The 52772-nt window shown below is 36.7% G+C and overlaps 3 protein-coding genes and 1 pseudogene across 6 annotated transcripts; all 4 read left to right on the forward strand.

Annotated features, from left to right (window-relative positions):
- Positions 1–9449: 9449 nt before the first annotated feature.
- LOC116259524 (uncharacterized) lies at positions 9450–10447 on the forward strand. Its single transcript, XM_031637386.1, has 2 exons — positions 9450–9776; positions 9860–10447. The coding sequence occupies exons 1-2, from the start codon at positions 9450–9452 to the stop codon at positions 10445–10447; spliced, it is 915 nt and encodes a 304-aa protein (XP_031493246.1).
- Positions 10448–11296: 849 nt separating this feature from the next.
- LOC126409198 (protein ALP1-like) lies at positions 11297–12239 on the forward strand. The gene is made up of 2 exons (XM_050079289.1): positions 11297–11513; positions 11591–12239. The coding sequence occupies exons 1-2, from the start codon at positions 11387–11389 to the stop codon at positions 12064–12066; spliced, it is 603 nt and encodes a 200-aa protein (XP_049935246.1). The 5' UTR covers positions 11297–11386; the 3' UTR covers positions 12067–12239.
- A 200-nt stretch (positions 12240–12439) lies between these two features.
- On the forward strand, positions 12440–13796 carry LOC116259525 (cationic amino acid transporter 2, vacuolar-like; annotated as a pseudogene).
- A 739-nt stretch (positions 13797–14535) lies between these two features.
- Positions 14536–43664, forward strand: LOC116258662 (L10-interacting MYB domain-containing protein-like). 4 transcript variants are annotated; one of them, XM_031635947.2, is made up of 6 exons: positions 14536–15291; positions 19354–20465; positions 28534–28883; positions 28963–29188; positions 42503–42846; positions 42931–43664. In XM_031635947.2, the coding sequence occupies exons 3-6, from the start codon at positions 28551–28553 to the stop codon at positions 43510–43512; spliced, it is 1485 nt and encodes a 494-aa protein (XP_031491807.1). In that variant the 5' UTR covers positions 14536–15291; positions 19354–20465; positions 28534–28550; the 3' UTR covers positions 43513–43664. The 4 variants fall into 4 exon arrangements, with proteins under 4 accessions (XP_031491807.1, XP_049935032.1, XP_031491808.1 ...); XM_050079075.1 differs by having other exon boundaries at positions 14536–14706; XM_050079074.1 differs by lacking the exon at positions 19354–20465 and having other exon boundaries at positions 14539–14706; positions 15111–15291.
- Positions 43665–52772: the final 9108 nt, after the last annotated feature.

A 52772-nucleotide genomic window follows, 5' to 3' on the forward strand; every position in this document is an offset into this window, starting at 1 on the left:
TTTATCATTACTATCTCTAACTGCATTAAAGTCCCCAAGCACAACAATAGGGAGGACCAAGTTTCTGAAAGAGTTGCTAAGGGTATGAAGAGCAGCTTGACGGGTGAGCTGGTTAGGGTGAAGGTAGATCCCGAAGCTAACAAAAGTTGGGGACCCATTACACTCATTAGCAATAAGACCGATCCAATCCCTGCAAAGAATAATGTCTACAACTTGGATGGTTGTGGTCTATCCCGCAATTACATGAGCCTGACCATCCACTTGGTCGTGGTTCGATACAAAATTATATTTGTCATGTCTATTAAAGAAAGTAGCAATGTGATTACCAGAAAGCATAGAATCTAGTAAAAACACTACGTCAGGATTTTTCTCATGTAAGGAATTATAAACCGCACATTGGGCTTTCTTCTAGACCAACCCTCTGATATTCCAATTCAAGATCTTCATAAGAGGAGGGGGCGAAAGGGTAGTACCTTCAATCAGCTAGGCAAATGAGAATCAGCCAGGAGGGATTCTGTTTCCTCCTTCAGATGGAAGGCCCGACTTGCTATCAACACTCAAATCCCCAAGATCGACTTCCATAGTGAGGTCCTGGTTGGAGGGAGTAGACAGAATGTTGCTTTGCACCTGCTTGCCTTTCACTGGAAGCGAGGAGGGGAAACCAGAATTATCTATGAGCAGGGTCAGGTTGTCGCCTGGGTCGATTGGCCATGGGGGGGTGCCTGAAAGGCGAGGGCCATCTGGGACTGGAGATCCTTCTCCTAGGAGGGGGACTTTTTCATATGCTTCTTGAGAGAGGGAGAAGATAGAGCATTCCCTGAGCCACCACCCTTTGGTCTCCCTACAATTTTTCCTGAGAGTCCAGAGCAAGGTTGGTGAGCAGTAATCTTAGGAATGTGTAGTACATTAGAAGGGCCAGAGCAGTTTGTAGTATCCAAGGCTAGCGAGGGAAGGTCAAGAGTGTGTCGTCTCTTATTGGAGCTAGCTCCTCTACTCTGTTCCTCTCCAGCAATCCAAGCTGCCACAAGGTTGGGTTTCTCTAGATTTGTAGTTGCTTGTTCTTGCGGATAAGCTTGAGAAGAGAGGTGGCTTCCCCCTTCCTCCATGTTTCATTGGAGCGCAATGAACCTATTAGTTTCCAGAGCTTGCTTGGAGACCTCCTGCACAGTGCCAGGGCACTTCGGTTTTGTAGATTTCCTTGCCATTCTCACTTTAGTCCAGTCACTTTGGTCACAATTGTCAGATTTTTTTCTCAACATCCTGCACCAAGCTCTCCCTAGACTAAGCACAGTTAGAATCCAAGTGTGAAAGTGATCCACACTTGCGACAGAACCTGATCATATTTTCATAAACAATCTCAACCTGGATGAAATCCCCATTAGTTCAACGCAAGAAAATTTTTGGTTATGGGGAGAAGCAGAGAGAGACCTCAATGCACATCCGAGCATAGCCCATGCGAACCAGTGAATGAGTGAATGGGTCAATGCTGACAACTTCACCTCCCAAGGTCCTAGCAATTCCCTCAAACACCGATTGCTTCCATAGTTCTGACGCCAGATTAGGAATTTGAATCCAGATAGGAATACGCGCAGTATGGTCAACTTTCATCTCCATGCCAGAACGCCAACGACTGGCAACAAAAGTTTTAGTGCCAATGCGCCAACAGTTCCTCTACATAGTTTGTAGTTCAACTTCAGAGTCCACCCTAATGAGGTATAGTCCTTTGCCCAAAATAGAGAACTGTGAGTTGCGAACTTCCCTCCACTGGTGTCTCAAGCTCTTGAAGATGAAACTATACTCCATATTCGCTTTGGAACCTCCCCCTTAAAAGGGGCCAATGGCAGCGAACCTAAACGGCTTGGTCATCTCCTCATACATTTCATCTGGGATGAAGAGAAATTTGCGTTCATTCTCCTCCCGTATCTCTAGGTCCCCCAAATTGGGGAGTTCCTGTTGAACGCTGTTACCAACCATGGCAGCCCAACTCTTAAGAGGAGATTGAAAAGGTGTCATTGGGCGTTCTGCTTTACTTGAGCCCTCAAGAGGATGAAGGCACTACTTTCTATCATCAGCACAAACAAAGGCCAGAGTTAATCTCAGACTGCAAGGGCAAAGGATCATCCATCTCACGGTCTTCCATGGTCACCTCTCTTAACGGGGCAGGGCTCTCCTTACCTGTCCAAGGATGTCGAGAATAGAGATGTCAACGGATCGGATTCGGATCAGATACATCTTTAATCATATCCGCTTTTTCCTACATTCATATATTCAGATTCGGATTCAGATTCGAATAAATCAAAGTCATATCCGAATCTGAATCCGAAATCCGATTTTACAATCTGAATCCGATCCGAATTCGATTTTTATATTTATATCTGAATCTGAACCCAAATTTTGAACCGAATTTTGCCATTTTCTAAGTATTAGATAGAGGATATTTGCCTAAAAATGAATCCGATCTGAATCTGTATCCGAATCTGATCCAATATTCATGTATATCCGAATCCGAATATGATCGGATGTCATTTATTAAATCCGAATCCGATCCGATTTCTTAATCGGATATTAAATTTTTATCCATATCCGATTTTTTCGGATTGGATCGGATCGGTTGGATATCCGATTCAAATCGGATATATTGACATCCCTAGTCGAGAAGGCGCTGGAGGCCCAAGTTCCTTCTCCACTGGTAGCAGGGGGGTTGAAGCTTGTCCCCCATCATCTCAGGCACCCGGAGGAGGAGGGATGGCTGCCGGACCACCGGTGACCATAAGGTGAAACAATGGAAAATGCAACACCCTAGTGTTTCCCCAATCCTGTCTCTCCCTCTTTCGATGCCCCTGTTGGTTGCCTCTAGGCAGTTTCACACCACTCCTCATATTAGATTTAATATGTTGATTTGCATGGATCAATGATGATCTAGACATGGGCATTCGATTTTTCCCTCTTCATAAGACCCTCTTTAAGATCCTATAGATTTTAAATCATGCATGCTTTCAAAATTAGAGCATGTCTGCTTTCTTAGATTATGTATGACATTTAGACTTGGGAAATAAAGCATTTAGCCTAATCTATAGTTTGATTACCCCTAGTAAAGACTTGGTGCCGACAAGTTGGGTCCGTCTCTTAAAATCCTCATATTGGAAATAGAGGCAAGAACAGATAATTTATACCCATTTATACAGATGCAAATTTTGCATATAAACATTATGAAAACTGGTTTATGATTTTCTTTTATTTTCAATGTCAATTTCTCTATCTTCTCTCGATCATTTGAAAGAACCACTGATTCTGCCGTGAGATTAGTCTGCTTGAGTGACCGGCATCAGAGCGAGGATGTGGTGACTACCGAATGGAACATAGTAAGATCTCTCTCTCTCTCTTCTGAAGGAATTCAATCAAGCTACCTACGTCTTGGTGCCTAAGTGCCCTAACCCTACGGACGTCACCCACTTTCGCCCGATCTCCATCCTAGGCACACCCTACAAGATTATTGCTAAGTTGCTCTCTTTGCGGCTTGCGCTTGTCATGCCTTCTATCAATAACCCCTTCCAGGTTGCTTTTGTTAAGGGTCGGCGTCTGCAGGACACGGTTGTCCTAGCCAATAAGGTTGTTCACTCTCTTTACTGTCTACGGCTTCATTCATTCATCCTTAAGTTGGACATCTCTAAGGCCTTTGACTCGGTTAGTTGGGAGTTCCTTTCTGACCTCCTCACCCGTCTTGCTTTTGGTCCATCGTTTAGACAGTGGATCATGTCGCTTGTCACTGGGGCCCAGCTTGCGGTCTCGTTCAATGGGAAGTGTGGCGATTTTTTCTGTCTTGAGCGTGGCCTCCGTCAAGGTTGCCCATTATCGCCCTTGGTTTTCAACTTGGTTGCTGAGAGTTTTTCTGCGCTTTTCCGTCACGCAATGGTCGTTGGCTTCCTCACACCTCATTCGCTCCCTCACTTACAGACTTTCTCCACCCTTCAGTATGCTGACGATTTCCTCCTGTTCGGTAGTGCTTCCCGCCAGCATATTGTGAGAACGTGGCTCATACTTCGGGTTTTTGAGTTCATCTCGGGTCTTTCTATCAATTCTGCCAAATGTCACCTTTTCCTCATTCACGCGGATCCGGCCACGATACTTCTCTCGGAAGCTTGCTTTGGGTGTAAGGCTGCTAGCCTGCCCATGGACTAATTGGGGCTTCAGATTATGTTGTCGCCTCCTGCACCCTCCTTTTGGAATTGAGTGGAGCAGAAGCTTACTGATCGCCTTCAGTGTTGGCAGAGAAAACTGCTTTCTCTCCCAGGTCGTATTACTCTGGCTAAGTACTGCCTCGCGTCGGTCCCTCTTCATGCTTTGGTTGTCTTTTGGCCTCCTGTGGCTGTTTTGCGTAGGTTTGATAAGCTTATTCGTAAGTTTATTTGGAATGGTGATCGACCTTCTGATCGCCTCACGGATTGGGATGTGATTGCCTTTTTGCGTCTTCTTGGTGGTGCTGGGGTTACCAACCTTAGTCGGGCTAGCAAGACTTCTCTATGTTCTTGGTGGTGGCGGTTAGCAATTGAACATTTTCCTATAACCCAATTCATTAGTTCCAAATTCGACATGTCTTCCCCTAGCGTTTGGAATGCTTCTATCTCTCACACCTCCCCCTCTCACTTTTGGTGCGACATGCTTTCTGTCCTTACTCTTTTCCTCCGCCTTGCTGACCTCTCATCGTCCACGTCCCCATCCTGGCCTCTTTCACCTACCCGTGAGTTCACATTTTCTTCTTGCTAACTGGCCTCCTTTGGTCCTTTTGTCGCGTCGTTCCCACCCCGGTCCCTTTGGTCTCCTGGCCCGTCTCCCCGTGCCATTGCTTTTGTCTGGCTTCTTCTTACTGGTCATATCAACACTTTTGACCACCTGCAACGCCTTGGCATCAGTTTGGCTAACTAGTGTCTCCTTTGTCTTGTCGCGACTGAGTCTCGGGTTCACCTTTTAACTTCTTGCCATTTTTTTTCTAGTGTCCCTGCTTATGTCTGGCATTCCCTTGTTTGTAGTCTTCCAAATTCGCCTTCCATTCGTCTTCTTTTTCTCTTTTGTCTTTCCCCCCACCTGACTGCTTCCTGGGTTCATGTCTGGAGGCCGTGGCTCATTTCAGCTTGGTGGCGCATTTGGGAGGAGCGCAACAACAGAGTCATCAGGGACACCTTCTCTTCGCCAGATTCTGTGGCTTGTCTTGTGCAAGGGGATGTCCAGTTTGCCATTCGATTGAAGCGCCGCTGTCCGTTTGCGACTGGGTGACTGTGCCGCGCCGCCTTTCCTCTCTCTCTTATTTTTCTATGCATTGTATTGTATATATCCTCTTCCTGATTCTGTTTTTGCGGTTTGTTTTTTTGTGGATGTACCTAGGGGATCTCTTGTCCCCAAATTTTGTTATATATTCCCATTTTATCGTGTCTCTCTCTCTCTCTCTCTCTCTCTCTCTCTCTCTCTCTCCCCAATTCCAGACTCTCTGCACGGAGGGCTTATGAGAGCTCCCCAAAACTATCCGCGTAGAGGGTCTCTCTCTCTCTCTCCCCAATTCCAGACTCTCTGCACGGAGGGCTTATGAGAGCTCCCCAAAACTATCCGCGTAGAGGGTTGAAACAGTCTACGGTGCAGTGGTTGGGGGAGAATGTCACTATGGGAGAGTGTGCATCCTTCCAATCTCCTAATGGTCATTTTTTAGAATTCCAGAGTGAAAATGTTTGGAACCAAGTGCAATGGTTAGATTTTTCATTGCCAATTTGATAAAATTGGAGTTTGACGAAACTGGTATGAATTTCAAATATTTGAATTTTATTCCTGCTCTACAGAAAATTTTGGACAAGCAAACATACCCAAAGAGTTCTGACCACAGATAAAACTCCGACCTCGTCTCGTCGTTTTCTTCCGCTATATTTTATTTCTTTTTTGTTCATTCCCTTCTTTATATTTTCTTCATTTTTTCGTTGAGCAGATGGAACTAAAATGTAGCTAGATGGGCTTGTGTCAGGTGAAAAAGCAGAGATGGAGAGCAAGAAAACATAGAAAATTACATAAGAACAAAAGAGGAAATATTTGATTCTCTCTTTTTGTCTTATTATTTTTTTATAGAGAAATGTTTTGGTGGGGAACGGGGAAAACCCGATCAGACTTTGGGATTTGTACTCTCAAGAAGAGATATGCTTGATAGTGTGGTTCAGATTTTTTTCCCCCCATTAATTGGGCATAAAAGCTTTCTGCCGTAGAATGCAAAGCCTGGTTCATGAGCTTAAAGGAGTTCAGCTCGAGCTTGGGCATAGTCCACCGAGTCGAGGTCGAGCTACCTTTTCAAAGCTCGACTCCAGTTCTAGCTGAGCATTATATGAGGGGGCTCATGTACATCGATCAGGGTTGGTGAGCTAAGGGTATTTGGAGATGTCAACAAACCTGAGCATTATATGAGGGGGCTCATGTACATCAATCAGGGTTATGAGCTAAGGGCAATTGCAGATGTCAACAAAGAATTATGAATAGCAAATGCCGGGCTGTCGTCGGGTACTTCATAGTCGGCCCGACTTAGGCCCAAGAAAACATGACCCGGGCTGGCCCGATAAGCTCTGATCGGGTTGATAATAATTTTTTTTATTAATATATATATATATATATATATTATATTTAAAAAATATCTTTTTTTTAATGTAATTGAGTCGAGCTAGAACTCAAGTTTTCAAGCCCGAGTTTTAGATGTCCGACTGGCTCGGGTCTAACTCGTTATTAAACCGGATCGACCCTTGGCCCAAGGGAAGCGAATTTGTGACAATAAGGCCACGTTTGATGGCTGGGGGAAAGACTGTTGAAGAGGAAAAACATGAAAAAAATGTACGATTTCAACCGGTGTTATCAAACACCGGTAACTTTTTCCGGGTAAAAAGGTTGATCCAGGGTAATTTTTCCCTGGAAAAAAGTCGGACCCTCCAGGGTCCGACTTTTTTGCGCAGATAAATTTTTTGCCCGTTAGGGCTTCCTCCTCACTCTTGATCCTGTTTGATCACTCGCCTGACCGCTCGCTGTGCTCTCCACCACCGCCGCTGCTCTGCCTCTCGCCCGACCGCTCGCTGTGCTCTCCACCACCGCCGCTGCTCTGCCCAGTTGAGCCGTCGTGGTCTTCCGAAGAAGTTGAGGTACGCTGTTGTCTCTCTCCCTATTCTGCGTTCTCCCTATTCTATGATGATGAAGATTTTATGTTCAGAGGACAGGGAGGCATGTGATGATGGTGATGAGTCTGACGCCATGCTCGGCATCCCCTTTATGATCATCATCATCATGCAAACGCCCAAAACGCTTTTTATCCTGCTTTCTTTCCATGATTGTCTTTGCAGATAACCCTCGCTATCTCTTGCTCTCTCTGTTTTTTCCTCTTTATATATATTCATTCCCCTCGTTCATTCCCTCCATGTCTTCCACATCCCCTCTACTGTTTCCCTCTTTTCCTCTCAGAAATTTTGAGCTTGGATTGTTTCAGATAAAAGTAGGAGAAGTTGCCATCCCCTCTTTTGCTTCTTTTTGATATATTTTATATTTTCACCGTTCAAACCTCATGGTTCGTTTGTTAACTGCTCTTCTTTGTCATGGGCTTTTGTTGTTCACTTATTTCTTTCTTTTCCGATTCTTCATTGAGTTGGGTTGGGTTTCCCTACATGAAGATAATAACTCATTCTGCCTTTTGGCATGGGCTTTTTGTATACTTCTTTCGTTGGTTTCTGTTTTTCTTTTTCATCTGTCTTAATGCTGGTATGCTTAGCACATAGCTTCACCACATTTATGAAGTCTGTCACCGTGTTTTGGGCTTTTGGCAGATGTAAGAATCTTGTGTGCAAATATTACATAATGCTATGACAGACTTTATCTAATTTCCCCCGGTAGCATTGGTCCCCAAGTGTGACCCTCTTCTTAAATGCACGAAACTGTCCCCACTAGTATCCATTTTTCTTCTGATAACAATAAAAAAAATATGTCTCATTCAGCGGTTTGGAGACCCATTTAATGCTCACTGCTATTATGAAGAGAGAAGTACCTTGTTAGAATTCTAATCCTGCTAACTCCCACAGTTCAGTTTCATTATAGGCTGTAAGATGTTGTTGTAGGGTACTCGAGAAGGTTTTTCTGCTGATATCTGTTCTTGTTTTAAGAACTTTTCAACATAATTTAGGAATTGAATCATATATAAAAGTCAGCTCTCCTGGATTTGGTTTTCTATCTGATTTCTTAAGATCTCAATGCGCCAGAACAACTGGTAGATTTAGATATGATCGTCTCATTCACATTCTTCCAGGCCCCATAGGACCTCATTACCAAACCTATTAACTTCAACTTTGGGACATCTCTTTGAGAGTTAGTGGAATGGGACCTGCAGTCCCACCTTGTCCTGTTTTCATTGACGTGGAAGGGGACCCATTAGGAGTTCATCTTGTCCTATAAACTGGTTGAGAGAGGGAGGAGGGAGAAGAGGCAAGGCAGAGATGATTGGGGTATTGCCCATAGCAGTGCAACAGGAGATTGAATAATTTTTATACATTCATGAAGTTGACGCCCGTTACCAATCACTGCGACCTCCCTTTCTCCAACCTGGTAATGAATTCCTAGAATCTTATGTTGCACGCAGACTTTGAACATTCACCTAAATCTGCTTATGTTGGAAGTATATTGAAAACTGGCTTTCCTTGGAGCAATACATTTTATCAAAGCAGAATAATGTCTGAGCCATGCTTTCTTCTTTAAAATATCTGAACTTTCTAGTTACATGAACTTTTGAAACATGCTTTTTTTCTTGAACATGACTCTGCCAATCCTTTAAATATCAGCAAGGTTAGCCTTCTAGCCGAAACAAGAATTCTGTTCCTGGATACGTAGACATGATTCCTTATACATTCATAGTTTCATACACTCAAACCTGCGTTTAAAAATTTTTTTCTTCAATTCTGACTTTTATTTCTTGCTTGTCGCCTCAGCTATAATTTATTGGTCATCCATAATGCCAGTTCTGCTCAAAGAAACTGGATATGATAGACATTCACCTAGTTGATCCCGAAAAAATCTGAAAACCAGCAATATTTTGTATTGCTCATCGAGATCAATATGAATGATAAACGTTGGTATCAATGGGGTCTTTGCATCTTTTACATATTTTTCCTACCACCAACCTCTGTACCCATAGTAGTATAGTTGTTTGATATTAAAAATTTTGATGAAAATTCATTTGAGCAGAACTGGCATATTTTAAATATTTTTGATGAAAATTCACATTTTAATTTATTGGTTTATTAATGCACGTGCATGTGTGATAAAAAAACTGTTTGTTATTGGCCAGTCATTATTCTTACAATTGAAAATGCAAGTTAGTATTGTCAATTTTGTTTACACATACGTTTTCATATTCAATGTTGTAGTTGTGAAGGAATATTGTGCAAATCATTAACATGGAGGATAGTGGTACATCAAGGGAGAATCTTACATGGACTGAAGCACAAATGGACTACTTAGTCCAGCTTCTTTTGGAGCAATCACGCATTCCTGGTATGAAGTCTGGTGGAGGTTTGAAGGCAAAAGCATACACAGCAATAGAAAGAAGCATGATAGACCGCTTCGGAAGGGACTTCACTAAGGACAAAATAAAAAATAAACTGAAATATGCAAAACCAAACTTGACAGTGTTGAAGGAAATGATGAACACAAGCGGGTTTGGATATGACCCTACTAACAAATGCATTGAAGTTGACCCCCAGGTTTGGAGTGAGTACATTGAGGTATGTTAAAGAAATCGTAATTTTAGGTTTTGTCTTACGTGTCTTTTTTTCTGTAAATGTTGAACCTATTAAAATTTTTTCAGAAATACCCTAATAGAAAAAAGTACAAAGGACCAAAGTTTTGGAGATACTATGATGAGTTTCTTGAGATATTTGGTGATTCTCACGCAACTGGGAACACAGCAGACACGTGCAACAGCATGTTATTAGAGGATATTATTGAACCATTCCCAACAACACCTGCTTCCCAATCGACTCCATTTCACATGGAACCTGAAAATACACAATCATTCACACAGATGCTTCATGAAGATAGTCCTTCAATACAATCGCCAACATCTGCAACTCCTACACCTCAACATCCCACCATGACAACCAACAGGACTACAAATAGGTCTAAAAGGAACAGGTCAGACTATGATGAAGAATACTATAATTTGTTGCACCGTATTGCTGACGATGTGCATACCATGACAAATGGAAGTAAAGGGGTTCAATTTGTCCAGTGTTGTGAAATACTTCAAGAATTGGTTGAGACAGGACAAATTGATTCTGAAACACATGTGAAGAGTTTTGATTTGTTGGCTGAGGGCACGAACCCCATGATCTTCGTCAATATTCCATCTTCACAACGGGTGCCATGGTTGACACGTAAACTGAATGGGTCGTAGGTAAGAACTCATTGTTAATTATATGTTCAACGGTACATTAGTTGCACATTGCTCATTTTATATATGTTCCATCTATTATTTTGTGTCTTATGTGTTATTGGATGAAGTTTGCAATGGTTGTTTTTTATGTATTCATGTTCTTTAAGTATTCATGTTGACTGTATTAGCAAATGCATTGTTTTTGGATGATGTTTGCAATGGTTGTTTGTACACTTTTTTTCACGACATGTTCTTCAATATTTTTTGTTATTATGTTTCATGCAGTTTAGTTGAAATGGCTGACATCGACATGTTCTATGATGACGAAGAACTAGAGTGTTATTTGATTCGGATAGTGTTCGTCTTCATCTTTTTTTGGTTAAGACAACTACCTCATACTAGGAGGATTGTTCATCCCTTTCGAGAAGCTGGTTCTTCTTTTGTTCAACTCATGCTTGAAGGTCATCCTAGAAATTGTATGGACTTACTTCGCATGGATCGGCACACATATATGACATTGTGTACCACTCTCAAAACTAGGAATTTATTGGAGGATGCTCGTGAGATTAGTCTAGAAGAACAAGTAGCTATATTTTTATTGACCATTGGACATAATGAACGCAATCGTGCAACTCAGAATACGTTTCAACATTCTGGACAAACAATAAGTAAATATGTCAGCCTTGTCCTACGAGCATTATGTATATTGGGTAGGGATTTCATCCGGCGCCCCAACATTGAGATGCCAAGTAGTATTCGGCGATCTGAAAGATTTTTTCCATATTTTCAGGTATTTTCATAAACGTAAACATTTTATGACACGTGCATATATGTCTAACCAGTATATATACTATATAGGATTGCTTAGGTGCAATCGATGGCACCCATGTACCTGCATGGGTCTCAGCGTCAGATCAAGCAAGATTTCGCAATAGAAAAGGAGTCATTTCTCAAAATGTCATGGCTGTAGTTGGATTCGACACTCGATTCCACTACGTCTTGGCGGGATGGGAAGGAAGTGCAACAGACTCAAGAGTATTATACAATGCACTTGATCATCCAACTGACCCATTTGTTGTGCCAGAAGGTACGTACTTCCACTCAACATTGCATACCTTCTTATGGGCATTTCACAAACTTTTACGAATTTGTGTTCACTTGTAGGAAAATATTATCTTGCTGATGGGGGTTATCCAAACATTGTCGGTTTGCTAACACCTTATCGAGGGCATCGATATCATATGTCTGAATTTAGTGCACCAGGGGCACGCACACCTAGAACTCAAGAGGAATTATTCAACCATAGGCATTCATCACTACGAAATGTAGTAGAAAGAACTTTCGGCATGTTGAAAGGACGTTTTCCAATACTAAAAATGCAAGTGCACTATCCATTGAAAAAACAAGTTCAAATTGTTCTTGCTACGTGTGTACTGCACAACTTCATAATTGAACACAATCCGAATGCCGAACAATTTGTTGATGAAGAAACTCAGTCGAATGATAATGTTTTCTTAAGCGAACCAGAAATCGCAAGACAAACACATCAACGAGGAAGCAACAATCTTCTGAGAACAGCTATAACAGGTCAAATGTTTACAGATTATCAGTTGAATAGTAAGTTCATTTATCAGTTATAACGAAGTTCATTTATCAGTTATTTGTTGATGTATAACAAGTTAAATGTTTAATGTATGTTTGACATCTACTTTGTTTTTAAATAGGACAACGAAGATGAAGCATCAACATATATATTACAACGAAGATGAAGCATCTATTTTGTTTTGTGATGAAGCATCTATTTTGTAAAGTGCAGCAAAGAACAAGAAGATTACAATGAAGATGAAGCATCTATTTTAAGATTGTCTGTTTTGTTTTTTGGATGTATACTCTTTAAACTCATATACTAGATGGGTAACCAATACTTTTTTGGATGTGAACTAACAATATGGGCACCTACTTGAATGTTGGACAATACTCTTTAATGTATATTCCGCCCAAGTTTCTGTATAAATGTATATATGTTATCAACTCTTTCTTTTCTTGTTGATTGCTTATGGGCCTGGAAAAAAGTCGGACCCTGAAGGGTCCGACTTTTTGGCGGAGACAAATTTTCTGCCCGTTAGGGCTTCCTCATCACCATCATTCGCTTCAGCCTCCAGCCGTCGTCCGCTCGCCATGCTCTCCACCACCGCCGCTGCTCTGCCTCCAGTCGTCGTCCGCTCACCGTGCTCTCCACCACTACCGCTGCTCTGCCTCCAGCCGTCGTCGTGGTATTTCGAAGAAGTTGAGGTACGCCATCCCTATATGCATATTTTGATGATGGCCTGTGGCCCTACCTTCCTTGAATCAGGCCATTGTATCTGGGGTCGCAAGAGTAGCCTTTGGTAAGAATTATGTTTGGGACATGTTAATTTAAAGAGTGCACTTTTCTGGGTCAGCATTTATCACTGCAAACGTTTGTGTCATGATTTTTGTCATCATAGCGGGTAGTGTCCTTGGATTTCAAAGTGGATGGCCTGGTTATGCCCTTTCCAATGGGTAAGGGAAAAGTGCACTCTAGATGGTTATGCACTTTTAACTTTTTCTCCTATATGCATTGGAACTATTTTTATGAGAAATTCTCAATTCATTTCTTGGTTTTGTTGAAGGTGGTTGAAGCTGGAGATTTAATCTATGTTCTTGTTGTGGTTCTAGGTACTTTCCTTTTGGAGTTAATGGGATGCTTGCTGGATCCGCTACTGTTTTCTTTGCATATATAGGCTTTGATGCGGTTGCAAACACGGCTGAGGAGGTATATTGCTATTTACATAATTATGAATGTCATTCAACCCATTTTTGCTTCATTCCATGTGACAAAAATTTTTGAAGTTGGATATAGCAGAAACAATTCGTTATTAACTTTCATAGGCACTTGTTAGTCAAAGCTTTTATTGTAAATATAGCCTGATATTTGTAGTCAGTTCACTTCATGCTTGACGCTCATCCTATCTTGCAGGTGAAGAATCCACAACGTGATTTGCCATTGGGAATTGGAAAGGGATTTTATCCCTAGCTGTGTCTTGTACATGCAGGTATCTGTGGTTATAGTTGGTTTGGTGCCTTATTATGCAATGGATCCTGACACACCAATTTCATCTGCTTTCTCCAGCCATGGGATGCAGTGGACAGTGTAAGTCAGCTTTAATGGAAATCGTGTGGTTTTTTGTAGGTTAGCCAAATGACTGTGGTTGGCTTAATTCATCTGCGTTTTGTTTTAGGTACATTATCACTGCCGGTGCAATTACTTACTGCTCTCTGTGCAACATTGTTGGGTTCAATCCTTTCCCAGGCAAGTTCTTCGCAGCTTGAAAATATAGTTAACCAATGAGATTGCATACCATTGGAATTATTTAGTAATCATGTATTTGCTTGTTTTTTGTCCTGTACATGTAAAACATGTGTTGGAAACAACGTTAACGATTTGTTTTAGGAGCATTAATCTTTGTTTAAACTAATGTTTCTGTATTCCATAACTTGTAGATGATTCCAGTGGCTTTGAACGATGTAGCGTTTTCAACACACGCGGTTTTGTTGACAGGATTCACAGTTTTGCAAGTTTTAATCTATGAAGTAATTGGATCATCTAACGGAACCTTCTTTTTTTCCTGTCTTCTCCTGGTTTTCGTGCAGTTTTATAGAGGATGGCTTGTTATCAATTTTAATAGATGATGTTTACAACTTTCTAGCGTTTATGTTGTACATTACAAAGGGTTTTATGTAATAACTCTATTATTGAATGGCTTTAAATATTTTTTCCATGGCTGAATTGCATATCTATGTGTAGGTGGTGGACGGTCAATTGCAGTTTTTGACCATGACAAAAAACGGTCAAAAAATTTTTCCTTGAAAAAATTTTCTTGCCTAACAAACTAGGCATTTTTTCCTTTGGAAAAAAGTTCCAGACCATCAAACATGGTCTGAAACAAGAAGAAGGGAATTTTACCCTTCTGTCATTTTTTCAGGGTAAAATTACCGTAGAAAAAGTTCCCCCTCTAAAAAATCGGTGCCATCAAACGTGGCCTAACGGAAAGATGGGCGGAGATTTTGGGGAAACGATTCCCTCCAGTATCGGGGAATATATATATATTCTTTTTCGTCAGGAGACGATGAGAAAAAGTTTCCTCTTTTCCGTCCTTTTCCGCGTATTTCCTCGTCCTCAAACGCGAGACCTATCCTCCACGCTGTTTCTTTCTCTGATAGTTGACCTGCAGTTACGGAGGGAAGCGGGAAACCTTCTGGTACACTCTCTGTGAAGCCCTAGCTCGACTCTTGAGACTCTCTAGTTTGGAGGTTTTCGCTTTTCTTTTTTTCTGCTCAATTGGTTTTGTGAAGTCTTTGGGCGAAGTAATTGTACAAGGTTTGGAAGACACCTATTTTTTTGGGAATCATCTCGTGCCTTTTCAAGTTAAACCCGGGGCTCAATTAGGGTTTCGGACTATTTTCTTCTTCGTTCTTTCTTCCCCCAAAATGTTCTCCATTTCTGGTTTCTCCTAGTTCATTCTTTTCCTTTCTTGGAACGTTGAACCTTAGTCTTCGAATCATGTTCTTAAAAGTAAATTTGACCTCCCTGTTCAACCTAGTTGAGTTAGCTAGTGCTTCACATGATTCCATGACTTTCATCCGAAAGAACTGTTTGGTTCAGGCTTGTAGTGTGAAGACGCGTTAGTTTCCAGTGTCAACTATTTACTTCATCGGATAAAACAACACCTTTGTCGCCGGAGTTCTCTCTATCCTGGATAAAGTCTAGTCATTTGTCGGAATATGAAAGTAGAAAGGAGCCAGAAGGTCTTGACAAGGTCATGAAAATATAACAGAAATTCAAGGTTAGAGGACAACCCCGGTCCCCTTTCATGTTTCAGTTTCGTATATATTTTACCTGTTACTTCCATATACTGCTACGTGTTCTTATCTTTCTCCTGTTCCATTCGCGTCTATGTTCATAATTTTTGTGGCAATCTTTTCTGTTTAAAACATTAACATTGACCATGTAGAAATCAAGTAAATCCACGTTTAGAAGGGCACTTAGTTGTGCACCATTTGTTGGAGAAATGACTATTTGGGATGTGTTGGTCGTGAGTTCTTCGAAATGTAGCTAGGCATTTATGTAAAGCTTATTTTGCTTTAATAATTGTATTCTGTGTACCTAAAATTGCTAATGGGTGACTAGGTGGTACAACTAGGCCTAAGCCACTGGTTCAAATAATTAAAATGGTGAAAACCCATGATAAAACAAATAACTATTATTATGACTTGAGTAAAGCTCGTTGTAATACATGTAAATGTAAAAGTTTATGATAATGAACCAAGTTACACATATCTAATGTTATGAGTCTATGACTCCATAGGCAAAGTAAGTCACTAGTTTAGTCAAAAAGGAGGGAACAAAAAATTAAAACCTAATTGATGTGAACAAACGTACCTGTGTCACACAGGCAGAGCGTATGGAATTTTTGAGAAAGACTTGGATGTGGGTGTGCCGACAGTGTAGGTGTCTGTGCATATATATATATATATATATAGTTATATATATATGTAGCGAGAGAGAGAGAGAGGAACCAGAAGCAGTCGGTGGTTGCTAGAATGATGGAATCGCTGGTCGCCAAAGAAAAAAAAAAGAATTCATGTTCTTTCAAGTTCCTTTCCCCTTTCTCAAAACAATTAATATATATCATTATATCTATTTTTTTGACGTTTCTTTTAATAGTTTAATAACTATTTGAATTTTGATCTATGTGCTTATAAGAAACTTAGTAGAAAACTGAAAGTTTGATGTTTCTTTTTCTGCTTTTTTTATATTTCTAAAATGTTGGAGCCCCAAGATTCTTTTGAGGAAAACAAGATTTCCTCTTTAATACCCTAAGAAACGTCACTGATAAAAATATGGAACCATATTTGTGACCGTGGTATATACTATATACATAACTGAAGTACTTGTATATAGATATATCTAAGAAATATGGTTCTTAAAACAATTTCTGTCTAGCCATGTTGTGCGAACTATAATTGAAGTTTTGTATTGGTGCATCAAATCTTATACTCTTCATGATTTATTTGATATAAATAATGCCTTAGATCATGTCATTTGGACGTAAAAATGAGGAACTTAGTAAGTCTTAAGAATTGGTATATTGTGGGCTATTAGTTTTCCAAGATATCAAGATACAGTACTTATGTTAAAATTACATAAACTAAAGCTCATTTCCCAACAAATATACATAAATCACATTTACAAAGGTTGAACGAAAAAAAACACTTATGAACAATGTTTTCTTAAGCAGTGCAGCTGCAATAAGAGCACAGTGTCATTACTCTCTTTCTCTCCTTCCCTCTCTTATATACATGTACATCTGTGTATGTATAAGCATTGTCACAAATATCGTTCTCGGGCTTTTAGTGGCAAGATTTTTCTTGGGGTTTTAACGGCAAAGTTGTATTTTGGGGGAAAATCTCGGGAAAAACTTGAAAAATTTTTAAAAATAAAAAATAGGTATAAATGAAATAAATGAGAAACTAACAGGAAAACATAAATAAAACTATATAAAAGTGATAAAATGAATGTTTTAATGATAATAAAAATGATGAAAATAATTTAGTTTAAGTTTATATTTGAGTCATGGTAATGTTTGTTGAATAATATTTATGTTAGGTGGTGTTTTGAATATTTAATAGTGTAGGAACAGCTCTTTATTAATAATTGTTCTAGTCGTGGACTTATTTGCAATTTGTTTGTTTCACCGTAATTCTCATTTAACATGAGATTAAGGCAGATTAATCAAATACGAATTTCAGTTTTCTCTCTCCCTTTCTCGACCTCTTCTCTTCTCCCATCTGACTTCATGCAACATGGTATCAGAGCCCAACCCTTCTTGGGACTGACACCTATTTCTCTCCATCTCATCGTACCCATCTTCTTCCTCTTCTTCTGTTTTCATTGTGGGTTTTGTGGATCCAACTGTTGGATCATGCATATTGGGCTCGATCTAGGGTTTTCTCAACAAAAGATTAAAACCCTAGATCGATGGCTTGTTGAAGTGGACATGGTTGCAGAATAGTTAATTGTTCTTCAAGCTGGATGGATGTCAAAATATATTAGTCGAGCAGCATGGTTCAGAGTTTAAGTCAAAAATCGCATGCGTGTCTTCTTCCTTGTCGCTGGTCACTTTGTGCTAAATTCTGGCGTCTCTCTTGCCTTCAACATTTGATCGAATATATAGTGGCTTCCTGCTAAGCGTGGAACAACAGTAAGTGTTAAAAACATCTGATCTTGTCAGTAGAATATGTGACCAGTCCTCAAGTAGTGGCTTGACGTGGATGTTAGGTCTGATATATGGTTTCAAACTGTCGTGATTTACATGTGGAGTTAAATGGAGCATGAAAAAGAGGCCTACAATGACCGGTTACTTGCCTGCCGTGGACCAGCCCTATACGTTATGAAGTGTTTTTTTTTTTTTTTCTAACAGCAGAAAGTTCTTTATCATCTGCTGCTGCATATCTGTTTACTGCTGTATATTCTAGTCAGTTGGCGTAGTTCTGTTTTTTGTGTTTACGATGGACCTTGGACAGCAGTGTAATATGGCAGACAACCCTAAGATTGAGTCTCATAATGAATACAAATTTGTTGGGAATCCAGTCTTCTATGGTTCTACTGTGAAATTAGATGGTCACAACTATGAAATTTGGTCACGTATGTTCATGATGTCTGTAGTAGGACATTGAAAAGACGATATTATCAAAGAAGATGAACCGAGTGTTAAAACAGGAAAGTATACCACATGGAAAGAAGATAACAATATAGTTATGTCATGGATTATGAACAGTGTGCAATCTGATATTGGTTCCACACTTGCTTATTACATGACTACGAAACACATGTGGACATTCTTGAGACAGATTTATTCTCATGACAAGAATGTGTCAAAAATTTTACAAGTAGAGGAGGAGTTATTCAAACTGCAGTAATGTGACTTAGAATTGTCTCAATAATTTGCTTCAGTTAAAGAACGATTGAAGGCTCTTTGACCTCCTTGTCAGGCATGTTACAAGACTCATTTTGAGCAGACAATGGTAGCAAAGTTCTTCGCTGGTCTGTCCCCTAAATATGAGGTAGCTAAAGTATAGATGCTATCTGGAGCAGAAATTCCAGATCTTGCTGAGGCATATAATAGACTCAGTAGATTGGCTATATCTCTCTCTCAGCCCCAGAATGAGGCTCATGCTGCTGCCTTAGCTGTGTCTGGAAGGCGTGGACAGGCCACAAGGGAAAGAGGCTCACGTCGCGGTGTAGGGGGTAGGGGAGATTTCAGTGTACATACTGTGGAAAATTGGGACATTTAGAAGACATGTGTTGGGACAAACATGGTCGTCCTGCTTCCATTTCCCATGGTAGGAGATTTACTACCTCAGGTGGCAGAGGGACCTTCACTTCTCAGACTCCTGTAGGTTCAGCCCGAGCTACTACACCACTTGGAGACACTTCTTCCATGATGACTTCTGATAGCTCTACTGTGACCATGAGCAACGTATAGTATGATCACCTTATGGCTCAGCGTCTCTCCCTGCCACGACGTCTGTAGCTGCCTCCTCTGTTGTGTTATCTGTTGGTAGTACTTGTTGATTATGGTGCTTCTGGTGCTTTGAAACATTTTTGTAGTCAGCCTCACTTATTTACCTCATTGCATCGTTTTGCACAACCTCAACATGTTTGACTTGCTAACGGGAGACTTTCTCCTATTATGGGAGTTGGGAATGTGAAACTCTCTAGTTCTATCATTCTTTCCTATGTTTTTTATGCTCCAGAGTTTCCTGCTAATCTTCTGTCTGTTATTCAGTTGACGAATGATTTGTGCTGTAGAGCCATATTTGATCCTAATTCATGCCTTTTTCAGGACTTGTAAACTGGGAAGGTGATTGGTGGCCGCCATGAGCACAAACTCGTTTACATACTGTCGGAACCAGTGGAGATTGTGGCATCTATTGCTCTGTCTAAGCGTACCTCGTATCAGTGGCATCTCCGACTAGATCATCCAACAGTGTCCAAGCTTCGTAGGGTTCTCCGTAATGTTTTTGTGTCTGAGTCATTTCAATGTGAAGCCTGTCAATTAGGCAAACACACTAGAAGTAGTTAACCTTCCAGTATTAGCCTGTCTAGTCATACAGTTTTCGATCTTCTTCATGTTGATGTTTGTGGGCCTAGCCAGGTTGTAAGCCAGACCAAGTTTAGGTATTACCTTGTTATTATTGATGATTTTTCTCGTCTAAGTTGAGTATTCTTGTTAAAAGATAGCTCTGAAGTTATCTGTATTCTTCAAAATTTCATTATTGAAATAAAGATTCAGTTTGGTTCCATTGTCAAAAACATTCACACTTATAATGCTTGTGAATTCAAATCCAATACATTGCTGCACTTTTACTTCAAATATGGAATTTGCTCTCAATTCACTTGTCCCCATACTTCTCGATAAAATGGTATTGCTGAACGTAAACATCGTCAGTTACTTGATATGGCTCGTACTCTCATGATACATAGCTATGTTCCAGCCCAATTTTGGGGTGATGCCATTCTCACTGCATGTTACCTGATTGACCATCTTCCATCATCGTCTATTGGAAATCAAATACCTATTCAACCCAAAGTCTTTGGGTTACTTGTTTTGTTCACATCTTTGGCCCCAATAGATACAAACTTGGTGCTCAATCAATTAAATGCATTTTCATTGGCTACCTAAAACACCAAAAGGGTTATATTTGTTTTGACTCTCATACCCATAAACAGTACATCAGTGCGAATGTTACATTCTTTGAGTTTCATCTTTATTTCTAGTCTACTCCATCACTATCAAACAGGTCATCGTCTATTCCTTTACCTATACCACCTGTTCCCCTGCAGTATATTCCTTGTGATTCATCGCCCAATGTCAGCAGATTCTATGATCCTCCACTGGTATACACCTGCCGACATGCTTCTGCTCATGACTGCCCACCGGTTGCTTCTCATGATGTAAGTATACTTGACCTCACTAATCCTCCTCCTCAAGATGCTTTTGAAATATCTTTGGACTTACCTATTGCCTTAAGTAAAGACAAATGACAGTGTACTCGTCATCCTATCTCTAAGTTTGTTTCTACTGACAGTATTGGTGGTAGCCTGCAGCAGTTTGTGTCAGCCTTGTCAGTGCATTCTATTCCCTCTAGTCACCAACAGACATTACTTGACCCAAAGTGGTGGCAAGCTATGCAAGATGAGATGGAGACTCTACTGCAACAGGGGACATGAGATTTGGTTGATCCCCCTTTTGGTTGTGATGTTGTTGGCTCCAAATGAGTTTTTACTATAAAGTATCTATCCAATGGCTCAGTGGAGCGCTACAAAGTTCGCTTTGTAGCAAAAGCATAAACATATGGTGTTGATTTCTTTGAGACCTTCTCTCTGTGGCCAGGATGGAGACCATATGTCTTATTGTGTCAGTCACTGTATATTATGATTGACCCTTATATCAGTTGGATGTCAAAAATTATTTCTTATATGAGGATCTTGATGAAACTGTTATATGCAGTAGCCTCTGGGCTTTGAATGTCAGGGGGAGTGTGTTAAGGTATGGTTGAAGAAAACTATATATGGTTTAAAACAAAGTCCTTGTGCCTGGTTTCACAAATTCTCCGAAGTTGTGATAGAATGTGGCTTTAAGAGGTCTCAGCTGGACCATTCATTGTTCATCAAGAAAGGATCTAGAGGTACGGTTGTGCTAGTGGTGTATGTTCATGATATTGTTTTGACAGGTGAATGTGAGCAGGAGGTAGCACTAACAAAGACACTTCTCCAAAAACATTTTGTTACGAAAGATATTGGTCAGCTACAGTATTTCCTTGGCATTGAAGTGGCTCGTAGTAGCGAGTCTTTGTACTTGGTTTCACAAATTCTCCGAAGTTGTGATAGAATGTGGCTTTAAGAGGTCTCAACTGGACCATTCATTGTTCATCAAGAAAGAATCTAGAGGTACGGTTGTGCTAGTGGTGTATGTTCATGATATTGTTTTGACAGGTGAATGTGAGTAGGAGGTAGCATTAACAAAGACATTTCTCTAAAAACTTTTTGTTACGAAAGATATTGGTCAGCTACAGTATTTCCTTGGCATTGAAGTGGCTCGTAGTAGTGAAAGAGTGGTGGTATGTTCTTGATCTTTTACTGGACACAGGGATGTTAGGAGCTAAACTTGCGACTCTTCCTATGAACCCTCGGCTACATCTGTATGATGATGACTCAGAAGAGATAACTTCACAAGCTTACAGATTGCTGATTGGTAAACTTCTTTATGTAATAGTGACTCAGCCATATATTAACTTTGTTGTGGGAAAATTAAGTCAATTCATGGAAAGACAAAAAAAAGTCACATTGGGATGCAACTATGTTAATTGTCAAGTATTTAAAGTCCTCCCTTGGCAAAGGTCTTTTCTTTAAAAAAGGTACATCCCTTGATGTTGAAGCTTATAGCGATGCAGATTATGCATGCTCAATTGATGACAGGAACTCTACCAGAGGGTTTTGTGTGTTTGTCGGAGGAAATCTTATATCTTGGAGAAGTAAGAAACAAAATGTTGTTTCTAGGTCCAGTGCTGGATTCAGAATATCGTGCTACGACTCAAGCTGTTGCCGAAATGACTTGGTCTAGATCCTTACTTGAGAGTCTTGGTATTTCTATTTCTATACCTATAAAAATGTTTTGTGATAACAGGGCTGTCACTTACATTGCTAATAATCCCGTATTTCATGAGAGGATAAAACACATTGAAGTAGATTGCCATTACATTCGTGATATGGTTCAAGGGGAAATCATTTCCACCATGGAGCCTCAGAAGATCAAACAACTGATATCTTTACTAAAATCTTGCTTATTGCAGAGTTTTCCAGATGTTGTGACAAACTTAGTATGATTAACATCTATGCTTTAGCTTGAGGGGGAGTGTTGAATAATATTTATGTTAGGTGGTGTTTTGAATATTTAATAGCGTAAAAACAACTCTTTATTAATAATTGTTCTAGTCGTGGGCTTATGTGTAATTTGTTTGTTTCACCCTAATTTTCATTTAACATGAGATTAGGGCAGATTAATCAAATACGAATTTCAGTTTTCTCTCTCCCTTTCTCGACCTCTTCTCTTCTCCCATCTGACTTTACGCAACAATGTCAATGGTAAAAAAATAGGAAAATGAAAAATGATGAAAAAATCGCTAAAAAACATGATAATAACTTGATGAATATTTTTTCCCCATTTTTTCAAAATATCACGATTTTTCCTTTTTTTTTGTTTTTCTTATTTTGGCGTTAATATCACGATATTTTCAAAAATACCGTGTTATCTGTGACATTGTAATAATATAAGTAAGCATTGAGTGCAGCCTAGGTGATTAGTTAAACCTAGAGCCTAGACAAGTCTAGGTACATTCAGTTACGTGTGTGTGTGTGTGTATATATATATATATATATATATATATATAATGAGTGAAAGGTGACTCAAGTTATTCAGAGTCACCCAACCGTCTAACCAGGGCCATCCATCTGATACAAATGATGGTTGAGAGAAAAAGGTGAAAAATGAAAGTAGATGATGAAAATGTCCATCACCTTTTTCTCCTTGTTTTTCTCTTAACCATCTATTATGATGGATTGAACGGCCCTGATTAGATGGCTGGTTGACTCTAAAAAGCTAGAGTCACCATTCAATTTTCTTATATATATATATATATATAATATGGATTTTACACACACACACAGATATATATATATATTTATATATATATATATATATATATGTTATACATCATTGTCACATACATCGTTTATGGGTATTATATGGCAAGAAATTTCTCGAAAGTTGTATCTCTCGGGAAAATCTTGACAAATTTTATAAAAAAATCCTTAAAAAATTATATAAAAATAAAATAAATGAGAAATAAAAAACATTGAAAAATGAGTAGATAATCAACAAATGAAAATTGGAAAATGAAAACTAACAGTTTGGCAAATACATAACTAACAACTTGCGTATAGGATTTAAATTTTAAAACCTCAAACAATTCATAAGTCATAACCAGCAAACAGATTATAAATTTATCACAAGCTAGCTTACGTCTCATATTGCATAAAAGCGAGTACGGTGCAATATACAGCAGCATATGAAATTTAAAACCAGCAAACAGATTATAAGATCAAAATAAAAGAGAACGATGAAACATAGAGTATCATATTAGTTATTAGATGAATAAAACAGTAACCATCAATCAACACAACAAAACGTGAATAAAATGAAGAGAAGAACCGTGGAAATGATGAACATAAAGTTATGAAACATGAACATAATAAAATATTTCTAGAATATACAGCACCATATTAGTTAATATTTATTGGGTGAAGATCCTACCTTATTATGTCCAACGACTCCTATGGTTGTGGCTGCTTGTAGGCTTCAAGCTAAGTCACACGGGTGGGGGTGCGATACAGGGATACGGGTACGGACACGACAATTTTCACAATTCTCGGATACGCGGATACGACAAATATAATATTATCAAAAATTATAAATTGAAAAAAAAACATTAAATTAATAGTTCACTATTAAAGTCACAAACAAAACATTGTTTATCACAAAACATTGTTTATCAATATCATCATTCTAGTCATTTATCAGAAAAACAGAAAAAAAAACCCCAAAGAGAAAGGGAGAAGAGCTCAACTTAAAATCTGTTTTTTTTGGTTCGGATTGGGTCTAATCCAGACTCGATCCAAAACGTATCCATGCCGTATCCGCACCCATATTCCCGTATTGACACAGATACGTGGGCCAAATAGGCGTATCCGTGTGACTTAGGCTTCAAGCCTTCAACGGTTCAACCTAACTAACGTTTGACGACAACTTAGCATCAGTCCTGCGACTTCCGTCGATGCTTGCAGCTTGCAAGCTTCAACTTCTCACAATCAGCCTCCGCCCTTTGACCCCACTCAGCTTTCGTCCGTCTGGCGACTCCCCTCCCAACTTCAAAGTTCAAAACCCCTTTTCACCCGAATGATTTTTTATTTCAATCTAATCTCTCTTTTCTACCTAAAAGTACCTTTTTGCCATTAAAAGGGACAGTCAAGTTTAAAAAGAACCAACTTTTCTTCAATATTACATGTGGTGCCATTGTTTAAAAAGCACACCTCGTGCTTAAAAAAAAGTTCGTGGTAGTTTAAAAAACATGAAACACGTATTATATGCGTTTTTAATTTTTTGGCATTTTTTTAAAAAAGATGCATCTAATTGCCGTTTATTCGACTTTTTTTTTCCATATTTAACACATTTTTCTTCGATTAATATGCGTTTTCTGTGACAATGTTATATGTATGTATAATCTATATTATACATATATATATATATATATATATATATATATATATAATATAAAACAAAAAAATAAAATTTAAGATATTAGAAAGACTTATATTATTTAAATTGGTAAGTACAGTAATCTGTTGTCCATAATGCTGTCTATGGTATGATCCATTATGTTACATATTATAATTATGGAAGAAAACCATACAATGCACCCCAAAAACTAGGTAGGGGTGTAGTATCCATATCAAATTGGATGTAGCTTGTGATACGTATTTGAGGTGACTTGCTAGTTGCAATACATCAAAAAACGTAAAAAGCTGTGAAAAAGGCTTTTTTTTTTGAAATTTATATAATTTTATTAAGGCTGGACATTAATTTTTTTATGAAAGGCTTTCTTTCACATTTAAAGTTTTACAAAGTAAAATTATGGTTGATTTCATGCAACAAACTTAGAGTTTGTATAGTATCCTATAATGGCCTTTGCCTATCCTTAAAAATAAAAAGTTTCAAATTTTATAACTATTAAGTTGTTTAAAGATTCCAAATTAGTAAGTAATAAATAACAAACATTTATTTCTTTTGTTACTATTTAAGTACTGAAACTAATTTAAGTGGACAATTTTGATTGTTTTTGATGAAAACATGCATGTGATAGTGCCATACATTTTCTTTTTTTATGTCTATACAATTCATGTTTTTTCATAGAGAGATATTTTCCTTTTCTTTTCTTAATTTTGTTGTTATTTGTATTTTTTTCTGACTGTTCTTATTCTTGCTGAATTTTACTACTAAAAAAGTTTTGTGAATTTTTATATTATGGTATCTAACTTTGGACCCAACTGATACATGTTGCATGTCACAGCAGTAGTACACAATAAGTATATTAAACATACTAATGACGTACAATACACACCCAAAACTACATAACATACAATGCATACTCCAAAGTCCAAACTACATTAATAGATCGGGTTATAGAATATAACTAGTCAACATGTATAAGTAACGTAGAATGCATACTCTATTTTTTATGTGTATTCCGCATGGACACACACACACACACACAAAAAGACAAAGTAAATGTTGATAAACTGCAATCAACATCTTTGGTTTTTTTTTCATGACAAGCAGTTGGACATCTTATAGCAACAATCGTGTAGATTGCTGTGTGAGAGCCATCACTTTGTATAACAAAAAGCATGTTGCTTTGATGTTTTTTAATCTTTAATGATTTGCATGAATTTCAATAATGTATTGCCACAAATATCATTCTTAGGCATGGCTTGGAAAGTTTACTTTTGTAGGGAAATCTTGGGAATTCGAAAGATTTGAAAATAAAAAATTATGAAAAAACTAGGTTTCTACTTTTTTTCTTACAAAAACATTGAGAAACATTTGAAATACTTATAAAATGTTAAAAGAAACCTCAAAAAAATTGAAATATATATTAAAAAACATGAAAAGGCAATAAAAATCTGGGAATTCTTTCATATTTTCACCCTTTATTTTAGTCTTTTTTTTTGCTTTTTTGAAAAAAGGCTGACATTTGTGATAATGCAATAATATAACTGCTTATAGAATCTACTTTGGGTCATAGGACAGCCATTTTAGTACTACATAGCATCATTAATATCGTTATCAGGTTTTTAACGACGAGATTTTTCTTAGGTTTACAACAGGAAAGTTTTTTTTTTTGAGAAAATCTTGGAAAAAACTTTAAAAAATTAAAAAATTAGGTATAAATGAAATAAATCGGAAACTAATAGGAAAACATAAATAAAACTATATAAAAGTGATAAAAGGAATGTTGTAATAATGATAAAAGTGATGAAAAAATAATTTAGTTTAACTTTAAATTTGAATCCATGGTAGTATCAATGCTAAAAATAGAAAAATGAAAAAAGGGGAAAAAATATGAAAAAAACACAATAAATATTTTTTCGCTTTTGTCTTTATTTTCTTATTTTTCACGTTATTATCACAATATTTTTGAAAATATCGCGATATCTGTGACACTAGTAATACTAAAATGGCTGTCCTATGACCCAAAGTAGATTCTATAAGCAGTTATATTGTTGCATTATTACACAAATTAGTTAAGTCATACCGACAAAAGACTTGACAAATATAGCAAAAAGTAACAAATGGTAAAAATATATTTAGTAATCATTCATTGAGTTTGTGGTTCAGTCTAAACTTTAGTCTGATGATCATTGACAAAATGTTAAAGAAAAATACCAAAAGCCAATATTTCATGTAACATGTCATGTATATCTTCAATAAAATTAACTTGTCAAAAGACTCTCAAAATATTTCATGTAACATGTCATGTATATCTTCAATAAAATTAATTTGCCAAAAGACTCAAAATATTTCTAAGCAGATGAGTTCCAGCACCAACAAAATGATTGTCTAGTGGCCTAAAGTTGCCAAGGTTTGATAAGGTCCTTATTTGTGTCTTCTCTGTCACTTGGTTTGCCACATTTCCTTGGTCCTAGTCCAACTACCCTTGCACTTCTACGTGATAGTAAGTTGAAGGTTGAACTGCCCAATTGCACGTAGTACAATGATTGAGAAATAGTAGATGCTACAAAAGAGAAAGGGGAAGAAGGGATGTGCATTGACCATGTAATGAGGCTGATATGGACCACCTTGTAACATTGGATGATTGCTTAGTCATTCCATGCAAGATGCTAATTGATGGCAATGTCTTCATATAATAAATACCTACCTGTTGAAGATACACATCTCCAAAACATAGTAAGGGCCGTAAGGCATACTTTCGAGCCTTACATGTTATACAGGAACTATTCATGAAAAGAAAACATAGGCATTGCTGAATGTGTTTCTTGTTGTAAATGACAAAAGAAACCTGGTAAGGGAAAACAACAAAGAAAGCCTAGACGTGGCACCAGTAGAAATGGAAAAGCTAACTGGTGTACGTGTAAGCAGTAAAGGTCTGTCAAGAGATCGGAAAAACTGGAATATGAAGAGATGGGAATGTCTATGTATATGTATATACACATAATAAACATAGATAGATGATGAAATTCTCATTCAGCTATTTATCATTTTAGAAAATCTGTTCTGCCTTTCTACTGCAGTAGCTAAGTAACATGGACTCTTCAAAACTGTGGCTGCACCTGAGTCGTGTTGGGTGAAGCAACAAGCAAATTGCTTTAATTTTAATTGAATCATTGACCAAGCCATAGTTTGTTAGTCATTAATTGTTGTTTTTATTACTTGTGAACAATTTATTGTTTGTTTTTTATGTTTGTAGACAACATATAGATAATGAATATATCTATCCTCACTGCACCTGCACCCATGTTTTTTTAAAAAGCGCCCACCCACACTAGCATCGATACCTCACACCTGTGTGACATATAGGTAAATATATAAAATCAATTGCCTAAGATACATCTATCTGGTTGTGAGGTTATTTTAAATATTTAGTGAGTTTGAATCTAAAACCCTACTTGATCTCTAAGTCTAAAACATGCAGTACTTTTGTAGTATGATTGATCTTGCCTTATCGGTGCCAATGGTATACATGCCATTTCTAGATAATAAGCATCCTTTGGTTTCCATCTTGTTCTATTTTTTTACTAAAAACCTTGGCCTCTTGTTGCATGCTAGACGACACAACAGATCTTTAACATGTGCTTGCGTTCTGTTCTCATGTGTTTTCATGTTCAGATCTGCAGCAGAAAGGAATGGAGGGCCCAGCTGTGGGTCGTAACAGAAAGAACATAAGTTGGACACCACTTATGGATGACTATTTCATTAACCTCATGGTAAAAGAGGTTCACAGAGGCACAAAGGTAGAAAATTCGTTTGCCAAGCATGGTTGGAGCCACATGGAGAGATTGTTTCAGCAAAAATTTGGAGCTCTTTACAACAAGGACTGTATGAAAAATCGTGTAAAGACTTTAAAGAAGCAATACAATGCTATAAAATCTCTATGTGAACAAAGTGGAATTGTTTGGAATCATGAGTCTCAAATGTTAGTAGTCAATGATGAGGCTACATGGGAAGCTTATAGCAAGGTGTGTCATGTACAAATTATATCATTATATGTGATTTAGTAGTATAAAGATTGTTAGTAGCTAAGACCTAGTATTGCAGGATCATCCTGAAGTGCAAAAGTATAGAGATAGGTGCATACCACATTATGAAGATCTATATCTTATATTCTCATATATCCCTGCTGATGAAGAAGACAATATTGTCGGAGCTTCTGCAAAAGGGGTTAGTACAGAGGTGGAAACCATGGATATGCGTGCTTCACCTATATCTTATGCTCATGATTATATACTTGATGATGTGCGAGGTTCACCCTCGTCAAAATCAGGTGATGGTACAAATATTACATGCGTCAATCATTGTTTTCTGATATAAGCCAATAATGTCAAGCTTATGTCTTAAGTACAATTCTTGTGATTGTTCTGTCTTTGTCTGTTGTGACCTAGTCTCATTAATTTGTTACTGCAGAAAAGATATGTTTTTTGAGCTTACAATTAGCTTTTAAAATCAACAAATTCAAGGAGAAATGTACAATAATATTTATCACAGGTAGGTGGACTGTCTTTCCACCTAATCCTGTTTGCACAACATCTCAAAATTTTTGTTGTTCCAACCACACTAAATGCAGACTGACATGCATTCTGAGGCTTGAAAGCTTAGAGCATTCTGAGCTGTACTACAGTGTTAGTTTTGGGCAGGTGGCACAACTGCATCCTGCATTCTGTAGCCATTTTGCTCAATAGTTCATTTACTAGTTATTTTGGAGGTTCATCTAAGCTTAATGTTCCTGCTGAGAACTGAAGTGAGCAATTTGGCTTCATATCTGCCATGTTTGGGCTAAGACTGCTGTTTAGACAAGTCCTCACCAGCTCAGCTGGCACCACCACCATGGGACTTGAGTCAGCGCTAAAAAAGCTGGGGGCATACATGGCTAGGTTATAGGTGGACTTAAAACATTTAAGCTGCAGTTGGTCCATCTGACTTAAATTGAGTATCCTAGGTCTAGATGTATTGGTATCTCACACAAGGTGTTGAAGTTTTGGCTGTCTTTCTTGCACAGGCCTAGTTTATTATTTCTAGAATTCTTGGTTTGATCTGTTCTCCATGTCATCTGATGTAAGGCTGATGGAATGGCCCTTTCAATGTTTAGAACAATAGAATCTTGTGGCTTTTAGTTCTTTAAGGTCATTGAATCTGGTTTATGTTGACCCTGCGTGTATGAAGCTTCTGAAATTCCATATGCTTTCAATCCCTAGTGGCTAGTGCCTAGTGGAACTTGCTCTATTTATACTAGTAAAACGTTAATCCTTTTTTGTGTTTTCTAGCGGGTGGTTTGGTGGTGGGAGGGGTGTGAGTCAATGTTGTAAAACACGTATCGTAAGCCGTATCGGTCGGGCTTTAAGATATGCCGTAAGTATCGTAATTTTTTTTTAAAAAATAATAATAAATCAGAAAAAATATAAAAAAATCGAAAAATTCATAAAAAAAATCAGAAAAAATTAAAAATAATAAATTCTTCATAGAAAACATGTTTTAGATAATGATAGACTTATTATTGCTAAATGCTATAAACTTACGCGTTCACGGTTCATCATTCATACTTCATAGACATCAAAATTCATAACAATATCATTCAATTTCAATCAGCAAAGCATAAGCCATAAAGTGATAAAACATTCAAGTGTTCAACAACCATAGATTCATAACTCTTAAGTCATTCGATACATATAATGATTCATCATTCATAATCTTCATCATCTTCGTCTTCATCTTCTTCTTCATCTTCATCGTCAAGAATTGAAAGATCCTCGCCAACATATTCAGCAGCAGCAGTAGCACTAGCAGACTCTCCTTCATCAACAAAGCCTTTTGTTGCTTCAGCTTCAAGGTTGAAGCATTCAAGATTTTCATCATCAAATATTGTAGCTGGTTCTTCCTCAATCCATGGCTCTAGATCGTCAAAGTTTTCCAAGCTGATAGGATCGAACTGAGATGTGTGCTTCCTTGCTGCTGTTTTTTGTAATTCTCTACGTTACATAAGAGAAAACTTGTTAATATATAATTTCATATAAGTATATTGTACAAAAAATGTAAACATTAAGCTATATTACCTTTGTTTCAACCTCATATTATATCGAACAAAGACAAGGTCATTCAACCTTTTATGTTCGAGCCTATTCCTTTTTTTGCTATGGATATGTTGGAACACACTCCAGTTCCTTTCGCATCCACTAGTACTGCATGTTTGGCTGAGGACTTTGATTGCAAAACGTGCTAGGTTTGGACAATCAAACCCATACCTATTCCACCACAAATCTAAACAAAAATATATATAACATTATAACAAATCAATGTGAAAGTTCTAAAAGAATCAAATGTAACAAATGCAAAGTAATTTAAAGTTATTAAACATTTATATGTATTTACCTGGATGCATGGTTGTCCTGGCTCAAACAGTGACAGGTTGTCCCATGCCCCGATAAGAAGTATCATATAGATCCAACTCATTGCTGACGGCATCTTGTTCTCTAGAATCTGCCACTAACACGTTAATACAATCCAACAAACCACACAAGACTTCTCTGTCCTTCTTAAAATGTAGGAGAAAATCTAATTGCAGGATTTAGATAGTAAGCTGCTGCATGAAGAGGTTGATGAAGCTGTCCAGTCCACCTTTTATCTATCATCTTCCATATGGGTATATATAACTTTTTCTTTCCTTTTAAGTTGTTTCGAATTGTCTCTTTTGCTTTATCCATGGCCTCATATAAGTACCATACGGAAGACCTATCCTCGTCGTCAGCTAACCTGAGGACTTTCACTAATGGAACACAGACCTTCAATAGCTTCAGACATGATTCCCAAAATTCGTTATTAAATATGATATCCACAACTAAAGAAGCATTTCTTTTATGAGCATGTGGATATGCAGCCCATTCTTCACTAGCGAACATCTGCCTCAAAGTAGTTCTTTGTTTCACTACACTCTGCACAATCAATACATTTGTGGCAAATCTAGTTTGTGCAGGTCGTATCAATTCAACTCTTTTTGTAAACTTTCTCATCAAACTCAATACATATGCATGATTATAGATAAATTTTGTTACCTCTTGACATTGGTCAATGGCTGATTTCATATCATGCATCTCATTAAGATCTTGAAGCATAAGATTAACACAATGAGTGACACATGAACTCCAAAAAAACATTTCATACTTTTGAAATAACAAATTTCCTGCAGCTTTATAATTTGCAACATTATCTGTAATAAATTGTACAATGTTTGCAGATCCAACTTCTTGTACGACATTATCAAAAACATTGAACAAAATCTTAGCAGTGTTAGGAACATCAGACAAGTTAAGAGATTTCAAGAACATTGTACCTTTAGGGCAATAAACAAGAAAATTTACAAGTGTTCTTAACCTTGTATTAGTCCATCTGTTTGACATAATGGAGCAACCTGTTTCCTTCCAAGATAATTTCAATTGATCGCAATGTTCAGACACTTCTTTCACCGTATCTTGAAGAATTTTACTCTTCAACTGATGATATGATGACATTTGAATCCGGGGCCTATAGAAGCAATTGCATCTGCCATGGCTTGGAATTGAAAAGAATTAGCTGCATTAAATGAAATACATGCATCATAAAACCATTTCCCTACCATCTTTTGTGCTTGATATAACATATCTTTAGATGTCATAGCAGCACGAATCTGCGGCTGACCACTTGGACTAGTATCACGCCTAGCCCCAATATCTGTTGTGCCTCTTCTCTTCCTGTTATGTCAGATCGACCTCCTTCATACATGATCCCTTTTCCTCTACGATCTCTACCTCTTGAGGTCTCCAAATCTGTTCTTAGACTGCTATCATCTTCATCATCACATTCATAAGCTTCTTCCTCTTCTTCTTCATCTTCCAAAGGCTCATTATAGCCTACATCAGCCTCTTCAATTTCTTTTTGTATCTTCTTTTGACGTAAAGCATGAAACATATCTAAACATTGCTGACGCACAAATGGAGGCAAAGGTTTGTTTGGTCCTCCAACACAAGGAGACACATCTTTGGAGGTCCCTGCCAAATGGTGTTTCATTCTACTAATCCCTCCTGAAAATGTATTCCCACAAAAGCTACATTTGAGTTTCAAGCGGTTATTCTCCTTCACCTTTTCGCACCATTGCCATGTAGGATCCATATCTTCAAAAAAAAAAAAAAAAAAAAAAAAACGAAATCCTATGGTAAACTTAATGAAAAACATTCAAAATCTTTCAATCTACGATTGTACGGTAAAAAATTATAAATATATGGTAAAAACATGAGATTTCATACCTTACGATGAAGAAATGAAGAAAACCCCTTTCCTCCCAATGAAAATCAACCACCCACGCACAAATCGACCCCTTAATCTTCGATTTTACGGTGAAAATCAACTTTTTGATGGTGAAAATGGACGATCCCCTCCTTGACGACAGTATCCGAGCGTGAGAAATGAAGAACGAAGGGTATTTTTCAAAAAGAAGTCGAATAAGTAGGTATCGGGCGGGTTTCTGTGAAATCAGCCTGTAAACACCCCTATTTACGATATGGGGGGTGTATCGTACCGTATTTTCAAAACGGTACGATACGTATCATACGATACGTACAACACTGGTGTGAGTTGCTAGAGCAGTCCGTATAGTGAACTCACCATATATTATTAGATGATGAAGTGGACAGCTATAGTGCATGTAACTCATCGTTTAAACAATTTTGAGAGTTTTTCACTAGACTTTGAGTGTTTTATTGGTGGATTAAGGCTGTGGCTTATATAGGGACCTGGTAATTAGTATACCATGTGAAGATATGGTCTAGTTAATGCTACAGGGGCTAGATTTGATGTCAATCCAATATATAACCTGACTCAAAATAGTTTCACCTGTTTAGCTTTTCTAAGCATGTCAAATTATTTCAGGACATGGACATAAATATCAGTATTTTTTCTTAAATAATACAAGAAAATGGAAAAAGATATCCCACCAATAAATATCTAAAGTAAATCCATTTTCAAAAAATTGCCGAACCTCAAATTTTGTAATGAAACCATAGATTGTACTTTATCATTTGAAAATGAAACAACTTTATATGGGTTATTTAGGGATTAGAAAATTGTAGGAAGGACTTAGAGTTATTAGAATCTTTCTTTTTATTTTGGGACTGGCCTTTCTGTCTTTGTCTCTCATGGAAGGGGAAGAAGAAAAGCACCAATTTTTCTCCTTTTCTATTTTTTACTAAATCCTCTTGTCTTCCTTTTCTTTCATGACTATGTTAGTAGATTATAGTATATGGATAAGTTTTGGCATGCTTAACCCATTTTGGATGGTTAGTGATGAGTTTTTGCTTTGAATAACTTGTTGAAAATGTTTGTTGAAAATCAAGTAAAGATATGTACCAAATTATAAAGTCCTACTCTCTAGTGAAGTACTGAGCATGGGTTGTTCTGTAGGGAACAGGTATAAAAACTTAATTTGAACTCCTCAAGTACTAAGGTAAGGCTTTGTCAATCAATGGAATTGAATGTTCCCAAAGATGGGATCAAATCAGTATATGAATCATTTCAATCAAGCTAAACTAACAAAAAGAAACCAACTAGAGCTAAATCCTAAGCTAATGCAACTATTTTCAAGCTCAAACTCCAATGCGGGGCTTCAACTCACAAAATCAAAGTACAAAATCACAGTACAACCCAAAGACAAGATCAAACAATAGCCAGTACTTCTAATAAAGTTAGTGAACCTACATGAACATCTATTTACACAATGGGTATAAAAGCCCATTGACTGATTTTTTTCCCCTTTCCGGACATCTCGTTCTCTCTCTGCTCTCCAAGGGTTGAGAGAAGAGATGTTCATGCTGGATCTTTAGCCTACTCCTACGACTGATGAACCGGCGAAAGGAGGTTGTGGCATCAAAGCAAGAGAAAACCCAATGCCATGGACAGGTGGGTTTCTTGAAGATTTTCATTGTCATTGTTTTTTTTTTTTTTGACACCGGAAAAAAATGATGGCCGTCACCAGCTCTCTCTCTCTCTCTCTCTGTGTGTGTGTGTGTGTAGAGTTTGTTGCTGGAAGCCCTCGATGCAGAGTGTTTTAGACAACCGAATGGAGGGCTTCGGTCATCAAGAACCCTATGCACAAATCGAGGGTTTCCAGTGCATGATACTAAGAAATAGTTTTTTTTCCTTTTAAATTTATTCACACCAAAAAAGGGGCTGCCAGAGCAGCGTTTGTGCCCGATGTAGCTCTGTCAAGTGCCTTTGTTTCTTCTTTTTTTGTTTTATTTATTCACACTGGAAAAGGGGCTGCCAGAGAAGCCCCTGCGCCTGATGCATCTGGCGGACATCTTTGTTTCTTTTTTTGTTTTTTCCACACCGGACCGATGCTACAATGTTGGGCGTTAAACGTTGCAGCCTGATGCTGCAATGACTAATTTTTTCATGCTGAGAAGCTCGTCCCACCCCTTGGCTGGGACAATGATTTCAAGATGCTAATCCTGGAATCCTTCAACAGGCAGAATTTCCATCCAGCGTTTGCTAGACAGGGATCAAATTTAAAAATCTGAATCTCCATTCCTCTTCTACACTGGGATTCCAGCAGAGCAAACGTGCCAATAGTTATGTACGATATAATAAGAACCATTTTCTCTTTCCCTTTCTATTCTACAGTGGAGGTTTGAGTGGGAGGTGTTGGAAGAGTTTCGGCATCTTACTTCATGTGGAACCATGTTTGTGTTATCTATTACTTGCGAGTAATAGATAACACATTGTTATCTATTTGGATGATAGTATCAGAACCTATGCCACGACAATATATTTCAAGAAGATGGAGAGATGAGAAAGAGCATGCTTACAACTTGCTTTTAAGCATCCATAACCTATCCTTAATTAGGCCTTTGGTAAATAGATGAGCGACCTCCTCGGAGTGGATAAACTTGGCTTCAGTCCTTGTCTTCTATCTTTTGCCTCACAAAATGTTTTCCGGATATGTTTGGCATGACTATGGTGAACAAGTTTAAAAGATATGTTTATACACTATAGCTATCACACCATAAAACACATTGTGAAATCTCTCTCCCATTTCAGTCAACAAGTGATAAACCCATGTGGCTTCAGCAATGGCTGCAAAAGTGGGCCTATATTCAGCATTAGTATTAGACCTAACCATGGTTTTTTGTTTCTTGCTGCTCCATGACACCAAATTTTTGCCTATGGATACACTAGACCCTAAAATAGACTGCCTTTCATTAGGTTATCAATGGTGTAGTTTATGGTCAAACATTGTTAGGAGGAGAAAAGCATGAATTGAGCTACTTGACTGAGTGCACAATGTTAAGGTATGTGAAAGTCAAGTATTACACCATACCAACAATGCTACAATATTAAGTGGGATAGTAATGCAACTCTCCAACATGGACTGCTATCCTGTGATTAGAATGTTGGGAGTTGCTAGGGTCTATCCTGTGATTAGAGTGTTGGGAGTTGCTATGGTTTTTCAATCCTTCATGCTCACTCTACTTAAAACATTAATAAGATATTTGTATTGGGTAAGTGTCATATTCAATCACTTAGTTTGTCAATCTCAACCTTAAGAAAGCAGTGCAGTTCTTGAAGATCCTTTAGTTTCAATCTCAAGCTCAAGACAGTAGCACAGTTCTTGAAGTTCCTTCAGTCTCCAACATCTTCACCTCATTAATGTGGTCATGTAAACTACTTGTAATAATAATGTCATCCACATATACCAACAATAAGGTAGTGATACTTGACTACTAGTAGGTGAATAGGAAGTGGTCCAGGTGGGATGTTTGAAAGCCATGATTTTGGATTTCAGATGAAAAACTATCAAACCACGACTGCAAAACTTGCTTCAAACCATATATTGCCCCTTTAATATGTAGATATGACCCCTTGAATCTCTTTTCATGTACCAGGTAGTTTGCTCAATGTATGCTTCCGCCTTTAGATGTATGAATGCATTGTTGACATTCAATTGACTAAGTGATCAGTTATGTGCCCAGCAAGTGCTGAAATAATCCGCATGGTGCTCGTTCTGATAATTGCACTAAATATTTCATCATATTCTTGTCTAGCTTGCTGAGTAAAACCTTCGTCAACAAGTCGTACTTTATACCTTTCGATACTCTCTTTGGGTTTATATTAATTTTTATATTCCCACTTACATTCCACAACATTCTTGTCAGGTAGTTGGGTACAATCTCCCAAATGCCACATTCATGTAGAGCCTCTATCTCGTCATTCATGGCTTTAATCCACTTCCTTGAGTTCACAACTTGATATGATAGGTTTGTCCTCTTTGGCTGAAGTCGCTAAAAGCACCTGAAAATCCATGGAGGACTTGTCATAGTTTATCCATGGCTCAATCAGATTATGAGCTCTGGTAGAGTGTTAGAAATCAGATACATGGGATGGCAAGGGAGATGGGCTGCTTTTGAGAGTAAATAAGCAAAGGGGATAGGTGTTCCTTTCCTTGATGAGTGTAAGTAATGTCCTTGAGTCATAGCCACAAATATCCCGATATATTCGAAAATATCGCAATACTTTTGATAAAAACAAGAACAACAAAAAAAACAGAAAAATACCGTGATATTTCAAAATATCGCCAAAAAATATATATCACATTTTTATTGTGATAAAATCAGTATAAAGACACGACTTCATCGCATTTTTTTTGTTGCTGTTTAAACCTGTGCTCAAACAGGGGCGTTCTTGGTATTTTTTGAAAAAATTTTAAACTTGAACCTGCACGTGCTCCATTTCCTTTTTAAAAAGGGTAATTTTTTGTAAAGAAAAAACTTTAAAAGGGCAGATATGAACTCTTTTCTTCTTTTTAATTGGTAAAAATGGAAAACGGAAAAGTTCAGGATTAGGGTTTCCAAGCCCTCTTTTTCCATCTCGATAGGGACTGGGTGTCGCGGCTCTTTAGTGAACCTGGGAAGAAACCACCTGCAGTAGGTTATATTTTTTTGTCTAGTTTTTTTTTTTTTTTTTTTTTTTTTTTTTGAATCTTCTTTGCAGTTTTCCCTTCACTCCCACCTGGCCCTGTCTTTTAACTATTTAATAGAGGAGAAGCAAGCTTTATGAGAATAGACTTCAAGTTCTGTTTTTCTTTTTTTCAATGTGTGGCATGTGACTTTTTTATATTTTTTTCTGTTTTTCTTTTTTTCAAAGTGTGGCATGTGACTTTTTTATATTTTTTTAAAAAATTGCCGAGATTTTCTTGAGAAAAATAGCTTCGCCAAAAAATACCCAAGAAAACCATGTGGAAGAATCTTTTGAGAAAGTAGCTTTTCATGATCAAGCTGGTTATGCTGCTGCAAGCAACTTGGAGTGCAACCTCCATTAGTGGTGGCAAAAAGCTCTACACTACGCTGTGAATTGTACACATCAACCATGGGTAGTAAGGCACAACTCTCATCAACTTGATGTCCAAAGTCAGTTCATCGAAGATGATGTTACACGATGTTTTTATGGTGGGTCATAACATCTATATTCCTTGTCATTTGCACATCCCATAAACTTGTAGTTGATAGCTTTATCTTAAAAGTTAAAACTTTGTGCCACAGGCCCTTGTCAACATGAATATAACAACACTTCAAAAAACATTCAAGTTGTTACAAAGGGTGGAAACCAAACAGTGCAAAATAGGAGCTTTATCCTCAAGGATGTTCATCAGCTACTTGTTTATCACATGTACTATGGTGTAAACTGTAAAGCACTTCTGTCTATAGGGAGGTTGGAAGATTGTTGTAGCATGTCATACTTATGGCACTCTAGACAATATGTGTGCGTTTGTGCTTGGCAATCCCATCTTGTTGACTATCCATGCAAGACACCTTTTCCCTATGCCATTACTCTTAAGATAATTTATGAAATCACTAGCCGTGAATTCACCTCCTCTATTAGAGTGGAAAGCTAAATAGATTTGAAAAATTGGGTTTTGACAAGAGCATGAAAGAGTTGAAATAGGGGAAAAAAACTTCAATTTTTTTTTTCTGACCTCATCTTTAATGCCAAATCTCTGACCTGACCACATTTTGCAAGTCTGATCAGATTGCAGGCATGAGATGTCAATTTGTTGTGCCTTGAGAAAATGTGAGAAAAGGACAGAATGTGTTGGGTAGATGAATACCGAAAAAGAATTAATATTCTGAACAAATCAGACGTGGAGAAAATACCAAGACAGGAGGAATGTGAAAGAACAGCAGGGCACAGGACAGATGCATCTACATCTTAAACAAATCAAAGCAAAATAGGGTCTTGAAGTATGAAACACACAGAACTGATTAATATAGCAACCATACACATCAGAAGAGGAGTATATGAAGAGAAATAAGAGGCATTGAGAAATAGCTCACAGATCAGAGGAAAAGGAAAACAGATAGAGAAGATGTCGATTGAAGAGGAAGAAAACTGAGCACCAACCATAAGAAAGGACAGATATTTAGGGGAAATGAACAGAAATCAGATATTAAGAAAGATACTCACAAAAGTAGATTCTGAGCTATGTCACATACATATATAGAAGTTAAAGTGAAGAAAAAAGAGGGAAGTCGGACATTAAAATGAGGGTTTCGAAAATTTTAATGTTAAAATGGTTTAAGTTAAAATGTAAAAATCGTTAACATTAAAATCGGACAAATTTGGACTCTGTCAACTTTGACCGAGTCTGAAAAAGGTCAACAATGACCTTGGGTGCGTTGACTGCACCCGGTACGGTCAACGCAGTACCCTGCCGTACCTGTACCCATACCCGTGTCGTACCCGTACCGTGTGGGTACTCCTCCTTAGGAGGAGTACCCGTGTGACAGAGTTTCTGAGAGAAAGAATAATCCAAGATCTCGCTCTTGAAGCAAGCAAGGAATCTTCAATGCCACGCCTTTGCAAGAAACTGGCCCAGATCTATGGCTTTGGTAAGTCCAGATTTGTTCACGGTTATGAAGAGGATACAAGATGGAAGGGGATTTCTCAACAGCAAATGGATTGCCTTAAGAGAGTCAGGCATGCCAACTCATTAATATAAAACAGATTTTACATGAATAAGTAATACAATGGAGAATACAAAACCTACAAGTCTACCTCTGTTTACACACATCCATGAAACAGAACATATGACCCACTGGATCCAAACCCAAAGACAAATACATCTTTTCAATAAATACCATGACTTCGACCTTTTTTAATAAAATTACACATTATCAGGAACGAGTGCTTCTATGGCGAATTTTGTGATATTTGTGGGAATAATTACTGGCACAAAATACCTTTTAATGTCAGAAATACTAATTATTTTTGTAGTGGCAATGGGGATGGTATTAGCTCCTATTTATTCTTTATCTAGTGAACACATTCTAGGCATGTCTCAATGAATTTTAAGATTTTATGCTTCTGTTGTTATATCCTTTGCATCAACATAACATAGGCTGCGGATTTCTCTTTTCTTTTTTCATCATGGTTAAACAAAAACCTACTGTTTCTTATGTACACTGAGTTGTCTGGAAAGGCGCTGCACCTATGTTGACACAGCTGGACATAGATGCAGGTGTAGGACACAGCTTGGACACGTTAAATTGATACTTGTAATTTCCTGTGTATATGGTATTTTTTGTTTATCAGTACTTTATGAAAATGAATAATATGTGTGTGTGTGTATATATATATATGTATGTATGTATAGGAAAATTGAATGGCGACTCTAGCTTTTTAGAGTCACCCAGCCATCTAATCTGCACCGTCCAATTTAACATGATGGACGGTTAAGAGAAAAATAAGGAAAAAAAGGTGATGGGCATTTTCGTCATTTAATATTAGTTTACACATTTTTTTCGTTGTTTTTCTTTCAACCATCCATCTGCTTTAGATGAAAGGTCTTGGTTAGATGACTAGGTAACTTTAGATAACCAGAGTCATCATTCACTCACTCTCTCTCTCTCTCTCTCTATATATATATATATATATATATATATATATATATATATATATATATATACCCAAGCTGTTTGAAATTGCTTTGCTCTATATCTGCATGCTTACCCACGCCCATGTGACATAAATCTTTGTTATGTGACCTAAATGTAGTGGATTTGTTCTTCTATTACATCAGGAGTAGCTTTATAAATATGTTTGTCTGCTGACCTAAAACATGTGGGTACGGGTACAGACACAACAACTTTAAAAACATGTGGGTACGGGGATACGGCAGAATATATGGGTACGGGTGTATGGCAGAATATATGTATATATGCAAAATAACACAAAAAAATCAAAATGAAAGCAACATTTTAATAAACAAGTGATATAAATAAGAACATTATACGGTAATGAACAATAACTCTAAGAATAGAATGAAAAGTAAGGTGAAAAAAATTAAATCAAAGTAAAATTAAGCAGTTTCCATCTATAGGTACCCAAGTGTGTCCAAGTACCCATTTTGGGTACGGGTACGGCGACACAGGTACGTGGACCTTACTGAAGTACCCATGTGACTTAGGTCACAGCCTTGTTGACATTTCAGGACATGAGACACTGTCATAGCCACGTTGGATCCATTCAATCCATTTGTACTGTTTTTTTGTCCAATTTGAGACTCAATCAACTTTGACCAAAGTTTTTTTTTTCTGGGTTTTTAACTTTTAAGTTTTTAGCACTGTTACAAATATCATGAGATTCTTGAAAATCTCGTGATATTGATGAGGAAAACAAGTCAAATAAAAAAAACGGAATTTCTCATGAGATTTTGAAAATTTAGGCTAAAAAGAAAATCTGACGATTTTCTTTGCAATTTGTTTGTGACTTTTTGGTGATTTTTTGCCTTTTTGTTTTTCAATTATTAGCTTCTTATTTAATCTCTAATTTTTAAGGTTTTTCACTTTTTAAAATTTGCTAAGATTTTTCCCAAAATTTTCCCTAGAGAATCAACTTTGTTGAAAAATGCCCGAGAGAAATCTCACCGATATTTTCCTGTGAACAATATTTGTGACAATGGCTTGTAGTTATCTTTTTTTATTTTCTTATTTGTATTATCTTTTTCTCTAAAACCTATTAATTGCAAACACTTTTATGTTATGTTTGTTTATCAACTTGTCAACTATTTTTTTGACAATCTTGTTCTTGACAATCTTGTGCATACATATATATTATTTATATATAATATGTTTCTATCTATATATATTATTTATATATAATATGTTGCATCGGTCTGCATGTGTGAGACATTCGACATCTAGATGGATGGATGGCCGGAGGATTTCAGCTTCTTGAATATATATATATATATATATATATATATATATATATATATATATATATATATATATATATATATATATATATAGTATCAATTTTTTAATAATTGGTCTGCACCCTCTACCCATGCCTGCATCCATGTGACAATTAAAATCGTTCGACAAACTTGGTTTTACCATCAAAACAAGTATCTTCAATATGGTCTTGGACTCTTGATGTTAGTACCTGATTTTTAGTGTAATCAAATGGATTGTTTCATGCTATTGAGTATAAAATAATATGCTTCCACAAATTCATTTGGATATTTTTCACTTTCTTATGTACAAGAATAATGGGTTTACAGGTAGTGAAGGGACAGAAAGCCCAGCCACCAATCGTGATAGGAAGAAATTGAATTGGACTCCGCTCATGGATCGTTATTTCATAAGTCTTATGGTAGAAGAAGTTCACAGAGGTACCAGGAATGATGACTCATTCAGTACGCATGGTTGGAACCGTATAGAGAGGGAATTTCAGAAGAGATTTGGCATTCAATTCCATAGGGACTCAATGAGAGTTCGGCTAGAGAGTTTAAGAAAGCAGTTTAATTGCATGAAGACCTTAAGTGAGGAAAGAGGATTTGTTTGGAATCATGAGATACAAATGATCACAGCTTCTGATGAGAGCTTGTGGGATGACTACACGAAGGTCTCTTATTTTTCATGTTTCCAGACTCGGTAGTAACATAGGAAGATAAAGTTGCAGATATTTTTGACATGTTGATGAATGCAGGTACACCCTGAAGCACGTGAATACAAAGGTACAAAACTACCATATTATGAAGATCTGTGTTCTATATTTTCTCCTCTGATTGTCAATGGAAGATACAACACAACAGGGGCTGATCTTCACAGAAAAGAAATTGTCCTTGCTATGGAAGCTGTTAGAGCTGCTGGACATCCATTATCTTCCCTTATATCTAGTGGTCGTGGACATCAAGCCAATGGTGTACAAGACTCATCAGAATTGGCTGTGGATAAAGATATATCAAACAAGCGAAGGAAGCATTTATGTGTGACCCCACCAAGTTTAGATTGTTCAAGGAAATCTTATGCAGTTACTTGTGATGTGGTGAAAGCTCTTCAGCAGATGGCAGCTGCTGTTAATGGCTTAGCAAGTGCATTTAAAGAGGTCAAGAACTGTCAACTTGTAGAGAAGTATATTTCTGCTCTCAGTGAGATACCTGGCATGGATCCAGATCTCTTTTTAGCTGCTTGTGATCTTCTGGAGGATGAAAGAAAAGCTAGGACATTTTTAGCACTTAACATGGACCTACGGAAGAGATGGTTGATTAAAAAGCTTCGTCCTTTCTAACAATAACATTGTTGGTATGTCTGTTTTTTTTTTTTCCATTTTTGCTTTCATCTGATGTGTAATTATGTGATAGAAGTTTCTTCTGATAACCTTAAATCCTTTTTAAACATGACACTATTAGTAATTGATTGTCTAATACACCTTTTTTTTTACATGGTAGAGACATTGTTACGCAATTCCATCTTTGATTTTTGACATCATATCTCCATGTTACCTTGGATTTAATTTAGTTCAATAATTTGGTTGTAGCTTTATTTACTATCCTGGAGATATTTTGCTCTTTGTTGGTGTGGATGTTAGCTATTTAAGCATTTCTATAGATAGTTGATTTCAAGGTTCTTTAATTAAGAGCAAACCTCGTCTTAAAGTTTGCATCTTTGAAAGTCAGCGGCAGTGAAGTCATCAATGATGGTGAGATGCTGAGCCATATGATGCAGAATGTAGTTCATTTGCAAAGAAATTGAATCCAGCTATAGCTGTGCGTCCGCTGGAGTGTAGAAGTGCCTGCCCTGCAGCTCGGCAGAACTTGAGTAATGCAATTTATTTGCTGCAATTTGTCAGCTCATAAAAATGAATCTGTTGCTGTTATGGTAGCATTTATCTGTACGGAGATATTAAGGTTTTGAGGTTTGGAATTATTCATGAACAAGGAAAATGAGAGTGAAAAACGATTAAAGCTTCTATGGACATGTTCTCCTTGACAGAAAAGAGTAGCAAGGAATATGGTACATGACAGCTTATACGTGCCAAAATCACAACTTCATGGGATCCTAATCAGAAGAGTTTAGTTTATGTTTTGAGCCCACAATAACAAATGTTACTTCAACTACTGAATCCATCGTGATTGAAAAATTCGTAGGGGATGAATAGAGTTGGCTTAGTCAGAGTTGCACCATCAAGATTCAAGACGGAGGTTGCCTTCAATTTGCTTTCTTTCCGACGCAAACCTGCAGGGAGTCGAGGCCTCCCTTGACCATTTTATTTAACAAAAATTGGAGCTATACACAAAGCTACAGAAACAGCTGAGGCAAAGTGCACGTACATTATGGGCAACCAAAACGAGTGTACCGACGCTATACAGCAGAGAACATTAGAAAGTAAGCCCCCACAGGGGAAAGCTGACGTACAGTTCCTCGCATCGAAAGGATAGTCCTTTCCAGAATCTGGAGAGGAATGTTTCCGTCATCAATTTGGGGTGCCCAAGCCTTCTTCAAAATGTTAGTTAAGGATCTGAGGACCGAAGTCCTTCCTTCAATGGATCTGCAGCAAAAAGGGATTTCCACTTCTGTTATTGGAGAAAATCCCTATTCGAGAATAGGAGTCATCTATGTTGGAGAGACATTGGGAAAGGGCAACCATCTCCGGAAAAAGGAGTTCCTCGCCATTGACTATATGAGTAACATGATATGCATCATGGGAGCCCTTGCTGATCACTGCACCAATAAAACCTGTTTGGAATTGAGAGTAAGGGAGATAATGAAGATGAGAAGTTCATGTTTGCCATTGGAAGGCAACGGTCCACATTGGATACCAGTTTATCCAAAAATCAACCTCCTTAGTGAGATCTTGCCAATCAATGGATAGGATGTGCTCAATGCAACTTCGCCTAGATGTAAAGCTTCATTTCTGAGGTTCCAGATCTTCCAGATAGAAAAGAGGGAAAAATTGTAATCCAGCACCTACCTAGCCAGCCTCTTCAATTTCAAAGGGGTGGGACTGTTATTCTCAATGTTATCCCTTGACGTGAAATTAAGTGGTTCTGCAATTCGAAACAATGTTATCAAAATTAGTTTGTGAATCGAATCAGAAAGCAAATCGGGATTGGAAAATCGTTTGTGAATCGGATTAATTAAAACATACTTTTTTAAGATATATTTTTTATGATTAGAATGCACATTTTAGATAATAATAATAATAATTTGTAATAGTCAAAATAATAACGTAATAATAACACCTCGATAATAATATTTTCATAGAAAAAAATATATTTTTGTTCTTATTTCACAGGCGAAGGCTCCTGCCCCACTTTTATCTATATTCCCTAATATTCCTTCCCTTTTTAGGAAGGACATTTTTTCCCCATCACAACAGGAAGACTGGAATTTGAACGATTCTTTGAGGCTTTGGAATCAGATGCTCCATTGAAGAGGATCTGATTCGATTCGGCCGATTCAGTCCGATTTTGACAACACGGGCTTGAAATTCTACTGATTCCAAGTACCGCGATTTCCCAGGTAACTAACGGAGGAACATAGGCCGCACTTTTGGATGCTTATGGAGGCAATTAATTGATTTATTTGAAAGTCATAACATTCAAATTCAAAATCAACAATTTCAAACTGCATAACGTTTCCCACATAACTTGAATGTTTTATGAAGATGCATAAATCAAGATCACAACACCATAAAAAAATATGAGTAAGAGCAAAGAAGTTTCTCAACTCGACTGTCACATAACAGCAGTAAATCGATACACAAGTATAAACTAGAGAGCTTTTATGACACATGCAACAAAATTGTCTTGGTTGCAGGCCCTATGCATACTGCAAGAAGCTTAATGAAAAGAAATTCCGGGCAGAATATGTTGAAAGAAATCACCTTTCACATCTAATTTTGCCTTTGAAATTAGATTAAAAATTTGGAGTTCATAAAAGTTTGTCAAAAATCACAATCTAGGTTGACTAATGAACATGGCCAAATGTGGAGGCGACGCTTTATTCAAAATGTGCAGTGGGTTTTTATGACATTTGGATCAAATATTTACTTATTGAGCTAAGGTTTTCTTCCTATTGCTTTTTACAATAAATTTTGAAACTATTTTAAGTCAAATATCTCAAAATAATTATGCAACACAAATACTCCCATTTAGTCATGGTAAGAACTCAAACGAGTCAAGTCATTGGATTAATGCTTTAGGTTCAATTCCATATAAATAGCACTATGCGTCCACTTCAAAATTATGAAATTAAGGAATCTGGTCCGTTTGTTTGGCATCAAAAATTGTGCTAACAAAGATCATCTCGCGTGACATTTTTATTCCACAACAAATACAGGTCAATAGATGCACGTTAGACTTTATCAGTGACTCTGACTAAGGATAAGCACTTAAAGATGTGTTTCAGGCCTTCTCACCACACCAGAATAAAAACCAAACTCAAGCTATAACTAATTTATAGGAGGTTCCACCTTACTCTCAAACCTGGACCATGCTTTCCTATTTGATAAAACAATCAAAAGATAATTTTCTTTGGACTCGAACTACCAATTGAGGCTGCAGATTCAATCCACCACACAGGATTAAAGTTTGAAGATGGTGACGCTATTAAATAAGAAAATGTCATTTTGTAAATGCCCTTAGGTTTGAGCAGTGACCCAGCAAATGAAAAATGAACATTCCAGAAGCATCCTTGACTTGTTTTCATAACTAAAATGCTTTATGGTATGCCACGACTGATTTTCGTACTTGCCACCTTTATTTCGGCAAATCGTCTTGCTTTCTCATTTCTAAATGCAACAACTTCACTTTCCCTGTTCGACGTTGGAAACTAATCGACTCCACACACGATGACGAATACTTACAAACGTGTTAAACATTGAACAAAGGCATTTAAAGGTTGGAAAGTAAAGGAGATTATATTGGTCAATTCGTCATGATTATGTCCAATGAAAATATAGGTTGTTACAATTGACATGCCAGCACATTTATAATCATATGTGCCATAATATACTTGAACAGCACATATAAAACCATTGCCATTATTTTAGCATCAAGTATGTCTAAAATTCCAAACAGTGTCATTAGTTCAGATGATATCTTCTATGCTAATAAAGTTGCAATGAGATACCTCATTTAGCTATGGCAGATATGCTGACTTAGTAGTGGCAAAGTAACTTTAAATGTATCATTGTGAACATGTACGTTCGATGTATCAATGTATAACATTATCATTCTATTATAGTTATATTATACTAATTTATATGACTGCACAACTATATTATAGTAACTACAAAACCAAGCTTCTTATATAATATATAAATTCTATAAAATACTATTAACATTATAATGACATACATTGTCATTTTAGTGGTGAGTTACATATAACTTTAACCAAACCATTGCTTGATGCAAGCATCTTATAGAATGCTAGATCAAATTTATGTGGCATTACTACTGTTGTAATCAATGTTATCTGTATCGTACGATACGTATCGTATATGTCAAAGAAACCTATACGATACGTGTTCAATACACGATACGCGTGTGTATCGTACCCGTTCCAGCCGTATCGTACGATACGGGCGATACACCCCCGTATCGTACGATACGGGAGAAAACATAAAATTCTTTATTTTTTAAAAGTTTAAACACTCCTTCCTCTCTCTCTTCTTGTATTTAAAGACTCCAATAGACATAGGAAGGAGAAATTTTGCGTATTTTCATAAAAATTAATCGATGATTCATCGATTTGGGAGATATCATCGTTCAATCATGAAATATGATAACTATATGTTTGAACTTATAAAATTCTGATGTAATCTAAGTCTTAAAACTCCAAGACTTAAGACTCTAAGTCCTCAAATTTTATAAAATTTTCAAGTTTAAAATTGTGATAGATGCTTATTGTGTTAATTTGAATATTTGATTTCTTATTTTTGAATGTGTTGTTGATAGTATACACAAGAATGTTCCTTATGTATGATGATCTTTTTTATATTTGAATACATTTTTTTATTTTTCTTGATTTCTGATTTTTTGTTCATTGTTTTCAGATTTTTGAGAATTTTTGTCTATTTTTTCTGATTTTTAAATATTTTTTAAAATTAAAAAAATAATTTTACGATACGTTATGCTACGTTTACGATACGTTATGATACGGCGTATAGGTCGGCCCGACCGATACGCGATACGCTACGCCTTTTATAACATTGGTTGTAATCATACCACACTAGTGTTTAGACAAATGTAACATTTTTATAGACATTGTTACTATTATGACAATATACAATGTTTAGCTAATTTGTCACCTGTAAGAGCAGTTCTAAAGGCTGTCAATGACGATAATGATGACACAAATGACATAGTGGTTCACTTGTGATTGAAGATGATTTCCAACATAAGAAAAATATCCTTGATGCACATGGAATAGAAGAAAGTGTTTAAACAATAGGGCATATGCACTAATAAAATAGTTGCGAGTTTTATTATGTATGCAATGATGATCTTGATGTACATAGATAGGAAAATGTTCTAGTAGATGTGCAGTATGTTTGAGAGAACACAATATGAGTTTGGTGTATGCAAAGATCATCACGATGCAGAAAAGGGGATAGCTAGATGTGAGAATCTACAAACAATGCAGTAGTGAGTTTTATGAATGCAAGCATCCTCTTGACATGCATAGACAAGATAAAAGCATTCTAATGAATACGAACATGCATGAACAGGGTGGAGATGATTTTGTCATTCCATGTGTTGGAATGGGGTTTAGTAACAACAAAGATGCCATCATATGTTGGAATAGGTTTATACTCACCCATGGGTTTAGCATTAGGAGCGTAAAAAAAAAAATGAAAATAGATTACTGTAAAAAAACATGTATGTCAGAAAGGTGGATTGCTATAGCATAGTAAGACCAACAAAATCCATAGCGGATGCCTTGCAAAGATGGTAGCGAGAAGACTTCCAAATGACATTTTTTTTGTTAGGAGTTCGATTGCTAATCACAACATCCCTTAGTTTCTCTTCAGCTTGCATGCATGTTGAGGTTTCATCAAAAAATAACATCCATTCATTCACCAATTGGAGAGTAGTGCCTAATGCTAGTGTTCCTTTTAGGCAGACATGCAACTAAATCAACATGTGGATGGTAGGTGTGAGAATGCACCATCTAAAGAGCCATCTTCAATAAAGGAGAGTGAATATTATGAAGAGTGGTAAAATACATCTCTTTACAGGTCATCTCCAAAAGAAGTCAAACATAGACCCCAACTTTAGTGCCCTTCAGTTGAATAAGGATGATAATGTAACAAACATGTGTTGGGTGCACACTCATTCACCACTATGCTACAAGTGCTTCAATGATGTTTTTCCATTTGAAATTTTGGAAGTTCTTTCCTTAGCTCTTTGCAATTCTCTTCTTTTTCTTCTTTTTTTCCAACATTGGGGGCAAGTTCCTTCTTCAACTTCTACTCTTCAAAGGAGGATGAGGAGACCTCTTGGGAGACATCCTTAACACCTTGGAGGCTCATTTGGGAGACTTCTGGATCATCCGAAAACGAAATTTCATTTTCTTCAGCCAATCTATTTAGAGGTATGTAGTCAATATTTCAATCGTTTTTTTTTTCTTTTTCCCTTCTTCATCTTTCCATAATCATATAAGATAGCTCTAAAATCTCCTCTTTAAAGTTAAAAGCTATTCTTGAGTGCACTGAGAGCATGAGCAAGGTGAAATAAAATTTTATTTTTCATTCTAAGATCAAAATATATTTCTTTCTTTTCTTTGTTCATTGAATGTGTGCATTGTTTATGTTTGAGATGATGTTCATGCATAAGTTGATTGATTTTTCAATTAATATTGAATGAGCGGTAAGATGAGTGCTTGGTTGGGATTTCTTTGACATTATGTTAATTTTGAATTGAGATTTGTCCAACTCGAAAAAACCTTTACAAATGTGTACATGTTTAAATGCATTTTTATGACATTCTTACATTTAATATTTCTCTTAATCACCCGATTATGGATCAAAAGGAGAGCTTTATTACATTATTAACCTTTTATTTATGTATTTTTTATTTTCTCCCATACCCAAAAATGGAAGAAATAAGTTTCCTTGTAATATAAAAAATACCTATTGTTTTACATGATCATATAAAAATATTTTAAATCTCATTTTCAAAAGAGAGTTCCAAAAAAGAAGAAGAAAAAAAAACCTCTTTAATGAGGCCTTAGACATTTAGCCTAAGATCTTGCATGAGCTTAAGTTCCTCTCCAGCCTACATAGAAAAATTAAAATCTAAAATACATTAAGTTATTTTTTTTATTTTAATTGGCATATATATATATGCATATATACACATATATATACATATATATGTACATAAATATCTCCATCTATTTTTCTCTTTGATTTAAAATATCCTTTTATGGACTTTCGTATACGTATATATATAAATATATGTACATGTATATTACACACACACTCTCTAGAATGGTCTTCTTCTCTCTCTCTCTCTCTCTATCTCTCTCTCTCTCTCTCTCTCTCTCTCTCTCTATGATTTAAGATCTTATTTTTATAAAGTTTCTTGTACATATACGTATTATATACTTATATCTCTCTCTTTATTTTTAGAATCTTCTTTTCTTTGATTTAAGATCTTTATATATATATATATATATATATATATATATATATATATATATATATATATATATATATATATATATATATACATATATATATATATAGACACACACACTCTTATGTCTTTCTCTTTTTCTGGAATCTTCTTTTATCTCTCTCATTGATTTAAAATCTTTTATAAATTTATACACACACACATATATAGCTATCTCTTCCTATAATCTCTCTCTCTCTCTCTCTCTCTCTTTGATTTAAAGTCTTCTATTATAAATTTTCACATAAGTATATATATACATATATACATATGTATATCTCTATCGTTTTAAAATCTCCCTCTTTCCAAAAATCTTTTCTCTTTCTCTCTATTTTTTTGGCTTAAAATAATTTTTTATGAATGATTATATATATATATATATATATATATATATATATATATATATATATATATATATATATATATATATATATATATATATATATATATATACTATCTTTATTATTCTTTCTTTCACTCGTCCAAATATCTTTTTTCTAGGACCTAAAAATTTAATTTTTATTTGTTGACTTCATTAAGACTAAAACTCAAGTAATGACCTAATGTTGAAATTATGCTTGATTGTTTATAATCCTATTTTACTTTAAAAAACTTTTTTTTTACAAGAATATTCATGTCAAAATTACAGAAAATACGCAAATGTAGGAAATTTAGATGTATGTGATGGTAGAAATGCTCATACATGTATGTTATGATATGAATGAACAATTTATTTTCAAGTATATAAAATGAATGGATTTATGTATCCACAATCACTTATGAAATTCACTAATGATCACAAGCATTTTCTTAGTGAACTTAAGCAAGATAAGATAGAACTGTGGGTAGATAGTAACCAAATTAGAGCAATATCTCAAAAGGACAATAAACAGGATGAGTATAAAGATTTGTGACCCTTAGCTTTATTCGTTCTTAAATGGGTACTCAACTGAACAATAAGTTTCTTTACCTATCCAATTTCTAATTGATCAACCAACTTAATGTTTCAAGGAAACACTAAGTGATTTCAAAGAAATTTTCCAAAATATCAACATTAGCTTTTCAAGATTTTCAAATATTACTTGCAAAGATCTCCTGATTTTAAAATTTCTTAGATTAAAAGGGTTTATCCTCTCAAATGATACTTCAAAATTTTCTCATCCAATATCAGTCTTCAAAAGTATTTCCAAGCAACACATCACATTTAGGGTAAAGAAGATATTTAAGTAAAAATAAAATGCATTAAGAATAAGCATAGTCCTTGGATTAATTACATCCGTTAAAGGTACCGGGAATAGCCAATCCTCGTACCGACGGAAAAGATATGGATTTTATAATTAATAAGAGCTCCTTGGATTCCTCTGCTTCTCTAGATTATGCCTGTAAAGTTTTATAATTTTTGAAGTCGTCTATAAAAAAATATGGATTTTTGAATGACTGTCTGTCGCTGGAGTGTTTTCTGCGACATAAAATCTGAAAACTACATCAGATTCCAGCGACCGGCGCTGCTAGCTCCGGTGTCAAAAAATAACAAATAAGCACTCGTTGGATTTGCCTGATTCTGAAGATTACTCTTGTAAAATTTCATAATTTTTGGATAAGCGGTTGAGGAGATACGGATTTTTGAGTGACCGCCTATCGCTGGAATGCTTTCCTGTAAAACCAGAAACTGAACGGTATTCCGGTGGCTGGCGCTGTCAGTTCCGCTTTCGGAAATTATCGAGCATGAGCTCGTTGGATTTACTTGCTTCTGAAGATTATCTCGGAAAAATTTCATAATTTTGAAAAACCCGATGAAGATATATTAATTTTTGAATGACTGTTGATTGAAACAGGAAAAAGAGGGAGGTGCTCCCGTGAGGGG

This window comes from Nymphaea colorata, chromosome 8 (genome assembly GCF_008831285.2).
Source record: "Nymphaea colorata isolate Beijing-Zhang1983 chromosome 8, ASM883128v2, whole genome shotgun sequence".
NCBI classification, from domain to species: domain Eukaryota; kingdom Viridiplantae; phylum Streptophyta; class Magnoliopsida; order Nymphaeales; family Nymphaeaceae; genus Nymphaea; species Nymphaea colorata.

What these genes read in the sequence shown, in the direction of transcription:
- LOC126409198 (XM_050079289.1), top strand. Translation starts at nt 11,387, where the DNA reads ATGGCTGTAGTTGGATTCGACACTCGATTCCACTACGTCTTGGCGGGA. An exon ending in CCCATTTGTTGTGCCAGAAG is followed by an intron (nt 11,514 to 11,590) that starts GTACGTACTTCC and finishes GTTCACTTGTAG; the next exon opens with GAAAATATTATCTTGCTGAT.
- LOC116258662 (XM_031635947.2), top strand. Translation starts at nt 28,551, where the DNA reads ATGGAGGGCCCAGCTGTGGGTCGTAACAGAAAGAACATAAGTTGGACA. An exon ending in CATGGGAAGCTTATAGCAAG is followed by an intron (nt 28,884 to 28,962) that starts GTGTGTCATGTA and finishes CTAGTATTGCAG; the next exon opens with GATCATCCTGAAGTGCAAAA. An exon ending in TGTGGGATGACTACACGAAG is followed by an intron (nt 42,847 to 42,930) that starts GTCTCTTATTTT and finishes TGATGAATGCAG; the next exon opens with GTACACCCTGAAGCACGTGA.
- LOC116259524 (XM_031637386.1), top strand. Translation starts at nt 9,450, where the DNA reads ATGGAGGATAGTGGTACATCAAGGGAGAATCTTACATGGACTGAAGCA. An exon ending in TTTGGAGTGAGTACATTGAG is followed by an intron (nt 9,777 to 9,859) that starts GTATGTTAAAGA and finishes AAATTTTTTCAG; the next exon opens with AAATACCCTAATAGAAAAAA.